Source organism: Cygnus atratus, chromosome Z (assembly GCF_013377495.2).
Source record: "Cygnus atratus isolate AKBS03 ecotype Queensland, Australia chromosome Z, CAtr_DNAZoo_HiC_assembly, whole genome shotgun sequence".
Taxonomy (NCBI): Eukaryota; Metazoa; Chordata; class Aves; order Anseriformes; family Anatidae; genus Cygnus; species Cygnus atratus.
The window spans coordinates 17,853,231-17,925,319 of record NC_066396.1 but is presented as its reverse complement, the minus strand read 5'-3'; the positions used below and the strand labels follow the sequence as shown (position 1 = coordinate 17,925,319).

General features: G+C 37.7%; 1 protein-coding gene across 1 annotated transcript; it reads right to left on the bottom strand.

The window, feature by feature from the left end:
- Nucleotides 1-13,231: 13,231 nt before the first annotated feature.
- On the bottom strand, nt 13,232-61,112 carry NDUFS4 (NADH:ubiquinone oxidoreductase subunit S4). The gene is made up of 5 exons (XM_035553674.1): nt 60,840-61,112; nt 37,675-37,753; nt 20,459-20,631; nt 16,707-16,780; nt 13,232-13,442 (listed from the first exon to the last, which is right to left on the bottom strand). The coding sequence occupies exons 1-5, from the start codon at nt 60,905-60,907 to the stop codon at nt 13,339-13,341; spliced, it is 498 nt and encodes a 165-aa protein (XP_035409567.1). The 5' UTR covers nt 60,908-61,112; the 3' UTR covers nt 13,232-13,338.
- Nucleotides 61,113-72,089: the final 10,977 nt, after the last annotated feature.

Below are 72,089 nucleotides of genomic sequence, written 5' to 3'. Positions count from 1 at the left end.
TTCATGACATCTTTATTTTCTTCCTACTTCATTCTTGCATATTATCCTCCCTGACAATTTTTTTTGTCTTTATGCTGAAAGTTTTGGGTTAGATACAGAGTGGCAGAAACTTTTATATAGGATTTTGAAGTTTCATGGGGAAGTGCCATACTTACATATTTAGGACAGTCAGAGCAGATAGTTTTGTAGACAATTGTGGAATTTGTGGTTAGCTCAGATTGTTCCTTAGCCCTTCAATCTCACCAAATAATTGTCAAATCTAAGATTTTTAATTTGCTTTGGGAGAGACTGAAAAAAGAACTGTGTCTGAAATCCAAAGGCAGGACTGAATCCCCAAGCAGGCACTTCAGTTCAAGAAAGAATTAATTTGACTGGAACATTAGTCATGAAAAGTCCTGCTCTGATGGACTAGAGCTATTCCTGTGGGAAGCAGACTGAAGTTCAAGGTGCTCTGTGACAGTAACTATCTAGAATAGGTTTGCTGTCCTAAAGAACATTAAGTATAGGCAATTGCTCCACATGTCCTTTTATTGAACATACTGAGAACATACAGTTTACAACAGACACTTTATTTTTTACTTTTTTTAATTTTATTTTTTTAATGCAGTCATTCATATGCCCTTCTCTGTTTCACTCGTTCATCAGCTGGAAGAGTAAGTTCTAGCTTCTGATGGTGCGGGAATATAATAATCACTTATCTTAGTTTCCATTCTGACTTCATTGTGTGCACAGGTTGGCAGCATAGCAGGATTTTGTCTTTGGACAGTGATGCTGAAGATGTGATGTTAAGGGTCACAACCTTCTATGCCAAATGGCATTAAAAGCATTACTGCAACTTACCTATCACTATTTTTGGTACTGTTCCAAAAACAGCCCAGAAGATTGGACAGCCTGCAGTAGGGTCCTTGCTCAGCTTTGTAAGACGTCACTCAACACCTGCTATCCTCAGGCTTGACACTTGGAGACTATAGGCCACTTCATTTATTTCTTCCAGATGTATAAACCAACCACTAGTTCTACAAGAAGATTTATGTTCAATGAGCTATTTTTGGAGGAGGAACTCCTACTGAACCACCTCGGTCTTACATCTGCACCTTGATGGTGCAGCAAGGTGCACCTTGAGTGCTATGCACACAGCAATAGAAAACCCTATTCTTCCTAGAAGGGAAGAAGTACTGGATAGGGCTAAAATAAAAGTGCTTATCCCATTTATTATGAATTCCCTGACAATTATACTGGCTGGCCAGAACGGATTTGTTATTCAGGAAAGGATCAGTCTTGTAAAACCACAATGATCCAACCTGCTGGAGCTAATAGGATATCTATTCCCTGAGCAGAATTGTGATGATCCCTTAAAAGAAAAAGCACCTATATATCCTTAGTTGTTATTGAGTGAGTAAGTTATATTTGGAATTACAGCTCAGATGTGGATAAGACAGTATAGGATGTAGAGAGAATACCCAGCAATGGTTAACAGTATGCAGACATCAAACCAGTTGGATACCCTCAGGGAAACATTTGAACATAAGCTTATTTGATTAAGCAGCATTTCAATCTTTATTTAGCTAGATGGTAAGCATCTCTTTCCTATCACTGGATTAGCATTTGCAAGGGACCAACAGTGAAAAACACAAATACTCACTCAAAGGAGACCAAATTGTTTCTTCTCCTACAGTTGCTGTTTTATTAAATCTATTTGTGCAACAAATCTTTATCTGTTGTGCATAAGAATACTTAATCCAGAGCTGTTACATGTTCCTCATTTGAGTCTTAGGTATCCCCACATCACATTCAGGGATGTGTAAAGGGACAGATCAAAGCCAAAGGCCTTTTATTTCCTTCCCTTATAAATCTGTTAAAAGCTTTTTAATAGCAGGGCATGGAATATGTGTGTGTGTGTACACACACACTCACAATACAAAAAACAGTTAATTTGTGGAAGTAATTCAAAGGAAGGAGAAAAAAGTATCATGTATTTTACTCTTGGACATGACTTCAGTGGCAGGAGGTAATTGCTGAGAGTCTGACTGAAGATTAAAGTACCACTCTATCAAAATAAGCATACATCCTAGACTTGTCCCGCAGGGAGCAGTGTTTCATAAATGCATAAACAGGTGGTATAGTGCATACTCCAAAGATGGGAGTATTTCCAAAAGAAGCTGCAGAAGCTTTTATGGAGTAAATCTTTATCTGTCTGGGGAGAAGATTCTCATTTAGCTATCTGTTAACATAGTGTATTTGAGTTAGCAATCCATATGGATTAGGTTTGGGGAGAAAATGTGCAGCACTGCTTGCAAAAATGGTTTCCTTTTCTACTTTTTCAACAAAACCAGTCACCTCAATTGGGTTGTGAATGTTTTGGTAAGATGTAGGTCATCAAAAAGTCTTCTAACATATACAGCATATGAAGCCTTTTTATAGTATTTAAGTGATTGACATGGAAGGCTTACAAATATTTGAAGGAGAAATTTTTGCTTGAGTATTAAAGTAAAATGGAATTTTATTGATTCTCAAGAAGCAGAATTAAAATACTCATAAAAGGTCCTATATTCACATAAAGGCAATTTAATAAACAAAATTAATGAGTCAAAAAACAGCCCCCATTCATTTCACCTCTGACGCTAGAAAGGAAGTGCTCAGTAACTGCAGAGTAACCACACAGCAATTCTTTCGAGCATCTAAGAAGCTGGATGGATTGCTGTCAAGTACAAAGAAAAGCTGATACTTGATCAGACTCCCTGAGTCTCAGGGAAATAGGAGGAGCACTTATTTGGATGAACATAAGATTGCAAATTTTTATCACCAGCATCACTACAGGTGAAGGTTGTGAGAACAGCCTTAAACACTGTAACAGGATCCTTCCACCAGACATGACAGAATGTTTTATTCTCTGAATCAGGATGTCAGGCCAGAAATTCTTGCATATAACAAAGACAAAATTTGGCTTCAAGAGAAAAGGATGTACCCAGTGGCACGTGACTAAGTATTCTTAGATCCAGGGTTATTGCTGCCTACGGATTTCTATAAAATTGAAGCTAGTTTTACTGATTCCTGTTGATGCTCTGAAATCCAGAGTTTGCAAATTCTATTCTGCAGGATGGCATTAGAAATGATATTATTTTTCATTCTAAGCCAAAATTTGGCAGAGATTTGAGAGACAGCATATTCTGCCTGTGATCTGGCAAAGAAGATACCCTAAATTAACTAGAAGTGGGTGGGGAAATATTATCCCTGAGGATCTTGCCTGGAAATAAAACATGGAGCTTTTGAAGTTCCTTGCAAAGAAAAAAAAAAAAGTGCAACAGAGAAATAAACTAGAGCAACTAATAGTCACACCAGCTTCCTAGGATACATAAAATCTATACTGAAGTTCTGGCTCCAAATCAGACCTAGGTCATTCTCATAGGAGACAAGTACCCTAACCATATTTAGAGTCATTGCAAGCTTCTGTCCCTTGATTGGAGCAGTCCTATTCTATACAGATAACTAGGTATTCGTTGGGCCAGGAAAACGGAGAGGAATTCCTTAAAATTCCTTAGAGCTTGGGAATTCACCTGGGATGTAGCAGCAGCAGGTGCAAGCCCTTCGAGTGTGCCTTCCCAGATAGTATACTTTCCAGCTATTGGCTCATCTTATGCAAGTTCAGTGATTTGATCTGAAGTGCCTGGGCTGCAAAATATTTCAAAACTCATGTTTACTTAAGCCAGAATTTCCTCATAAATCACAATGATTTCAACGAATCCACATTTCCCAACATTATTTCATTTTTTTCAGAGAATATTTTGCAAGCTGCCAAGACTGAGAGCTGTTTATGTTGCTGACAACTTAAATAGCAGGCCTCTGATAGGTTAAAAATAATTCAAAATGAAGCCTAAAAATAAAACCTTCTTGAGTTACCCTAGTACTAGATTAATGATATGCCACAGATAAAGAGAGTTAAGTGCCTAGACACTACTAGCAATTCTAATCGCAGATGAGACGGTTGGCTACACTGCCATTTTATGCCCTCTGGAGATGGAGAAGGTCATTCAAGTGCACAGATGTGGGATGCTGAGCCTACTGGCCAAAAAAGAAATTCCAAACTCCAAAAAACGTTGCGCCAGGATGGAATACATATAACCACATCACTCAAAGAATGACTGTGAGTCTTTAAGGCAATGCCTATGGAAAAGAATAAAAGGCCCAACAGGCGCCGGTAAGAACTGGATTTTTGTGTGACACCATTTGTTTTCTATTATGGATATTTGCGTCTTAGGTTAACATTCCTCTGAGATAAGACTTCATACCTGATAACATTCATCCTCAGGCCAGGCCACAGATATATGTCCCTGGCACCATACAACTATTTCTATCTGGAATCCAAAATACTCCCAAGAACCACATCACTTTGTCTTTCAGTTTTTGTTGTTGTTGTTGTTTCTTTCTCTCTCTCTCTTTTTTTTTTTTTTTTTTGGTGCAGAGACCTTGTCAGAAAAAATTGCCCAGGAATAGAAAAATGAATCGTGATCCTGGAAAGAGACCCTGAGCACATATGAAAGACCATATGGTAATGATCAAAGTTGAGGAAAAACAAAAAGCTGCCTTCCACCTGCAAAACAGAATTGTCTGAAGATAGCGAAATGGGAATGCTTTGAAGATAAGCCATCATGCAGTGTGGGAAAAGGAGGCAAGAAGTGAAACCTGGTTTTGAGACAATTTCCTAAGGTGCACTCTGTGATTGGTGAGTGGGGGAGCCAGGTGCTGATTATTTTCTACTCTGTTCTAACATGTAAAAGTCAGCAGCAGAAGTGCTAATTGCATTTGTTACCTGCTTTTCCTCATAACCTGCCTTCCAGCAGATAGAAAGCAGGCAAGGGAGAAACTGAAAATGATCTCAGCTCTTTCTCTGAAAAATATTTCAGGTCGTCTGTCATCTCCCCTTCCTGAAATGGGATTCCTGTATTGCCTCCCATGTTCTTCTCCTGGAGCTCTTTGGGAAGATAAAGGTTTAAGTTCAAACATGGGCTCTGCATTTTCTCTCTCATGTTTCTTAGTCCGAAATCTGAAGGTAGGCACTGATGGGAAGTGAGGATGCTCTTTTGGAGGTCACATCCAGAGAAGTGAGTATACCTAACTGCACTCCTGTTGTGTTCACTTGTAGAATCTATGCCTCCGTCAGAAAATATGTAGAATCTTCAGACATTGGCAGGACTTCATTACTGAACCAAACTACTAGTGTGAGAAAAAAGAAAGGTAAAGAAGTCATTTCCTAGCCCATCTTTGTAGCAGGGACAGCTGCCTCAGCCATCTTTTTTAATGGCGGCAGGAAAATACCTGGAACTTGAGATATGACAAAATAAAAATACATCTGTAATTCAGGCTTAAGCTGCACAAGGCAAGGATAGTCAGATCTAGTGATGTCATTTTGACAGTTTAAACATCCCTCAGTTAGTTACATAATATTTTACGGATCAAAAATTAATCATCGCTCAGACACGAAGAGTGGTACTGATGACTGATCTTGACATGCTTACAGTGGAGATAGCAGCAGCTTAACTAGTCTCTGTTTATAGTCATATAAGTGATTATAAGAACATAAAGGTGGTTACCGTGGCTCCATCTAGCCCACGTCCTGTTTCTGATGGGGAATGAATGTAGGCAGCCGTCTAGGTCTGCAGGGATGCCTGCTGAGTCGTATACCTTCGAGTATTCTCACAGCCTCCAGTCATTTATGCATATGGGATTTCTAAGCTGGAGGTGGCTTCTATGTGTTTAATAACCTCTAATGATCTCTCCCCCCCCGCCCCCCAATAGCTTGTTTAGTCTCTCTTTTGAGACATATAAACACTTAGCATTCACATCACGCCTATGGGAGTAGACAAAAACGTACCTCTGAAGCTCAGTGCATCTCAGCTCTTCCGATTTCTACACTAGGTAAATGGATCAAAACCTACCAGCTATTAAAGGAATCCAGTTTAAGTGTGGATATCCGCATTGTGGACAGGTGGGTAGTTCTCACATCACCTCACGTAGAAGCAGATACTGTACAAGTTACAGTGATGGGCTGCAGCAAAGTTGTTTCCAATTTACCTTTCTTTTTAAAATTTGGATTATATTGACAGTGGCAGGTTTTGCTTTTTTATAGCTTAGTTACTTAAAAATAATTTTGTTTAAATCATTTGATTTACATAGTTATAACACTTGCACAAGTACAAAATGTGGAATCTAGTTACTGCATGTTTTCACTGATGTTATTTAGCACTACTCCCTGTTGAGCCAAATGAACCATTCTCTCCTCTGAGTTGCTCTATGTATAGCTGCAAAGAGCGATTGCAAACCAGGGATCATGAAAGTGTTAAAGAAAACATATTTAATTGTAGTGGTAACATATTTAATAGTTTCTTTTATAGTGTTTCAGTTCTTTTTTTTTTTTTTTTTTTTTTTTTTTTTTTTTTAATCTGATCTTATGCCAGTTGTAATTTTGGGGTATTTTACATGTTTAAAGTCTACACTTCAGGATGTTGACTGGTGAAGGAACTTTGCTATCAGTACCCCTATAATAAACTCGAAATCTGTCTTGCCAAAAAGAGAGAAAAAATGCACCATATAAAGCTAAAAATCTCATGACCTATGCAATATATTAAGTGAGACAGTCTACAATGCAAAGGCCATGCAACTGCAACATTTCCCCAGCCATGTCTAACACTCAAAAAGATTTTCTCAAGCACTGTGCAGACACCCCAGATGAGGCAATAAAAGTGGTCAGGTGGGGGTGAGGGGGAAGAAAGCAAAAATACATTTCATTTCTGAGCAGCTCTCTATGTAATTTTGACAAAACACCTACTTGGCAACAACTTATCAGATTGTCTGTAAACCAAAATGGTGCAACATCCAAGCACTGACCAGAGAATATATCAGGGACTGCTTGTAGTAAGTGTTCTGTTCAGATTTTACATTTACAGTATTTCTCAGTTTGATGTTTTACTTCCCTTAGCTGGTTAAAGCAGAAGGCAGCAATGACAAGCCTGCATTTGATTAGAAAAATCATCTCAATAGACTGACTAGAACTTTGCATACGTATTCCTGTAACAGACATCCAAGGCAGGCTAAAAGACAACTGCTTTACTTGATAGACACGCTAAGAATTTTCTCATCTTCTCTACATAATGCAGGAAAATTTAAATATCTTTCAGTATTTACATCTGCAATAGCTGGGTAAACAGTATCGTCAAGTCTTCCTTGCTACTTCTAATTATAGTGATACCTGTTAAGAATAATTGTACTTACTGTATCGAGTACTGTAAAGCCACAGTTTTACTGGGATATTTTAGGAAGGTAAGCTGTACGTATACGAAAATACTTAATATTCATTTAAATATTTCTGCAATATTAAAAAAAAAATTTGAATCTGTGAAGTTTAGCCACATGTAAGTACCTGAGTATGATAACTGGCTTTTAAAAAGCTGATGATCACTACTGTGAAAAAAGAAACACCCTACTTATTCTCTTTTTGCCCCTAAATATCCAGCAGTTCCAGCTCTCCAAAAAATGCACAAACTAGAAGTTTCTTGCAAAGTGACATGTATATACATGGTTGATCCTGTAGTTCACATACACTAGCAAAATCCTAGGTGTAAATTACATCCCCAAATCCAAGCAAGAACTTGACAGTTTGTATCCAGAATAAACACACATACATGTGTTTGTATTCTCCACTTAGTAGTTAAGATAGACAAACTTTCTGTTGGTCTGTTGTTACCTTTTCTTGCCTATTGTTTTTAGGTGCTACACTAATTCAATTCCACACATAATGTGATATTAAAGTACCCAGTGATGAGTCAGGAGTGTCTAGAGCTCCCACAGACATATTAACTTTACCACTCCGAGGTGTCACCTCAGAACTTCATGCACAGTTTGGCAGGTGCAACACCCCAAGCAATGTATACCACTGAATACATGCTAGCTAAGTTAGTCTGGGAAGCCCAAAAGTTCTTTGCCACTGAATTCCAAAATTTGCTATGTGAAAACCCTCTGTAAATCCAGATGGATTACTGGAGTCACTTTGTTCACCGACTCCCCTGAAGGACATGAGAAAGTGGGCTATGAAGATGGTGAAGGACCTACAGGGAAAGACACGTGAGGAGTGGCTGAGGTTGCTAGGCCTGTTCAGCCTGGAAAAGAGGAGGCCAAGCGGAGACCTCATCGTGGCCTACAGCTTCCTCACGAGGGGCAGTGGAGGGGCAGGCGTCGATCTATTTCCTTTAGTGACCAGTGATAGGACCCGCAGGAATGGTGTCAAGCTGCAACAGGGGAGGTTCAGGCTGGACATCAGGAAGAGGTTCTTCACTGAGAGGGTTGTCATGCACTGGAACAGGCTCTGCAGGGACGTAATCATGGCACCAAGCCTGTCAGAATTTAAGAAGCATTTGGACTGTGCACTTAGTCATGTCGTCTGAATTTTTGGGTAGACCTGTGTGGTGCCAGGAGTTGGACTCGATGATCCTTGTGGGTCCCTTCCAACTCTGGATATTCTACATGTGTAAAGTGAGTTACTTTCTTAAACAGTCAAATTGACCCATCCTTTTTATATTGTATCTGTGCATGGCAGTATATACAGAGACCACTGGAGGGGAATAAAACAAACAAACAAAACAAACCTGACATCAGATTTGTCACATTCTGTTATTCAGGTCAAGAAATAGTTTTAAGCAACATGTTTAAGCTACAGATAATAGTTCCACAATTTCAAGTTTCTTTAGGCCAGACAGCCTTCCTATTTATTCTAATCACTTCTCCAAAAAGTTTTCATTTATATTTTCTGTGCAGGAAAGCTTCCAGGCAGGCACATTTCTATGATCAGTCATGATAAATGTGGATGAGAAGAATCCTTATTTTAAATCCAACTGAAATTCAATTTTCAATACAATGTCAAAATAATTTACCTTTTTGTTGTTATTATTGTTGAGTTACTGTAGACACATTTACTTCAGAAATCTTCTGCTGTTGCTGATACTCTCTAGCATTAGGCAAGTACTTAAAAAAATATCCTCCTCAGAATGCAAGGAGAAGACGACAAGGACTTACCAAAGAAAGCTACATTGCCAGACATACTGTAACTTATCATATGACTGTCTAAAATTATTTTGTAGGTTACCTCAGGTTTATTTGTAGTTTTGTTCTTTTTGGAATAATAAAATATGCTGGCATGCCCAGTAACCAAATGTAAGGTCAGATATCTGTATGTCTGGCAACAACAAACTACACAAGTTCCTGGTGTGAAATTACAAGTAAAAGCTAAAATTAGTCCAAATTAACTTTTCCTTCTCTACCATGACAAAACTTTGCAGATAAGAGTAATTAAATTTTCCATTTCATAATATCACTTAATAGTCTGATTTGTTTTAAATTATCCATCAAACTGCACAGTTAAGGAATATACTAGATAGAAATCTGAAACTGTGCTCTTAGGTCCCTGACAGTCTTTAGGTTCCATTACAACATCGTAATTTTAAGAGTTTTAAATATTTTTAATAAAAATGTATTCATAGGAAATATGAATGCTACCCTATCTTCAAAATAATTGGTGTTCCATAAAAACCTTTAAAATACCTTTTTTTTTTTTCTTCCACAACACAAGGAAAATATATCAAAGCATACATAGGTACACACCCACATTTAGTAGGGAATCTAATACTGCAAAGAGTATATTAAGTATTTGTATGTGAATTCAGCAATAGGATGGGGAGCATTTACCTGCAGCATTTTAATTTTGTTTAGGTAAGAGAAAAGACAGCATAGTATACAGATTAGGGCACTTCCGAGCATTCCCAAGACAGATAATGTTGGTTGGTATGGTTTCTTTTTGTTTGTTTGTTTTTTTCCTATGACAAAAGATGACAGGAAGAGGGAAATGCAAATGCAGGGTAAAAGAAAAAAAAAAAAGAGCTAAAATTCTAAAATTTAGCCAAAGTATTCCTGGTTTTAAGCAGAAATTATAGTACTGCAGTGGCCAATCTTCCAAAAACCCATGCATTAAAGCTTCCACATGGTCAAGAGGCATAAAATAAAAAGAAATGTACCACATACCTTGTAGACCTGATAGGAGTAAAAGTAGTAAAGTTGTGAATGTGTGAAGCCACACGCTATTCTAACAAGCTATAGTTACACAGAAGTGCATGCACATAAAGTAATGACTTCAAAACTTTCTTAAAAGCAAGCACATTCACCCATATGTAACACAAATACTCCAGATCTCATTGTGACATGCAACTTCCCAAGAAACCAATGAAAGATAAGCCTTTTTTTTTTTTTCCAGAAAATTGGTGATACTGTAGAATGATTTGATAAAACTGAGACAGGACTTAGGTAGCAGATTTCTGCCTCCAGAACTCCTTCACGTAACAAATATGCAGAAGTCTGCGTGTAGACTTCTAAACCTTAAAGGTGTAAACCTTAAAGGTGTAAACCTTCCGGTTAGGCCTTGCTATTTTTTGTGTAAGCCTTCCCATAATAATGGATGCTACTGAACTGCAAGAAAAAGTTCCCAAATCTACACAGTTCAATGCAAAAGTAACACCTATGTAAGGCATCTCTACAATGTTGGCATGCAATCGTCTTGTGATTCTTTAATATTTTCTTCGTTGTTTCTCTTTAAGATTGTAAGATATCTTAGATGCATGCAAATTCCACTGGGTAAATAATGTGCTTTATTTGTTGGGAACTTTAAAGTCTTCTTTCTTCCATGAAGAATTTTGATGCTTCCAGAATTCTCAAACATCACTACCAGGAAAAGATCTGATTAGTTGTATGCAGCACAGCTACATCCACCACCACCAAGATGAATCTCTAACCTCATTCAGCATTTACACTGGACTCCTGAAAATCACTTTAGATTTCCAATGTCAGATCAATGGTTGAGGATACTCAGAAGACTAATTATGGTACCTGTTGTCTTTTGTTTTGATATATTCTGTATATGTGAACAATTTTACCTGTCATAACACAGGTAAAATCCACATGTGGATAAAAGCTGGTATTCAACAATGAAGCATTCACTTCTGAAGGAATGTAACTAAAGCTGGTCAGATCACCTTGTACAATTTAAGTTTAAGTCTAGTTCTGTAGTACTCTGAGTACTCTGTCACTCTGTATGTTAGTGAAAGGGGAATGAAGTTTAGTATCTAGTGTTATTTTTTTTTAATATATCTAAAATATAATCCCATTGGCACTAATCTTTTGTCTCTTGCAAACTGTAGCACTCAATTTTACTCCTATGTTTCAAAAACTATAGCAACAATAATCAACTCTACCAGTGTCAGCATGCTCATTCTCAAGAACCCCTACATCCTAGATCAAAAAAATGCCCAAGTCCTAGGAAAGTGGTTGGAGGAAAAGAAGGGCTTGGCTCAAACCTCACTAAATAACTTCAAGGTGGGGTGCATGTTAGAGAACCATAACGAAGATGTGTGTGAGTATATGTATATGTATAGATAGATAAAACAAATGAACAGCAGCAACTTTCTCTGGCCTCTTTGAAATTTAACAAATGCTCTTTTGAATATTGTCATTATCTTAGCTGAAGAACCAAAAAAACTCTGCTCTATGTGAAACTGTTTCTAGTTACGAGCGGTATGGATTAACATAAAGCAGCTCCATAGATTAGGCTTCCAATAATCACGACAGATATTTAATGTTTGTCAGTCATTACTTTGGACTACGTAATTTCAAAAATCAAGTTGTGCATCTGCTGCATTAGATACTCAAGCACTTTTCTATTTTAATGTTGACAACTATCTCACAAAGCTTGAAGACAATTAAAGTAAGATCTTCCTGATCTTCACTTGCAAAACACAAAAGGAAGAAAAAAAAGTCACCGAATAGCCTTTCTTATTACTGTCCCATTAGTAAGGACAGCATACTTAGCTTAGCTGAAATACAAAGAGATGCAGTAGATTCTGGACTGTTAAGATTCTAGTTTGGTGCACTTTGGTGTTCCTGGGGGAATGTAGGCTCCACTGCACAATGCAGCGTTCAAAATTTAATAGGAAGATGAATTGAAGTAATAGTTCTTGTCTGTGGTAGGAAAACAGCGACATCAGCCAACTGGTTGATTACACTGAAACTGGGTCAAAAACAATGGTTTAAACAAATGTTAGCCAGCATATAGGGCAGCTGGTTAAAACTGAAACAAGTATATAAGCAAATCCAGACAACATAAGGTAGTTTTATGCCTTCTTTTTGCTAACATGCAGTGGATAGCGCTTCCACCATTCTTGAGCTCTGTGTGAAGAGAGCTCAACTGTTTCTTTTGTGAGAGCTGGTTAGGATAAAATTCTAAGCTGCACGTGAACAAGGTGTACCCTTTCCCCGCTTTGTAATAAATTTCTCTGATCTTGTGTTGATACCTCAATTTATTAAGTACAATTTAAAGGAAAAAATAAATAAATCAAAAGCCGCAGACACGTAAGACCAAGGATTCCAAACATAATGTTGTACATTATTATAATTAATGATTTAATGTCTTGTAACACAGACTGAGTTTAGACTATATATTCAATGTTAAGTCTGAGATGCTATCACGACATCTTTTGTTAGGCAACAGGAAACTTCAATGCAGATAAATATGCAACCAGCAATAAAAAAAAGTATAATTATATAATTAGTGTATGCTGATGCTGTGTGAGGCACCTGACACTCTTTGGACTTAATTTGTGAATATTTAACTGGTTTAGTTTCATGCTCGAAGAGCACCACAGAGAAATAATTATAATCTCAGCCTTTTGGACTAAGCCTCCTGTATATTCAACACAAAACCACTGGTTTATATTGAAGTTATTCTATCTTCTTATTGTGGAATAATGTCAGTATTGATTTGAGCAGAAAGGACCTTATATAACATATTTATGAAGAATTGTGTCAATTATGGTCAAATGTTAATTTTTGTATATCACACTGCTATTCATCCAACAGATTTATCTTGTATATAATGAGAAAAATACACTTCTATTGAGAGATTGTACATGCAGAGTTGATAAGTTTAAGCAAGATATTGAATATAAAATTACCCTGAAAGATAAACCACAATCTTTCTTTAAAGTTGCAGCTGATTTCGAGCATTCCTTCTGATAGATTCCTAATGCAGCAAATTTTTAGAAGTATGAACACCCCAAATCTTCTCTACATATAAGGAAGTTTGTAACAGGTTCAATTGGAGACATCAAAAACATTTTAAATAGACATCACAAGATGCATCTGTAGTTTAAAGGTCAAATTTATTAGGAGATTAAGAGATGTATTATACGTGGACTATAAATACAGCACAGCTGACTTTATTCACATTCAGAGACAGCCAATGCCAACTTATTTTGTAGACACCCTTGTTCTTTTGTTCCAAGAAAAGTTTGCACCGTAAGACTTGGATTTAGGTTTTGGAACCTTCTTCTCTTCAACGTCATAGTTCCAGCCTGGGGGTTGTGGGGGAAATGGTCAGGGGCAGGGGGGAGAAAAAAAAAAAAAAAGGAATTTTAAATATTCACAGCATATAATATAGAGCAAATGCAACTTAAACCTTTTAACTTTAGTATCTTTTTCTCCAGATAGGCATCCACTAGGTTCTTCCTTTGCAGCTGGCAGCAGAGAATACAGAAATGCCATGCACGTGATACATGCTTGTTCTCACAATTGAGATACTTCACCATACTGCATACCTCAACTTTCACTACTCCTCCAGAAACCTTGACAGTCATCAGTGAAAAGCTCAACAGGGAAAAACAACCATTTCTGTATGCAGCCCTGCAAGTTCACGGCTTCACAAGCTCTATAGCATCTATGTTACTCTATAGCATCACAAAGGCACTCTGTGTATGCTGGGACAGGAAATGAAATAGCTAGGACAGAAATAAAGGTGAAGTGACATAAAAAATAGCATACAGGAGACCAATACAGTAACTTTGGGAGTTAATGGAGACACTGGAGACAACGGATATTGGAGAAAAAAAGAAAGGTGGGAGGACCAAAGTAAGGAACAGCAAAGAAAAAAAGTCAACATTAAAAGGGAGTATAATACTTAACCTTTTTACAAGAACATAAAAAATTAGGAGTAAAAGAGAAGGGAATGAAGTGATAGAAGACAAGTAAATTATGTGATAGTTAAGCCAGAGAAATGCTAAAAAAATGTCAGAAAAGAGGAGGTGAAGATATTAGTGTTTATGTAAATCAAAATGCAAATTGGTTGCACCCTCCAGGTGCCTGGAAAGTTGCCAGGGCAGCACTCAGTATTCCAAAGTTTGGTCTCTTTAACTGCAACATTTCACTCAAAGTTGAAATTCTTGAGTTGAAGCTAGAAGTGGATAAGAATGCAGTTTTAACTGCTACTAATAAGATGATACACTTCTTTAGTTTTAAAACAAAAATTCGATAAATCTGAAAAGGCTTAACATATATCTGAAATTCTACATTTGTTAAGATATTCACAGAAAACACTCAAAATGCGTCTACACATCAAGACATGTTTTTTAAGATACACAAGTTGCCCTGTCACTGTGCCTCAATTTTGTGTATTCACAAATGCCAAGATTTTCTTTGTTTATTAGGTTGAACCAATGTTAATTTCCAAGTTAACTATTCTCCAGAAGAAATACTGGAATACGGGTGAGGTTTTAAAAACATATTCTTTCCATGTGTGAGAACACTGACTTTTGCCTACTATTCTGATTAACAATTTAAGCTTGAGTGAACAGCCAGAACTACATCCAGAGACAGACTGTGGTATTGCAACATTCGGCATAACAACACCTAACTTTGAGGCACTTGGTTGCTGCAAAGGAATCTACAGCCCCAAGTTATTGCTTCATCTTTTTATACACTAGATAGAGAGGCACTGAATACCTCCAAAAGAGATTTGCAACTGCCAGCACAATGACTTGCCCTGCCATAGCTATCCAAAATCCACAAAGTTAGTTACATTTACCTTTGGATTGCAATAGACAGCCATATGTGATAAGGTTTCACACTCTGGTACACGCTCCTTGAGTTAGGAACCGTCAGTTTTTCACAACAAAGAGCAGAGGTCAGTTTTATAAAAATATTACAATGCTGTAAGAGATTATTTTTGCCCATAACTCTGCCATACAAGCTAAGTGGATAGAAAGCAGATTTCACTGCCTGTGGAAGAACATCCTCTGAAAGAACATCATGTGACGAAAGGTCACTTTGGAGTAGAAAAACTCTGTCTTTGTTATGAAAACTGTATGTTTTTCAACAGTGATGTCAGACAGGACAAATTTAAGTCTACAGGTTAAACTTTTAATTTCACCCAGTAATGAACGCTTCCTCCTTGATTCAACTTCAGACCATCCTGAGCAGTCACATTTTGGACAGAGATCTCTCCTGTTACTGTATTCTGTGCTCTTATTCCTACTAAAGAAGATGCTTCAGAACGGACAGGCACAAAGACAGCTTGCCCGAGGTTCCTCAAGTCATTCAGTGAGAACTGTATCAAAATCATATCCCAATCTTATAAAAATACCTGCAATATCCAGGATTTGCAGAAGCTAAACATGAGGTTTTCAAGGAATTTTGTTAAGCAAAACTTGGGTAATTCTTACTGAAAGGACAGAGAAGTTACCTGTGTTCCCAGACTTCGACGTATTTCAATAATACCAGTTCAGATATCAGTTCAGTTTCAATAATATCAGTTCAGTGCCATTCTAAATGAGTGCCTACATTCCTCATTTCTTTCTAAAAGAACATTTGTAAAATTTCTATTGCCAGCTGCATCTGATACTGAAGCTACTACTACAGAAAATATGATGCACATGTCATACATATAATCCTATGCCACCTTAATTTAGGTAACACAGTATCAGCAGAAAATTTTCATATACCTTATGGTAAAATTATGGGTGCAAATTAAGTAAATATTGAACTAATAAATACAAGTCACAGCCTTAGTTTAGTTGGTAAAATTTCTTTGTAGCTTTCTGCACAACGGAGATTCATTACTAATTCAGTGAATGCATAGATTTCCTACACTGAATATATGGAATATTTAACTTGAATACGCATACCAAAAGGGTAAAATATATTATGTCCAAAGAGATAACATAACTAGCTCATTAACATAATGGCCAGGATTCAGTTTTTTTCTTACAGACTGAATTTCCTAAGAAGCAGCATTAACAATACACAAGTGTAAGTAAAGCAACACTAGATTTTCCATAATTTCTTATTATTTGCAAAACATTACAGAATATTATGAAAAATTTCACAAGAGTTTATATATCCAATGCAAATAGGATGATCCTATTCATGTCTTAATGAATACAATTTATTTTTCAATACAGTTAAGACCATTAAGTTTAAAAATGATCCCCTCTAAGAGCAACAGGGAAATTTAATATACCAGACTTTAAGTAGTGCAAATAAACTGCACTGGTCTGAATGGTTTAGCTTTTTAACTGTAAAAGTTAATGGATTCCTCTTTTTATGGGTGCATAGTAGAGATCAACCAACAACTTCATACAATTTAGTCTGATCAAGAAATTTTACTTATTAATTACCCTAGACTAAATATAGATGCAAGCTGCACACCACTGGAAAAGCTGCTGAAGAAGCTTTATGCCCCATGTGCGTTATTCCTGGCTTTAAGTCAGTGCTACTAATTCGTCACATCCACGAGGACTAAGCATCAAGCCGAATCTATCATACTTCATAAATGTAATACGCACCGTTTTTTTCAGCAAAGGCAATGGCATCTTCTTTAGTAGCGAAAGTAAGAACCATGTTAGATAAAGGATCAGCTCTGTAAGAAATCAGATGACAAATTCTAAGAACATTTGAAATAAAAAATAATTGTATCTGTATCTGTGCTAGCCAAAAGCTATATTACACAAGTCATTGTAGTACAGCACCTCAAAAGCAGCCTGAATTTCAACCATTCAAAATCCCTAACATTTTTAATTAGTTCCAGGATTAACATTTACATTGTGGAGAATATTGTTTCCACTTTTCAGTTTAAAATTCCCTCCCAACTTTCTGCTGAAATTAATGTTTTAAGGTTTTTTACTCAATAAATATGTCTAACTACCTGCTGAATTTATAATAAATGCACTGCAACAATCTTTTTGATTCTGAAAGCTGTGTGGACACTCTCTTTTTGGGTGACTGGGAGGCTTACGGCAATCTCGAACAATTCATGGAGGCCAGAAGTCTGAGTAGCTAATGAGAGAATAATCTTATGCAGAAGAGAGCAGAATTTCAAACTGAACAGAGCAGGAATTAATCAAAGACTGAAAAGATGTGAACAAATTCATAGTTCCGATTTGGCTGAAGTCACATGACCACCAAAAATTATTCCAGTACATCACTCAGATCTCAGGCCACCAGTGAAAACAAAGTTCAGAAACTCAAAGTGCTAGCTAAGTAATTACACAGTGGTTATTTTTAGATTATCAGCTATTCTCAACCACATTTCTGAAAGGAAGCAAATAAGCAAAATGTTTTTTGAAACAAATTAAAATCTCAGTAAAAAACAAACTTCCTTATTTGTTGCTATAAAAGACTAACTTAATAGCAATGACAAAGGTTTAAAAAAGAAGGACTTTAAAAACTAATCCACAGGACTTTTGCAGACATAAGATAGGGGCTGTAGGAGTGCAATGATTGCATAATGCTTCCGAGAGCCAGCCACCACACATGAGCCTGGGAGACAACTGCAAGACAAGACCAAATTGCAACGAACTATTGAAGGAGCTGCCTCTGACTGCTCTCTCTTTGAAGCTATATGGGTAAATGAAGAGAAAAAGCAACCAAAGAAACACTGAACTCTACAATAAAGGACAAAGCCTGTGACTGGCAGAGGGGGAAGGGAAGAGGGGGAATCTAGCTTCCAGCAAAGACAACAATGTAATTTTATCTGATGTACACATGGAAAAATGGAGTTCACTATACATCCAATATATTCCCCAAGAAAAAAAAGAATAACAGGATAAAGGCAGAAATTACACTTTGACATGCCACTGTGATGGGCTTTCTTAAAAACATGTAAAGATTTATCTTACAAAGGCAGTACAGAGAATTAGGGACTATGAATTAGTCCATTGTGTGATCATGCAACCAAGTATATTGCAATATTGTGATAGCTTTTGCTTATTGGTCGTTTCTTCTGTGATTGAGGTTGGAAAAATGTAGTCAACTCACTACTAAATGGGAAACAAAGAATTTAAGTTTGATGTGTAGCGAGGAACTTGTACCTGTTCAGTACTGAAAGTTTACTGAAAAACTTCCAGGATACAGGCAGTTTGGAAATGAGGACTGTGCAGAATTGGTGTGTTCTGCTCTCTGGTAAGATCATCCATCATACAATTTAAATACAGCTTTCTGATTTCTTTTCCTCAATGTGCAATCCATGTATTTAAATTTGAGATAATCTGTGAACAAATGCTAGAGTTCAGAACAGCCAGCAGGATGTCCTGGTGGTAGTAACACTCCCACAGCATTTCCTATGCTCTAGGCTATCTATCAGCAATTATGAATTGGGATTCTAAATTTTGTTCTTCTTCTGAGATCCTGTACAATGGAAACAATACGATTCCTGTGTCTCTTTGTTTACAGCTTCATATTAGGAGGTACTCAAAAACTACCCATAAGTATTCTTGTAACCAAAGTTCCCAACTAAAAAAAAAAAAAAAAGCCATGAATCTATTTTATTCAGATCTACAACTGGATAATTTGCATTGAAAAAACTACAACCAAGAAGAGATGACAATGACAAAAAAAAAATGAAATGAGATTGTAAAATCACAGAAATACAGCAAAGACCTACAGTAAGTAAGCGTATGGAGTTCAGAGGAAAGGGGCTCACCAATAATTACATCGCATTATTCAAAAAGAAAGGGTAAACACAGAATCCTACCCAGAAAAATAATTTGTCTGAAGAAGTTAAAGTCAGCTGCAAACCAAAGGGGAATTGAAGAAAAGTTCAATTCAACCTGAAATATAAAGCTGGTTACAGTACTCTAATCTGTGCAGGGGTATAAATGGACTGGACACTGGTGGCTACACACTTTGGGGGCTCACAAGACAGGTGGAAAGGTGTATTGCTTGTCAACAGTCTGTAAGTTAATTTAGGCCACTGTGAAACAACCCAGTCATTACTTGCTAAACATAGCGACTACTGGCAGTAGTGGAATCATCCAAGCTGTAACTGTATTAAAGCACTGAAATCTTATTTTGAAACAGTAATTTTAATATGCTTAAGATGAGATGGTGAAAAAACCCCACAAATTGCTTAAGATGAGGTCATTGTTGTATAGAAGCTTAAAGTTTTAAAACAGGTATTTTAACAGGGTATTTCAATACAATTGATATATTAATTTGTAATTACTATTTCTTCCTCATCTAGTCAACAGTTTAGCTTCGCTTCCATAATTCCTTTGCAGTTATAGTGCCACCAAGACATTACAGGTTTTAAGTCTCAATATTTTATGGAAAGCCAAAATAATAGAACGACTTGATTCCGGAGTTATTTTCAACTAATATTTCATAATTTATTTTATGTTTTTTTAATCTCAAGTTGGTCATAGACTGACTACATCTTCAGGAAAAAAATGCATTCCCAAAATATTTCATAGTTAAGCATTTAGCTTTTTTATCAGAATTTTGTGTTGATTGTAAATGCCAGTATGATAGCAGCCAGACATTTTCAGTACACACTGCATCCTTTCTGAAGTTTGAAAGTTAATTTCCAGTGTTTAATTTTTGTTTACAGATAATAATTAACTTTCGTGATAATGCCTCTACAAAACAGCTTCGTAACAAAATTACAGTATCATGAGAAAAATTGCTGTCCAGTTTACAGGAATTCTAACCACATTGTAAAATGTAGGTAGTACATTTAGAAAAAAAAATTAACTACATCTAAGTTATACTTACATCTCTAAATTGTAGCATTACTCCTTTTCTGGATTTCGGTGCATTTAAGATTTTTTACTACTCCTAATAGCAACATTGAAACAAACTCATTTTTTAAATTGTTTGTTAAAAATTAACTGTAGCTCCTCATTTCAGATCTTCAGGGTATTTATATAACTTTGTAAAAAAAAATTAGAGAAGCTAGGTATCATTAGTTTATGTTTAAACAAATTTTAAATTTCGCATGCAACTGACAGTTGAGATGGGATTCGCTGTTTCAGGTACCTAATAGCCTTCTCTTCTTGATGCTGGCATACAGTAACATCACCACAAATGTAATAGTTGAAATTTCTGTTTAACACTTACCAAACTCTTCCAGATGATTTCGTGAGCTAAAATCTGTTTTTACCCAATCATTAATCATATGACCAACAAACTCAACCACTGTAAGTAGTGTTAAAACACTAGTAGATTTACAGGTAGGAAGACGATTTCAGACTTAAAATTTACATGACTAGTAAGAGCCAAATATAGAAGAAAATTATCTCAAAATTCAGTAACTACTCACGTAGATGCCCAACCCATTAGAGGGTTCTCCCAGCGCTCCCTGTTATCAAATTCCATCTTCCATTTCTTTGTGTTGTTAACTCCCGCCTGCATCGCATTACGTGCCGGAACAAAAATGTGAACTTTCCTGGTTTTGATGTGCTCATCTGGAACACCAGTTAAAGAAGTGATATCCTGTGAAAAATACAATTGGACTTGTTAAAAAAGAATTCACGTAAAAGACAGACTTCTAAAATAATACTCCTTATGCTTTTTACACAATTTCTTCTTTTTTTTTTTTATTACAATAAGAGAAGTTTTGCAGAAATGTATGAGTCTAGCTTTATAAAGTTGAAGCAGATTCACACTGGGACAGCTCTCATCCTACTTCCTTTGGCTGAATTAGATTTAACATGGATCAGCTACCTGAACCTGCTCATCTCTCAGCTACACAATTGATAGTGCCCGACGATAGGCAGGAGATATTCCCTCCAACTCTTGGACTGCAGCTGTGAAGGCAGGACTGCTCCAACTTGTACCGGTAAAGCACCCATGGAAATATATCGTGAATTCTTCTTTCCCCTTTAAACAAAGAATTAGAGCATAGACTGAAGCATCAACAAATCTGGAAATTTTACATTAACATTAGGAGCCTACACCTAATACAAACAGATCTATTCACCAAGATCCTGGTCAGCCATCTATCTGATGTAGTATAAATGCTTTCACTTGGGCTTAAGTTTGCATACATATATATATATATTTATATAATCAAGAGGCACCAACATCCACAATGAATGAAAAAGGTATGCTTAGTATGAAGGAAGAAACAGAAGTTATCTTTTCCACAATAATCTATTCACTGTAGAGCAGGTTACCAGAACTCAGCTCTCTTATTTCTCTAACCATTCATTATTACACAAAGTTGACTTCTCCTCTTTAAAAAATAAGGCCAAGTGCGTTTCAAGCTCTGAATATCTGCTTTGAGAGTCACATCTTCTCGAGACTACTAGTTGATATCCAAGATCAAAAGAGGAACAAAATTTCACATACATCAGGGCTCTTCAGCTGACTTACTTACCCCCTCTCAGAGTGCAGACCTATTTTTTTTTCACTCTAATTCAACATATGCAGATTATAAGGCTACCTAATTTAGCACTACTCATTCTAGACCAACAGTAGGGACTCAATCTTTTAGGCTGAGTAATAACAACGCTCAACAACCAGTGGTGTCAGTTTGAGTACGTCTTTTAAACAGGTATTATACAGTAATTTGACTTTTTTTTAAAGGGATGTTCTTCACTTATTTGCACCATTTGACACTGGTAACGCTCATAGGTATTTTTGTGAAGGAGAAAAGTATTCAGGAGATTCCATCCTTCACAAAAATGGCTTATAATGTGTTATATTGTCAGAAGTAGGTTGCCCTCCTCAACTAAGGTTTGGCTTGTACGCGTTCTACAAATAAACCTAACAAAGATAAAAACTGAAGGATCACAAAAAACAGCCTAAAAATATTTTTTTTTATGTTGAAGCTGACTTCAACACAGAATAAGAAGGAAAAACCTCACTAGAATTGCTACACAAAATTACTCTCAGTAGCACCTGATAAAGTGAACTTTCTCTTTAAAAACTAAACAGTAATTACATAAAATTAACCTGTCAGTTCACCCTAGTACAGTAAAGAGAGTAAAATCAAACATCAAATCCTGAACTACTCCTGTTCCTTACATACTTAAAAGGCCAGTGGGAGCTCCTTGGTCTCCCTCCCTCCCCTCCTCTCTCCAGGAACAAGCTGTAAAGTGGTTAAAGTCCAAAAAAGAGTAGCAGAAGTCTGGGCATATTGAATTCATCACACCAGCAGTGGCATGAATTGAATGAAAAGGCAAACAAGTTTAAACAAAATACTGTGGCTTTACATGTCTGTAGCTACTAACTTTATGGGATTTTGTTTTGTGGCAAACTTAAAAGCTCTTGGTGCTGTCACCAGATAATCCTTTGAAATATGGCAAGTCTCATTTTTTGTTTTACTTCAGAAAATAGACTTTGGGAGATCAATCCCTCAAAACTGCAGCAGGGAGCATGTTTAAAGCATTTGACTTGTATTCGCAATTAGAACAGAAGGCGACACAAACAAACATGCAAACTGATTTTCCAAATTTTAAATTTTCTACCCAGACTACCAAAAGGCAACTGTCAAAATATCTTAACAATTCCATTATGAATGCTTTCATTAGGATCAAATAATGTTTATTTTTAAAATAAGTCTAGCAATGATATGAAAAAGAAAGACTACCAATTACTGAACTGTTGCAACACACACAAGAAACACCTCCTGACAGACTGGCATTTCTGACTGCTGAAGCTTGAACCACAGTTTCAGAAGGAAATAGCTTCAAGTCTTCTTATTTGAGCTGGCAAACTGCTTTGTTTAACCCAATTTTTTTTTTTAAATGCAGTAAAAGTTTGGTGGGACTTCAATGCCTTTTATATAATGCCTCCAAGCTTGCCTTTTAGAGACCTGGACAAGTGTATTATCCTTTACATCTGTATTTTAACAAACATGTTTCTATTGAGAAAATGTAAGAGTATTCCCTAATATTTCATTTTCCCTTCTGAAATAATCTGGATCCTGCTACACTGATAGATTCTGGTTTAGTTAGCAATCAAATACCTCTAAATTTGCAAGCCTGAAAATAGCACAAAATCTTTTTTTTTTTTAATTATTATTATTTAACTCAGCAATTTGTATGTCCATTATGAATTTTATGCTTCGGATTTACAGGTTTGTGAATTGCTTCTGAATTCTCTGTGATTAAATACTATACTAACTAGCATTATAGACATATTACATTTTCTCTTTTGAAGCCTGCAAACCAGAAAACCATAAAAACACTACATATTAGTGTGTACAGAACACTATTTAAAAAACATTATTAAAAACCAGCAAATGCTATATATATGAGGTAACTGTGGTAAAGAAATGCCTAGACTTGTTCATCTGGACGAAAACAAAACCAATAACCCAGACAAATCCCAAACTCCTTCAAGCCATGTTTTTTTGGGAACTTGTTTGGCTCTAAATCAAAGTTATTTTACTAATAATGTAGGATTCATCCCATAAAAAAATCTTTCCAAGGTGAAAACTAAAACCTGCCTACTTTCAAAAACTAAAATATCTACATGATGTTGCTAGCTCTTCACACTTTGATTCATTATAGCTAAAGTTTCCATGCCTTCTGGGAATCTAGCAATTGTTTATTGATATCTTCCCCATTTTAAAGCTGGCAATTGAACAGACAGTTGTTAGGACAATGAGTTTCTGGTTTCTGAAGCCCAAGTTGTCCTGACATAAAAATCACTGTTTTTGCTTGCTGTAGACATGTAAGGTACTGTAGCATAGCTGAGCTGTTGCCAAAGATATGGAATAAAAAGGCTTGGCATCTATCACATACTTGACACCTAAAGAGCACAGAAGCTCTAAAATTCCTATTCCCTGTAGGCGCACTCTTAGTCTAGACAAACTGATTTCTCACACTTTTAAAATGCATTACAACACTCTATTGTGATCATTTCATCCACACAGCTCCAGCTAGTGACAGAAGAACCTGTCCTTTAAGCGACATTTCAATGGGCTAAAGCTCCCGCTCCAAGATTCCATTAAAACAATATAATACTTGAAAAGAACTGTGCTGCACTGGGTTGAACTCTCTACTGTGTCTTCAGAGCTTTGTTCTGAGTTCAAGTTTTCATTGAAACTACCTGTGAACCAACTTTCCAAAACAATGATGTTTTTGACAGCTAGTTTCACACTATCTTTTCCTTTTTAAGTGTTCTTTACTGAATTTTGCTCTATTAGCATATAAAAATATTAGTGAGGTGTTCAGCATTACAAATTCTAAATAATAATGTGATGACATAAAAGACTTGGGATTTGAACTGTATAACTTTGCAGTACTAAAAATTAACAATTCTGCTTCATGTTTTTAATGCATGCTACCATCTAAAAGATGAATTCTGACCGTTTCGTTTTTGGATTATTTATCTATACTCTGTTTTTTTTAATAGTAACTTCAATTTTTTTTCAATAACCATTTGTGGAAATTTTGTTCTTGAAATAAGCTCAGAGAGACAAAACATTTATTCAAGCAGCAGAAATAACATCAAATTGCTTACAAACCAAGAGGAGTTTGTGTCTTTATTACAACTTACACTACTTAAGAGCACTTGTCATGGTGGAAAGGCTGGTAAAACTGTCCTGGAAGGACTAATAAAAATGATGAAAGTGCTATACGGGGGGAGAAAAACTCATACACAGGCAGAGAGTCAACAAAAGCAGGATTCGGCATAAAAATAACTTTTAAAGGAAAGGAAAATTTCTTTAAGTGCTCCACTAGTAACACAAACTCCGAAGACGACAAGGAACTGAACTCTGTAATTCAAGGCAAATAGAGAAACGATAGAAAATCTCTCTGAAAATAAGTATTTTTGAATGGATGAGTCAGGTGTTCGCAAAGGTATCATATTTCAGCTCTGACATTTCTCCCCATGCATAGGCAAAAACTGTACATAACTGCTATCAACTATACTGTTTAGCATCACCTTTTTTTTTTTTTTTTAAATAAAGGAAACAGGGAACAAGCAATGGGAAGTTGATGTCAAAACACAGAAAAACCTCCCAGCAAGCTTCCCGCAACCACCCAGGATTTAGAGTCTTGCTAGCTGCTCTCTTTTCAATACGAGAATTTCACACATTTCAATGACCATTATGACTTCAAAGAATCAAATTTTCATCATTGTCCGTCATCTGCCAGTTGATTTGTATAAAGGAGTTCTTCTGCATGCACTCCGGACAAAGGGCTCCTTACTTTCGTGGCTATATATCAAGTTTAAAAGTTCTGTTTGTGACAGTTGTGTCTGTGGTAAATTAGGGTAACACTGAAGGAGTGCAGCTGCTCGGCAGGAACCTCCTTTTTGGCATCATTTCACTTAAATAAAAACTGAATAATTAGCTTCTGCCTTTATTAAACCGCAAAAATGCCACTGGCCTTAGTAATTACTTCCGGTTGCCCCACCTACTTAACCTCAAGAGTTTACACTTGTTAGAAAGGAGGGAAAGGAGAAGTTTTCTGTACTTTACAGGAGTTCACAGCAGCTTGCTTACTTCCCCACCCCCAACCTGTTTTACCAGCCTAAGTTCATGAAGTTTTGCTTTAAATTCAGGTTTCACATCGCAATACACTTTCTGTATGAGCTGCTGTATCAAAGCATGGACCAGCTCGCACAATACCCATCAAATAGCAGCTGTGAAAGAGGCTTTTTATTTGGTGGGCTCAGCTGCTTAGGCTGGACGTCAGGATGAGGATATTTACATTTCTACATTTCACTACAGTGTTTTTGAAATACGTGCAAGAGAACAAAGTCTGCTATGCAAATTGTGAATGGAAAAATGGAGCAGAATGAACTCAACATGGTCAGACAACATTTATCTAACAGCTACAGACATAACAAGGGAAAAAAAGCGTATTTGCCCTTAGGAAAGTCTGTATCACACAGAATACAGCTTTCTTTCAGGCTTCACAATCTTTTTGTATTATCACAGTAATCTGTGAACAACGTGTGTTACCCATACTATGTCCTCCCATCTAACCGTGCTGCAGAACAATTAATAAAAAAGTTGAAAAGCAGTGAAAGAACCACATTAAAACAAACAGAAAACCAAACACTGTAAACATGAGACAGGATTCAATAATAATAATGACGGCAAGAAAGCTTTTATTTAAAGAAAATCTCTTTACATAGACAGTTTTGCAGAAAACACTGAAGAGAAACTGGGTATAGAGAGAAGGATATGCCAAGAAGTGGGTCTAATAGAAGCAGAAATTGTCACACTACTGGAATCACCGTAAGTTCATTTAATACTTTTAAATCTACACACTGCCACTATGGAAAGGAGAAGTCAGTTTCCAAAACAGTTCCATAGGCGATGGGACTTCTGCAAATCCCATGTGCTTTGTACAAATTTGAAATGGACTTCATAGCAATAAGTAGAAAACTTCCTCCTCACCAACCCATCTTTCAATTCTTGAAGCACTTTATTTATAAGCTGTTACATTCCCAAACTGTGTATTCACATTTGTGTCCTGCCAGAGTAATAGAAAAATTGTATTTATAGACGTGATTAATGCTAAAATTTACGTAAAAAGCTGCAGAGTTGTGCTTTTGTGAGTTTAAACCATAATGCTCAAAATAAAGACAGAAATATGAGATTTGGCATCTACTGGTACACTGAAAAACCTCAAAGCAGAGAGGAATTTTTCTTGACAAATCATAATGCATGACAAAAATGCAGAAAATACTTACCATTCAGCCTGTAGTTTTTTGATGGACAGGTAAACAACATTTTAGAAACTTAAAAATAAAGTATTCAAAACAAAGTCCCATTTTCAGCATAGACAGATATTTCATGCTTAGTATAGGTTTTTCAGCCAAGAAAGAATCAAAGGGCAAGACAAAAGCTATTATTTAATTATTAAGAATGCATTTTTTCCTGTAACAGTACCTCCTAGTTTTACAAATGTTGTCTGAGTAAATGTCATGAAATTAAAGAAAAGAGGAATCAAGTATCTGATTTTACATTTCACAGTTAGTCTGTAACATATACAACTGTAATTAAGAAAATCATTATTACATAGAGGGAGTACAGGTGATCAGGGAAGGAAAAATGGAAAAAGAATGTATTTGTATGAAATATATTGATATTGCTAGTGCTAGCCCTCTAAGAGACTTCAGTGTGTCATGACATTCTTTAGATTGAGGAAATTATAAACCGTGCGCTTACCTTTAATGAGGTAGAAAAAAGCCTCTGAGTTATTTATAGCATATCTTGTAAACTACTTTTTCTTACAACAAAGTAAGATTTAGATAGCGCATATTACCTAGAACTCATTCAAAGCATATGTAAAAGCAAACCTTACACTTCCACACACACAGGTGGCTGGCTCTTTTACTGTCATTACCTGTAAGGCATTTAAAAATACATGTGTTTCTACAGTCACTCCTCAGATTAATATAAGAGCAAAAAATAAGAGAACAGTGGAGTTTTTAGACCATAAACCTTCAAATAAAAGGAGAGGCACTTTTAGTTTACCTGCATTTAAAAAAGCTTCCAGTGTATAAGTAGTAGTTTTGATAATGGACAGCCAAATCACCAGTCAGCAGCTCAGTGACATTAGGAATAATTTCTGTACTTTTTGTGTGTTTCTGATGCTATTTTAGTGAAGTCCTTATTTTTAACATTCATTAAAAGTTACCTGTACTTATGTGTATGTATTTACAAAATAAATCATACGCATATGACCTAAGTATATTTCATAAAGTTACCATTTTCTAGAAATTCTGTCACAAATGAGAAAATGAACAGTTCTGACCAGCTCTGGGCCCATCTGAAAACCTTACAAAACCTCACATTAAGAAATTTTCCAAATAAGGCCCTGGTAGAGCCCCCTGATACTGACACCACTTGTTTTATCATCTCCAGCCTTTGGAGGGGACAGGGTCTATCTAATATGTGTAAGATGTGTGGTCAGTGTGCCTTCTCCAGATTTGTGGAAAAGCTACACAGTTCAAGCTGCAAAAGACTCGAGGGAACACAGCATTCAGAGGCTGACAGTGAACTGGGACACTACTTATGTATAAGCTGTGCAATTGCTGCAGCGAAGCAGAACACCTGTGCTTTTATTGAGACAATTCATAATCTAGACAGCAGAGACCTGAGCTGTTGAGTTCAAATTTGGATGCATGACCAGATTTTAAGACCTGATAACTCTAATAAGATTTCTTATGATGAAGTTGTAAGTAACATCATCACTACAGTATATAAAACAGCTACTGTGGATTCAGTTTAATTAGCCATTAATCTCCCTAAACCGGTAGCTAGAGCACAGAATGCTACAATATTTTTAAAGAACTCCACTATTGTGCATTCCAGTGTTCTTTCCCTTTCACCTCCCAACTACCTATTTATTCTGTCCTTAGTGGTAATTGTAGAACGCTGTTTAACTTGAAGGGTTAAAATTTTACAAGCTATTTAGGCTTTTTATTAAAAAAAATCTTCATCAAAGGGGGGGATGGGGGAGCAAAAAGTAGCATTTTCAAATTTAATTTGACAATACTGTCACAGTAGTGCATGGTCTGCTACTAAGAACAATATCCTGAAATCCTGAGTTCATGTAAACCGATGCCTGCCTCCATTGTGATGCATGTTCTCTATTCTTTACATCTCCTTTATAATTAAAGTGATTTCTGTAACAGATCTTTGTCACAAAGTATCAAGTGGGATGAGGCACACGGGAGAAAAACAGAAAGCACAAAACCCCAAGAAATGCAAATTTAGAGCAAGATATTGCCGGTGCATGCTTTTTAGAAGAGAAGTTGCATTTAAGAAGTTACAAGGAAGCAAGACTATTAAAAGCTGTCCCTTACCCTAATGCAAGATGCAATTCTTCTATGTAATATGCATGGACTTAAAAGCGGGTGCTAAATAGCGTACACGATTTCCATACACAGCAGGTAGTGAAGCAAGAAAAGAAGAGACACAGTTACCCTCGTTAAAGAGATGCACAATAGAGAACTGTTATGCAGTGTTAGCATACTGAAGGTCTATGCAGCAGGGATGCTGCGGCTATTAGCAGCTTAAATGTTCACTGTATTTTGTTAATTAGTGCACACAGCTTTTAAGCCTTCGATGTGTTTTAGGAGGATCTTTTCTAACAGTAACACATTCATTATTCCCTAGTAGGTTCATGAGGCCTCAACTGGTTAATCATAATCCATAAATACATGGCTGAATTCCACTGGACAAAAGCTATTTCTTTAAATTTACCTATATGGCTAAAATGGAAGCTTTCTACAATCTCTCTGTAAAAAGCAGAATCACAAATAGAATGTATTAGTGTTATTTTACAAGCTATTTTTAGCTTGCTCTATCTAGACGTTTGTCGCTGTAATTTGTGCTTTGGCTTTTACATACTTGGCCTTAAAGGTTACTTACAGGACAGAAATCATGGTCTTGTACATTCTAATACAATAGAGAAACCTGTCATGAAAATAAAAAACTAGGTATTCAAATTCAGTAATTCAACTTGATTGACTACAGCCTTCCTTTTCAGTTTTCTATTACTGTGGGAAAAAAAAAAACAAAGGAGACTACAATGCACTACTATGTTTACTAAACAATGATAAAATAGTAAGAAATTGTTTTGGAAACAGACATTACAGAAGATGATATTCAACTTCTGACTTAGACAGCTGGAATTATTTGACCCAAGAATGCTTTCAAATGGAGTAGGCATGGTGGCAAAAATGTGGTCACTTACGAAAGAATAAAAAACAGAAGAATAAAGAATAAAACTATATTTAAAAAAGTTGTGCCTGGTTAACATGCTACTCGATGAAACCTTTCAAATACACGATTGATGACGACGATGATGTTGGCCTATATAGAAAATAATGTTATCTATTTTTTCACATAAATATTTCATAACATATATAAAATGAGTCTGTAAAGGAAAAATTATCCAATTTTCATACGCTGCTAACAGGAATTGCTCTTCATATCCCCCCCCCCCCTTTTTTTTTTGTCATTTGTGACATAATTATAACATCTCAAAAAAAATACTGCATTCGTTCAGTATGCCTTTGTCAGTGTTTTTTCAGTCAGCACTTGGTACAAATTCATAATAGCTCATGCTCTTCCCATTTCTTAACCTAGTGTTCAAGCTCATAGTTAACAGGATGAAAGTTATTTCCCCATCAAGCAAAGATTTTCCTTTACACAAAAAAATAAATGGCTAGGCTTTATGGAATGAATAGCACTTGAGTATGTCAAGACCAAACAAGAGATTGAGAACTTCCCTACAGTGCATGCAAGACTTCACAAGACAAGAACTAAAAAACTCTGTGGTCTGAATATCAGTTGCTCTCTCCATGGTCCATGTCCTCACTTAACACAGTTTAACATTCCTGATTTGAGAAAGCAACCCCTAAAGTAATTCAAAGGCACACAACAAGCTGTGAAGAACTGGAAGAACATCAGTTTCCATTTCATCATTGATCGTCTGAATAGAAATGGGTAGTAGTTAAAAAGCACCAAGCTCTTCTGCAGCATGCCCAATCTTATGGGATTACTGGGCTGCAACTTTCCCTTCCAGACAAGGAAAGCTTTTTCTTTCTGACTAATAAAACAATTCAGCTAGAACTTCAAGACTAGAAACCGCTTTCAAGTCTGTACACAGAATTTTCTCAGAGAGTAAGCAGAATGTGTGTCTTACCTATCTAAATTTGGATTTACTACACAAATGAGGAAAGAGACATTTTAGTGGACAGAAAAACAAGGTCTCTACAAGGACTTGTTTATTCACTATTCCTCACAAGACAAAAAGAATTCACGTCATCTACAGAAATATTCAATAACAGGGGATACTAACTTAAGCATTCTAGACAAGGCCAGGGTAATGGCATTGTTTATGAGAACATGAAAATATGACCTAGTCTTTAAAAAGCAAAACTACTAAACAAAACAGCTCCAAAACTGAAGTTACTTCTTACTCCTCTTGATTACTAGACTGTATCAACAGCTTACTTTTATTCTTTCTAGCAGATTAGAAACAGTGCTTGCATATTTAGACTTACAAAACCAAACAAGTATTTGCATGTTGAATAACCCCTTGGAAACCAGACAAACTAAACATAATATACTCCTTTTATTTTTCTGAACAGCCATCGTAGCAAGCACTTCAGAACAAGTATTCCTTGATAGAAAATAAAATACTGTGTAATGAAACAAAAAAATCTCCTGCATACTCTTCAAGCAGACATATTCTTTGACCCAGTGCTCCCAGACTAAAGCCTTGAAATTTTTGCACAAGAATGCTGCATGAAGGAAGTCCAGACAAAACAGACACTCGAGATGTTAGGAGGTTGTGTAAGCTCAATCTCAGTCACTCCTCCTTCCAATACCCAGCAGAGACAGCGCTACCATCCACCAGAAGAAAAGGCTCTCAGAGGAAGAAATCCAAATCATCTACCCTATCCTAAAACTAAACAAACCTATACAGGGATAAGGGTGCAACTGCAGCTCATTGATAAAACTATGCAGCACTTCACACTAGGTTCAAGGCCATGTGCAAAATGTAAAGTTTTCTGTATTTAAAAAAATATATATATACATGCTAAGCTTCAGTTTATTTAAAAGCTCTTAAAAGAGGCTAAATGTGAGGACAATTTATGTAGTTTCTATAACCATTCAGAGGTAACAGGAGGCTTCTTCATCTTGTGGAGTAACTTGTTGCTTGCAGCCATTCTTACAGAAAGCTGTCTATCAGTATTCACCCAACCAGGTTTTCCAAACCACTGCAAGCTTCATCAAACTACAATTGCTTACAAAAACAAGTTGTAGCAAGCAGTACAGGCTGAACTAAGATAGGATATTCCAATTACTTAATTACAAAACATACTGAATTAGCACTGCTGAAAATGTGTAAATGGCTAGATAATCTGTAGCTCCACACACACACCTTACACCTGAGCTTGTACTGTACTAAAGACCAAATGCAACCACCAGTCAAAACTACAAAAGAAACTGACATGTCATTTAAACTGAGTATCACTGTTTAGAAATAAACAGTGCTCTGGTAGACAGACCAGCACAGTGTACGTGAAGTGAGAAAGATTATCACCATTCCCCAAACCATTAAAACCTTTAAATATTAAGCATCATATCAACAGCTTGACAAAGTCATCCAAGACAGTCTTTTTCTCCCCAGGGCAGAATTTGTTAATCTTCACTGAAGAAAAAAAGGAAATAGAAAAATGTTTTTAAAGATTATGTTTTCCAGTAAAAAATGCACACACACAAACGATTAGTGATTCTAAAAAGAGTAAAAGTGTTAAAGTATTTAACTCAGCCTAAGTTCACACTTAAATTAGACACAATTCAAGTAGATGGATATGTATTTTTACTTGCAAACACTTAAAATTTTGAATATTTCATTTGTATTGAAAAAATTCATTTAATTTTGAAGTACTTCTAGAACGTGACTTAATATCTTAAACATCTTCTGCACTGGCAACTAATACCATTCAAGTGTCAGACATCACAGCTACAGATGACTAAATGTAATCTAAGCACAAAGCACTGAATATGAAGTGAAACAAGACAAAACACACTGCACTAAACATTTTCTATACCAGCACCAAACCACTTTTCATCTACCCTGAATCCTGAGTACAATACAGAATTCAAATAACCTGGCCACCTGCTTACGTGACACAACTGTGATGGTATAAAGTACCTCTTCAAGCCACGGGACATACACAAGGCCATTTTGGCCAAAGTATAAGGCACACAAAATTTTTTGAAGTTACATTCCTCATCTAAAGAGGAACGCTATCCTAAACTGAATTCTTTATGGTAACCAGTTGAATAAATATTGCAGTTAGAGTGGATTAAATGAAGAAAAGATTATTCTAAATTCTTTCATCCTGTTAAAATGCTTTATGAACAGCTTGAACTAACCCTCAAGGAATCACCCACAAGGGGTTAACAGAATTTTGGAAAACCAAAACATAGAACATCCATGATATCCTTATTATCTAACACAGTGGTAATGCTTGGAGAATTCTTGGCTGAATAGTAGTTTCAAGAAAAGGAAATCTAGTAAGCCTGTCTTTAATAAATGGATGCTTTGCCAAGTATTTCTTTTCACTGAGTTGCAAAAACAGCTCCTATAAGCAGTCTTCAAATGCAATGTCTCACTGTCTTGCACGTAACCTTATGATACATTACTGCCTTGTTTTTCAGAGTGCAGTATATTATATACTCTCGGTTCTTGGGAAAGGCTGATAGGAACAATCACACTTCAAAAAGCATGTTAAAGCTTGATTTACTGTGTCCTTTGTTTCACAGCACTGTAGACTATCAGGTTGATATCCAAATAAGTTTCATCATTCCAGGCTATTTTTCACTTGTTTGTATATTTTATTTTGAGCTGCAGTATTATCCCTGTTTATTATAATATACATATAGTCCACACTTCACTCTTCAAACTGAGATCATACAATTTCACTACGTCCCAAGCCTCGCCAAAACTGGGATTTGGATGAAGGTGAACAAACTATGACTCAATCCTGAAAACACCGTGTGATGTTTGCTAATATTGCAGTCTTGTAGAAAAAATGGACTGGAGTATTTCCTCAACTAGTTATTGAAAGTCCATGCATACCTTTTTTCCCCAAAGAGGTTTGTATTCCGAGAACCCTACTAATACTGCTACTCCTGGATTATCCCATAGTAAACACTAACTGTTGTTACCTATGGACAGCCAAGAGGAAGCTGCTAAGACTCTTGATCCTCATTTCACAATAGTTACTAAACAGTTTTGGCCTAGGCTGCTGCAGGATGCAGCACTGACTGCTAATCGTGAACATGATCTGAAAAATATGAACTGCTCATCTCCTAAAAAGGGTCAGACTTTTCTGTGCCAAATTCAACATACACTGCAGCATGCAAGGTATTGTCGATGACAGCTACATGCAAGTTTGTCTACAATCAGAAGAAAACTGTCCCTCTGCTAATTTTCAGAACTGAGACTTCTGAACCACTGCTGAAAAAAGCTTAATTAACAGTATTGACAAAATTTAACAGTTTCAGGACAGCAGCTGAAGTGTCAATAGCATTATTGCAGTTAGCCTGCCATGCCTGTGATATAGCCTACATGTTCCCGAATGCTGCAAAAATCACTTTAGTACCATGTCAATTGCACTTGATAGTACTGCTCTCAAATGCTTAACTCTGTGTAGCAACCCATCCTACTTCATCTTGGCCTAATGCAGAATAAAAACATCTGTGAGACGGCTGCAACTAATAGCTGATCCTTAACCACTGTTCCACAATGTTTCTAGCATCTCCCCAGTGACCAAACTCTACAACTGTGCTTACGTTCATTTTTGCTTTGAGTCACTGCATATATGTTACCGGTGGAATATCCTAATTTTGAGATGCATAAGATACCTTCTGCCCTAATTTTGAAATACTAATTTGTATATTTAGATATAGTCTAATTTTGAAATACTAATGCAATACTGGTATCACTTAACCATTACAGAAAAGTTCTTTTAGTGGCAAATATTTGGGAGGAATTTGCTATGGCACCTTCCCTATGTAGACAGCTACTTCCATGAGTGTGTCTAGCCTCTAGAAACTCCACACTAGACAACCACAATGCAGTGTCACCTGTGCTGACTAGGAGCCTGCTTAAAGCACACATGCTGGACTTCTTCTAGCTAAAACCAATAGTATTGATGCACCGTAATTATAATGACTGAAACAAATCATGGTAATTTTGAACAGTTTAAATCCCAATTTTAGGCAAAACCACCAAAGCCTGATGTCATGATCATGGACATTAAGTTACTCCATACACACAAACAGTTAAGCTGTTTGTAACATTACCTGAGGGAGATTTGCTGCCAGCAGCCTTTGTCCTCTATAGCCCAAATTTCCTAACACAAGCAGGGTCTTGAGAGACTACTTTTCACCCAGCTATTTGTCCATACTCTTGGAACATGACCTAATCGGTGGCCAGAGATTCAAAATATGATGCAAGAACTGTATTTTTGTTTAGCTTTGTTCAATTTGTATTACTTTCTTTGGATTTAACTCTCCATAAAATATATTTTACTCAACATTCACAGAAAACGACTAATAATTGTGACAAAAACATCACTTCTTGGATTAGTTATATATAAGCGGAGCATTTAACTCCTTTTACATTTAAAAGTCCCATTTTCTTCTGATATCCACAATATAGCTTTTAGACCACGTTCATTTTCCACTATTTCATTAGAGCTCATTTTTCTGTTGTATTCAACACATGCTGGGCTGCAGCAAGAAGGCAACTGACTACTGCTTAATAATTCAGTGTTATGATACTCTTCCTCCTCCAATTTCATTTGCGTTTACCAAGACAAGGAATGTTTCAATACTTTCAGATTCAAACAGGACTCAAGGTAATTCAAAGGAATCCACATTGATCAAGTTCTAGCAAGTGTATGCACATGTAGGAATACAAGGCCCACAGAAGTACAGGGAACTCAATTACAACAGGCAATTAGACTCTTTTAATAACCACAGTGTTACTCTGTTACCTTGCAAGCATCTACTCATGGAGGAGTTCAGTTTCAAAATCAGAGTTACAAAAGGAATACAGCAAATGGATAACCCCAACCCATTTTCCACCTGTTCTTGCTGCTCCTTTCTGATGTGCACAGAAAAGCCACCTGTAAGTTGATGTCAGACTATATCTAAATATACAAAATTAAACCTTATAAATGTTATTCTAATTTGACATCATTTTGTTTCAGGCCCCACAAGAGTCTGGAGGAAAGGATTTGTGCATCTAGAATGCGTGCCTACATGCACAATACTGTAGGAAAATAATATTCAGTCTGACATTTAACTTAATGCTGGAAAGAACTGAGGATAAAAAGATCATTTAGTTTATATGTACCAAAAGCTGACAAACAAACAGTAGTATTGAGCAAAATGATTCAACGGCTGCTAGTATCAGATCTGAAAAAAAAAACAAACCAACAACTATGTTAAGAGTGCCTTCAACTTGATGAGAACACATAATGACATTAGAAATAGCCACCTCATTTATGATTCATTTACACTAGCACTGAGAGAACAGAACAGTTGTATTTCGAATTAGTATCACTAACTCAACTGAAAGGATAAACTTTCATAGTTAGACGGACAGGGAAATGAAAAACCCTGACTTAGAATAATGTACATTTAAATACAAAACGGAAGATAGGAGAGTATTTATTTTGCGGGTCTGTCTTTGCACTGCAGCCTCTTTCAGACCCATGTATCTATCTATCACCTGAGGTTATGTTAGGGAAATGTGACGGTAAATTAAGGCATTAAAAAAATGTTATTTAGATTTTTTTCAGTTTTAAAGAACAGTGCTACAATACACAAACACAACTCATAATATGTTTAGGGAAATGTAGGTCTATTGACTTGGTGCATCTTGTTTACATAGTGACTCATGAACATCTAATGAAATTTCCTGAATTCCAAATTATGAAATTATGTAAGCAAATAACCACCCTCACTGAAATACAGTATTATTTTTCTTCCCTTATTTGTGAACCTGACATGATGTTACTAATTTTTAAATTAAAAAAAAAAAGTATATAAAAAAGCCGAATGCACAGGCAGGTAAAAAAAAAAAATCTCTCTATATCTGTACTAGAAAACATTAGAAATAAAAGCCCTAAAGAGTTGCTATAATAGGCGCATTTTTTCCTAATAATCTGTTAAAGTTGAGCTGTCTCCACTCGTAGTTATCATTACAAATATTCAATTTATAAATACAAATCCCAAATATTTCCTCTTGTTCGTAAGTAGTTAACATAGCTTCAGGGATACAAGAGAGCAGATAAATATGAACTGTCTGGTACATATGATGGGATTTTTTTTTTCTTGAAGATTCAAAAGCAGTATGAAAACCAATGAAAAGCATGCTTTTGCTGTGACGCATTCCCTCCAGAAGTCTTACAAAAATTATACTATTGAATAATGTAAACATAAGTGTCAGGTTGCATCTAGAGTAACAGACCACACATTATGGAAGAACTTACAAGAAAAGATTGCCAAATTTCTGATCTGCTACTGATTAGCAGAAGAATGTCATGCATTTGTTCCTAGTTGTAATCTAACCTTCATGCATATTCAAAAGCTAGAGTATATGTACATAGTAACAATAACCTTGCATGCTTCTTTACACACTCTCTTTAGTAATATGGGTCCTAATGAAGATAATTTTAGGAAGCTGGCAAATCCTGTATGATTTCACTACACAGAAGAATATCCAGATTTCAAAAACAGCAAATTTGTTATAAATTACAGCTCATACTAGTCCTTGACCACAATACAATAATAAACAAGGTACTCATCATTTTATATTGCTTAATACTTGGAATGCCTTATTTCCTTCACATACTTGTTTTACTAATGCTGCCTTTTTAAAAATGTATGAAGGATTTTTGCTTTGTAGTTCACATTTGTATGGCTTTCCTAGAAGAGCGGAGAATACCATACTGAATGCCTATTGTGCAGAAATAACCCTGAAGGCTGTATCATAGCAGTATGCAGTAGAAAACCCTTACCACTTTTTCATCAACTGTGATGAGTTGCGTGTCTCGAGTTTGGTTCTGTGCCAGCCGCCATGTGGAAGTGCTCAGTGACCTGCGGTGCAAGACTTGAAGTTAAAAAATGATTCATGCAATGAGAAAATAGAGGCAGACAAATCTTACATAAACAAGTTACTTTAACAATATCCGTCTTGTAAAAAAAAATGGAAGAGAGAGAGATGAGGGCACAAAAATCCTTTTTCTCCCCAATTAGTTCTGTCTGCTGAGTTTTTGGCAGACTCCCACTTAGCAGTTCACAACAGGCTGCACTTTATGTCAGCCTACAGGCTCTCTGTCACAGAGAGACTGCCAGTGGCAAGGACTGTACTGCTCTATATGAATGTACAGTAGCTGGTTTGTCACGAACAGACAGAAAAATACAAGGCTGCTGCAAGCATTCTGGAACTCTGATCCTTAAAATGATGGCATCAGAGGAAAAAAATCTTAAACGTATTTGTAATGGGAAAGCTCCAGTTCTAGGCTTCAACAACAGAAATTAACCTTTTTTTTTTTAAAGGAAAAAACAATAAACAGCACGAAAACATTAAGCTGATAATTCAAACACCATTTTTTAATCTCTAAGTGGGCAAAGCTCACAACTATTTTGCTGCACTCCTGAATCGGTATGGGCCAGCTTATTAGCTTCCAAGAAATATGATTAATCCTTCTGCATAATTGCTAAACCTGCAAAGTGAAGATGGAAATATGGAACCCAATCCCCCATCACTGAATTGAGAAACAAAATTTGTCATCAATTTGCATTATGTCACTGATGTCAGGATAAGGCCTTTTGAGTGCAAATCATCTTTTGGCAAAATACTTCAACAGCAAGTGAAACAAGCCAGAAAGCACAGTTCTCTGAGCTAGTAGTGTGCTTCACATTTAATTAAGGTCACTTTAAACAAATAAGGCACAATAGTGCAAGAATACAAATAACTGAACAGTAAGAGGGGCTAAGCCACTTCAGTTTCAACTATTCTTCAGATTACCAGACTTGGGAAACAAGACATACCTGCAAATGCAAATGAACTTTTGAGATTTTGTCTATGGGATGCTTACAACTGTACTTCTAGTAAGTTAACACTACTGATAACATTTACCTCTCTTTTGAGGAAACCATCCACAACTGCCTCCACAAAAAAACTCCACAGCTTTTAAAGCAGAGTTCCAAGACACTAAAAAATCTGCACCACTATCAAAGTTCAACGCCCCCCACTTTGCCCAGTTCACATTCAGTAATTTGAAGGGCATATTGGGATGAGGTAACTTGCATGAAGTCATTCAAAACCCGAAGAATTACAACAGTGTACTTTACATAGCATTTTATTAACCCAATCAGAACACAGAAGGTGTAGCCAGGGGAAAAGTCCCTATAATGCATGCATCCACCCACATCTTCTAGTCTTAAATCCCTCTCCAATTTTTGTGGATTCTGGTGAAAATGCACTTCATAGACTCATACAACCACAGAATGAGCTAGGTTGGAAAAGACCTTCAAGATTACCAAGTCTAACCATCAACCAGAACTACTAAGTCCTATCACTAAACCATGTCCCTCAGCGTCCCCACATCTGTGTCCCATCCCTAAACCATGTCCCTCCGTGCCACATTTGAAGATATTAAGTTGATCTCTTGGAAAAAGCCACTCATAATTCCACATAACAAAAGAATAGCTGTACTGGATTTAACACATTAACTAAATGAGCATTCAATTTTCAGACAATGCTGGCATGGTAAAGTTTTGAAGAGGTAAAACCTACACTAGAAGGAAATTTAAAATCAGTGACTATCAAGTAAGCCACAAAAATCTTACAGATCTACGCAAATGGAACAAAGTTCAGTCCAGTAATATTTCAAATGCAGATTCCCACCAATCTATACCTCTAACACAGAATACATGCTACTAAATTATCTTTGATTTGAAAATAGCAACAACAGAAAGCCTCCATGTCAAGAAAAACGAACTCAAAGCACAAAGTTTGTAGAACACCCTACTTTCTGGTATGGACAGACGCACATTTGAAATGACAAAATTTGCCTGCAAGGGTACTTTGAAGTAGTAGTTTTGGGAGAAGCCAGGGAATACAAGAATTTCACATCTAAATGATAACTACTCTGTTAGCTCAAAAGCTCTGTTTCAGAGAACAACACAGCTGTCATTTTTTAATTTGCACATATCGAACAAGTATGTCATGTGAACAGGATACAACGATAACTGCAATATACTATGAAGACGCTTTTAGATGATCCTTCTTCAAAATCGTGCCCAATTTGAAGCTATCCTAAAAGTTTCTCGAACAGGAGTATTACACAAGTTCCAGTGGAAAGCAGCTGAAAGCACACATTAAACAAGGCAAAACACTGTGATAGGAAAATAAGTTTCTTCCTCCCAGGCATTTTAGTATCAAAATAGTATTCCACGGTTATTCTAGAGCACTGTGTGATATGGTATTCACTACGTTATTAAATATACGGCCAAAGAATATTAGCCCATACAATCAAATTGGTCCTTTCTGAACAGAAAATCTGATATAAATCAAGAAGTTCTCAGAACCTTGCTCTGTGAAAAGGTCTGATGAACACGTGAAGGGTTTATGTAAGCCAAGACTAGAGTAACTAGGCTGATCAGAATCACACATTATCCTTGTAATGTAGATGCAATTTGAACAAAATTTAATGTATTTCATGCCATGCCCTTCCAAACTTATTTCCACTCAGCATTATGTCGCCTGATATCCTTATTATTCAGGTGATTGTTCATTTTGAAAATTTCTGTCTTTTTAGAAAAAAATAAACGTTAACAGGAAAGAACTGATACTGGTAAAAATCCCATCAGATTAAAGGTGGGCAAAACTGCATACAGAAGGAACTAATTTATTTGCACAAGGTGTCTGTCAGATGGGATGAATTGGAAGGCTCTCTGAGATGTTTTAGCTCTTCTTCTTCAAAAGCAGACAGACAGTTTACTAGCCTAAGTCAATTTCTGCTACTCTTCATCATTTTTCAAAGGCCACTTCACTTGACTGCACAATTTTTGAAAAAGCCCACCTGCCACTGGAATTTGCAACCTTGTTCCCTTAAATATGCAGACTTCTGCCCAGCCCCAGATTACAGTGAGTTGGAACTTTCTGTAAGTACTCCATGTTTGAAAACTTGTTGTAAATGGGCATTTGGACTAGACTAAGAATCTGGAGCTGGAGTCCATGGAGATCTCTCTGTGTAAGACTACACAAAATACCAGCTTTGCTTTAATGATGACAGACTATTGACACTGCCATTTGTTGCATCTCTCATACGAAAGTACCCTGGAGCTTTCCTATGTACCAACAACTTTGAAATATCATGTGATCTGAAATATTACTATTCCAAAGTTAATAGAAAGCGTTACTTGATTCCCAGAGCACTTGTTTCATTTTCAACAAGTTTCATTCATTGCATGTTTGTCCCTAGTGTCAGACACTTAATCACAAAATCACAGAATACCCTGAGCTTGAAGGAGACCCACAAGGATCATCAAGTCCCACTCCTGGCTCTGCACAGGACCACCCAAAAATCAGACCTTGTGTCTGAGAGCGTTGTCCAAACACTTCCTGAACTCCAGCAACTCAGTGCTGTGACCACTGCCCTGGGGAGCCTGTCCCAGTGCCCGACCACCCTCTGGGTGCAGAACCTTTACCTAACACCCAGCCTGACCCTCCCCTGTCCCAGCTCCATGCCGTTCCCTCAGGTCCTGTCACTGGCCCCAGAGAGCAGAGCTCAGCACCTGCCTCTCTGCTCCCCTCGTGAGGGAGCTCCAGCCCGCCATGAGGCCTCCCCTCAGCCTGTTCCGCTCTGGGCTGAACAAACCAAAGGACCTCGGCTGTTCCTCATGCATCTTGCCATGTAGACCCTTTGCCATGTTTGTAGCCCTCCCTTGGACACTCTCTAATAGTCTAATGCCCTTTTTATATCGTGGTGCCATAAACTGCACACAGTGCTGGAGGTGAGGCAGCAGCAGCACAGAGCAGAGCGGGACAATCCCCTCCCTCGACTGGCTAGCCATGCTGTGCCTGATGCACCCTCGGGTATGACTGGCCCTCCTGGCTGCAAGGGTTGTGTTCAACTTGCTGTCAACCTAGACCCCTTTCCACAGAGCTGCTCTCCAGCCTCTCATCCCTCAGTCTGTACATATAGCAAGGCTTGCCTCTTCCCAGGTACAGAATCTGGCATGTACTCTTGTTAAAATTTCATATTGGTGATTGCCCAGCCCTCTAATTGGTCAAGATCCCTCTGCAAGGCCTCTCTACCCCCACTGGAGTCAACAGCTCCTCCCCATTTAGTGACACAAACTTAGAGCACTTTCAAGTCCTAACTTAACTGAGGAGATAACCATGAAACAAACCTCTTTCACGCAATCTTTTCTTTTCAAACTCCCACGACAAGAAATATCATTTCATCACTCATATCTCCCCTTAATCTTGACAACACTTATTTAACCTTCAAATTAAATGAATATAAAATCTAAATCACTTAGGTGACTACTCTGTTTCAACCTTTTATTCTGTCCCCAACAATAAAGTAACTCACACAAAATTCCCAATTACTACTTGCCTCTGCCCACATACACCACGGAACTTTAGGTGGCTTTTTGTAACAGACCGAATTGCAAAAGTATAAAATATACTTTTTACTGTTCCATTCTCATACGATTCTCCTTTCTTTGACCTCTGAAACAGTAATCTACTTTCCTCCTTTCTCTTTCTAAGCAAAATGGCTTCACGTTACAACATCATGCCTTTCTTGACTGCTTATGCTTTTTTTTTTTTCCCGTGCTGGTATCTTAGAGTCCCATTTTTTACCATTCCATGACAAACCAAGCTCTGTTTTAAAATTACCATAAACAAAATATTTTAAATAAACAGACCAACAATTTAATTCTAAAGTTCAGAAACTCTGCAGGAAGTTTTAGATATAGCAACAATAAACCCTGCTATCTTCCAGGCTAATTCATCTCCTATTCAAAATACAGATCAAACTACCTTCAAACTTAACTATCTAATAAAAAGTGTGATGAGATTCCAAGCTGGCCAGATCCACTGTGAATCTGCCCAAGCATTTTTCTTACAGTGAGATACTGATGAACAAACAAGCTTTTAAATGCAAAAGCCTGGTTTCATAGAATCCCAAAATGGTTTGCTTTGGAAGGGACCTTAAAAACCATCTAATTCCAATCCCCCTTCTGTGGGCAGGGACACCTCCCACTAAACCAGGTTGCTCAAAGCCCCATCCAACCTGGCCTTGAACACTTCTAGGGATGGGGCATCCACAACTTCTCTGGGCAACCTGCTCCACTCTATTAGTAAAAAAAATTTTCTTCCTTCTATCTAATCTAAATCTCCCCTCCTTTCACTTAAAGTCATGATTCTTTGTCCTATCACACCACTCCCAAATAAGAGTCCCTTCCCAGCTTTCCTGTAGGCCCCTTTTAGGTACTGGAAGGCTGCTGTAAGGTCTTCCCAGAGCCTTCTCTTCTTCAGGCTGAAAAAAAAAAACCAACTCCCTCAGCCTGTCTTTGTAGGAGAGGTGCTCCAGCCCTCAGACCATCCTCATGGCCCCCCTCAGGACTTGATCCATGTCCTTCTCGTGTTGGGGCACCAGAGCTGAACGCAGGACTCCAGGTGGGGTATCATGAGAGCAGAGCAGAGGGGGAGAATCACCACCCTCACACTGCTGGCCATGCTTCTTTTGATGCAGCCCAGGATATGGTTGGCTTTCTGGGCTGCAAGCGCACATTGCTGGCTCACATCAAGCTTCTCATCAACCAACACGCCCAGGTCCTTCTCCTTAGGGCTGCTCTCAATCCATTCTCCACCCAACCTGTATTGGTGGTTCAGATCACCCTGACCCAGGACCTTGAACTTGGCCTCATTAAACTCCATGAGGTTTGCACAGGACCACCTCTTAAGCTTGCCCAGGTCCCTCTGGACGGTATCCCTTCCCTCCCGCGTCTCAACTGCACCACAAAGCTTGGTGTCATTGGCAATTTCACTAAGGGTGCACTCGATCCCACTGTTCATGTCACCAACAAAGATGCTAAACAGCACTGGTCCCAATACCAACCCCTGATGAACACCACTCATTACTAATCTCATTATTGAACACTGAGCTGTTGACTGCAACTCTTGAGTGCAACCATCCAGCCAATTCCTTACCCACCATTGTCCATCTGTCAAATCCACGTCTCTCCCATTTAGAGCCAAGGATATCAGGGAGGACAGCGTCAAATACTTTGCACAAATCCTTATAGATTATGTCAGATGCTCTCCCCCCATCCACCAATGCTGTAACACCATCATAGAAAGCTACCAGATTTGTCAGGCACGATCTGCCTTTAGTGAAGCCATGTTGGCTGTCACCAATCACCTCCTTATTTTCCATGTACTTTAGTACAATTTCTGGGAGGATGTGACCCATGACCTTGCCACAAATAGAGGTGTGACTTTTAATAGAATAATTAGTCTTTTAAAACAAAAGAAACAAAAAAAACTCAAAATGACTTAGAATTAAAATTAATATTTTATCAAAAAATCACTCATGTCCTCTATAATCTTCCTGGTACTTTCTCACATGCTCATTATGCAGCTAATCAACTCTGCAGCTTCGTGGATTGTAGCAAACCAAGGTCTCCTAGTCTCTAAGTTTTTATTTCTGCCATTAAAGAGGACTGGCTACAGCTGGTTAAGATGCATCTAGCACCATCTCCCTTCTCCCCAAGGATACTTTCTCTCTTAAATCTCCTAGCCATTGTCTTAATGGAAGATACCTTTTTTGTTCTTTACACATTAGTCTGTCACACAAACAATGTATATTTGTCTTTCCACAAACATGACTAACTTGGAATGAACCTATAGCAAGTTCTTTTGCTCAAAAAAAAAAACAAAACAATTCAAAATGTCATTTGGTTTACAATTACAAAAGTGGTATTTTCTCCCTTCCCACCCCCCAGAGTACTGTGTTGGGCATTTAAATTCCTTAAAATTGATCTATATGATCCTGCACAATCAATTCTAAAATTATCATTTAATCCTACCATTTATTATCATTTTATTATATTACTTTCTGCATTTCCCTTAAAAATAACTATAATACTTTTTAAAAAAAAAAAAAAAAAGCATGAGTTTAATCATGGCCCAGCACAGCATGAACTCAGCTTTAAGATCTGGTATAAAACAATACATGTTATGACATTTCTGGGTTTTGGTGTTAGGAGTTTAAAAAAAAAGCTAAGGCCACTTTTTCTTTCATAATGCACTGTTCTTGAGAATGGCGTTACAGGCTGGAACATTACATCCAGACTGGGTTATGGCTGCAACTTATTGTTTTAGAGTCCCACAGTAAATTCAAAGTTATTTTATACTCAATAGAAAGAGTAGAAACATAGACAATTGGCATAAAGTACACTAAATGGTTTTCTTGTTAAATACTTGTAAAAAGACTCACACACTAGCTCAGTAACAGTGAATGAATTAATGATGAATACTAGTGAAAATGTGAATTTGCAGAATTCAAAAAATTATGTAAGTTTCACTTATTTTGGAAAAACAAATTCTGTGATCAACTAACCACATGCATATCTTCTATGAGAAAAGGTTATTTTCCATCCACAGTCAGTGAAGTCACAAATAGGTTCTGCATCTCACCTTCACAAATAGGTTCTGCATCTCACCTTCACAAATGGAGAGGTCAATTACGAAGCCATTTGAAATTCTTTAGTCTTCACCACAATGTATGTCAGGTTTTAGTCTCTCAACTATCTTATCGTGCCATAGAATAAGGAGGTAGCAGAGTTCCTTGCTTTCAGGGATGTCTTCTCCTCCCTTCTGACAATTAAGAGGTCACTGCTCTGTTGATGGCATTAATTAACCAGTTCTGTTGAACTGGAGAAACCAAACAGTCAAAAACAGAAGTCTTCCGTGATATTTGGATGAAGGAAACTAAGGCATCTGGCTTATTAAACATTTATCTCGGTAACTTTGGATATCTACAGTCAACTTGTAAAAATTACCAAATTTGAAGTTCTCAGTTATCTGCCAACAACCGATGTTTAACACTTATATGCTTTTGTTTATTTAACCACATACGCAGCAAAATACATTGAAGTCTTGCAGAAGAGAACACCAGGAAGTGTCACAAGGAAGTCCCACAAGCCTAGCAAAAGGTGACAAGCAGCCATATTCTCAACGCATGAATCTGCCTTCCACAAAGCAACACTGCTACTAGCATGTTATATATGACACCCAGATGCAAAAACCTTGTATTTACCTGTACTAATCTAGGACTTAAGATTGAATTCGTTGCAGGAAAAAAAGGCTCCTTAACCTCTTCATGCAACACATCTGACTGTTTGATCTATTAGCACCCCCTTTTGGTCAACTGCTGGAGATATATTAAAGAAAACTAGGTATCATGGCACATGTAACCAGATCACAACAGAGATGAAACAATGTCCTAGAGAAAACTTCGTGCACCTCATAAAAAATGAAAGCACTCATTAAGAATTAAGTCTAAATGGAGTTTTAAGTATTCTCATAATGAATGACCAGAGCACCAGAGGATGCACATATGCAGAAGCGGAACTGAATCCTTTGATGCACAAATGAGATAACCATTCTTAGAAAAGCAACTTTTTTTTTTTATGGTAAGGCATTTATGAGGAATAATAGAAGCTTCACAGCATATAGCCACCCTAAAAACTTTGAAATTCTCAACAAGAACATGGAAAAACTGTCAACTCAGAACTTTCCACAGCATCCAACCTAGTCACACGCTACAATTAAGTAGACTAAAAACAAATTAGTATAATGTTCGTTCATGTAAAATGCAGACAATGACTGCCTGTTACATGATGTCAGATACAGTACAGATCATGGTATTCAGGCCCAATATAATGCATTTTTATACAGACAGCCTATAAACTTGTGAGAGACGAACTTAAATACAGTGGGATAGTGCTTCCTTGGTAGCAAATTTACTACTGTAATACTGTAATTAAAGTGACAATGCCTTATCAGAGTCACTGATATTTTATTTTTTACCAGGATTCTTTTATTATTTTTACAACATCCCAACATAAATACAATATGGGATAGTTTATAATGCCAAACAGTCCATGTGGAGACCATGAAGGTCTATTTTGCAGTATGAACTGAAGGTCTATTTTGCAGTATGAACCCACACGAATAACTTTTGGGTTTGGAAGAGAAGCAAGTTCCCCATTTATAGCTACATTTTCAGACAATATTGGCACATCATAATTTTTACTTTGCCTGCAAAATGATGTTGAATTATAAACACTGTAAGTTCTGTTTCTGAATGAATGAATACTGACTTACTTAATCTAAAGTACTGAAATTTCTATATTATGTACCAAAAAAAAAGACCAAAATTTAAATAGGAATATATAAATACTGCATAAGAACATAAACATAGAAGGTCATATGAAAAAACATATATTTCTGGTGTGGGTTTGGAAATCAGGGCACGAACTGATTGCACTTTATTGTTAGAAAAATCTATTTATGAGAAGAAGCACTGGGCATCTAACTGTACTGAATAAACAAGAAAATAACTTCTAGCATTCGAGTTGTGGTTTGTAACTTAGTGTGTATTACCAAAGCAAAATATTAAGTTGGTTTACTTTTGGAAATTGAATTAATCTAATACTTCTAAATATTTTATTAAGAAGAAAACAGTCAGATTTTAGTTCTTCGGGATTTTACTTTAATTACCCCATGGATAAAAAAATTCTAGTGACAGCCATGGCACCAGTTGAACCGCAGCACTATGCAAGCACAGCTCCAGTTCCCAATACTGACCCACCATTATAGCCACTTGTGGCACCCCAGTGAAGTCCCCAGGACAAATGCCAGTTCTGTTAGCCGCCACCAGCTGGAACACAGCGAAGAGCAGTGCAGCCCTTCCTGTGGCTCAGCAAAAGCCTGACAGAAAGCACAGGCAGGCTCAAACTATTCCTGCAGTTACACAAGTGTCTCTACCATGTTCCAGAGCACTGCCAAACAGCAGAATTAACTAGGTGGCACGTGCATGGCACAAGCATTTACACATTGAAAACTGCTTGACCTGAGGAATATCTGGGGCAAAAATCCACACTTGCTCCAGTTCATGTCAGCACCCAGGAAAACAAGGGCTCTAAGTCCTGAAACAGCTCTGAGCCAGCCCCAGGCTGATACCAGACTGTTTTCTCAAACCTCTAGGATGTAAACTCAGTCTTTGTTTGCAAATAAACTTCATAACAAAGTCATGCAAGTGCTTTTAGATCCCTATATGCACGTAATTCAAAGTATCCTAGCCAACAGCGGTGAAAAGACTGGAAACACTTTTGACAGAGGAGATTTACACGCTAAGAATGACCCAAAAATATTTACGTATTTTTTGTAGTTGAAATCACAAAACTCACTAGGAAAGAAAGGAGATTTTGTCTACTACTTTTTCAGCAATAGAATATATAATTTATAAGATGTCCATCTGCTGTCAGGTGGCAGAGGAGCTCTAAGCTGTTACCACCTGTACAGCTGCTGATCAGCAATTCCATTACATGTTAGTCTAAAGAATAAGACCTAATCTTAGAAATTTCATTGCAGATCACAATTTGAAAATCGCAGCTTGCTGAGGACCACGAAACCTTCCGTAGGCAAGTTATCTGAAAGACAAATAATACTAGAAATGCTGCACAGCTTATTATCAAGTATCAATTGAATTTTAAGTTATCTAGTTAGAAAACCTAATAAAGTTAAGAAGGAAGAGGGAAAAAATTCTGTTGGGAGTAAACACAAAATACGCAGGTGACATATTTGCTTTGTTTGTGCTTACTAAATGTCAAATTTCTCCCCACACATACACATTCAGGCATTCACATAACTAGACTAACTAAAAACTGTGCTCTCTTTATAGCAAGAACAACAAAAGTCAAAGGGTTTAATTCCAAAACTGTGAGGAATGAAACTAATGTTCCACAGCCCACCTCTGTGTTAGGGAAGACTACGCATTTCGAACAAGAGTCTTTTAATTATGTAAAACTAAACAAAAAATGCAAACATGCAAGAATCTTTACTCAAAATGTTTTACGGCATAGTGTGGTCTTGTATTTTGTCCCTGTCCTCTTAATTTTGCCTTCCTATTTGACTGAGCACACAGGTTTATGTAATAGATATTCTAACAATCCTATGATAATCTCAATCTACAAAATATAGCATACAAATTAAGGCAAGTTTTCTTATTTTACTGTCACCAAACATTTCAACTGTAAACTATTGAACTGTAGTAAAAAAGAGAATCAATCCCTTGAAGTGCTAATGCAAAACTACAGTTTATAACATTTCACAAAAGTCAATGAATCTATGTGGCTAGTATGCCTCAGCTGTTGGGCAGCTATAAAAAAATGTATTCAAGAGCTGTTTATTCATTTTTGTTTGTAGTACTTCATAAACATCACAGCCAAATGGCTCACAAATGGAACATGACATACAGAAGGTCACTTTCGGAACTATATGCTCTCAGCAGTTGTTCTAGATGACAATGGGATAATCTAGTTAACATTGTGGATAATTTTATTTCACCCTTGCTTTGTCCAATTTACCTCATCTCAGCCACCTTACTCTTCAATTTCCTTTCTGAGGTCAAACTATTGTCCTCAATTCCTCCTCGAACTGTCACCATTCCACAATTATCATCTGCCTTTGCTACTTTCCACAATACCACACGGCTTAATTAACCACAGCCCATTGTTTCTTCTTCTGCCTGTACATATTCCTTCATTGAAATAATTCCAACTCATCTATTCCACACACCTCTGAGTGGAAAAAATATGTTATTTGTTATTGTCAGCTCTCATGAGACCTACCCCCATGGCTGGGGGGTGTGGGGTGGGGTGGGAACTGGGTGATCTTAATGTCCCTTCCAACCCAAACTATTCTGATTCTATGATAATACTTCAATAACTCTTTGCCTACTGAGTTATACGCGGAGAAGAAAACCAATGGTGCCATCTTATATGCCAGAATAATTATGATTTGAGTTTTCAAGTCAGCTTGCTCTCTAACATTAAAAGCATGAAGACCAAGGCTGCCAGACCATGTGTCAGGGCCCTGAGGGCACTAACAGGCCGTAGTAACTCTGGTCAGTTTCACCCACAGCCTCCGTGAACACCAGAAGCTCCATTCAAGCTCAGCTCTGGGTCTTCGTTCCCTGCCTGAGTGACAGGATTAACTGTACCAGTCTCCAGTCCTGATTTAGGCTCCTGTCTCAATCCCTCAATCCCCAAACCTGCAGTATGGCTCCAACCATGTTTCTAGCCTGTTGCCTGGATGGACTTGAGACACACATTGTAGCTTGTCTTCAAACCGGTCTCTGGCTCCTTTTGCTGCTGACTGGTCTCCCTGGATGGACCCTGGACCTGGCTTTTATCACTTAGCTGTGTCTGGGACTGTTGACAGACTTATCAATTGCACCTAGCTCTGCTCATGCTGAGATGCTGAAGGACTGTGTCCTGGTCAGTGAGGGCCCTGTTCTTGCTGAGATCACCTTTGCTTTCCAACTTGCCTTCCCTTCAGGCAAGAAGGGAAGACTTTGCTGCTTCCTACTAGCCATTAATTTCTATCAAATTCAGATTCATCAACTGCATGTAATATATTTGCATGTGTTTTTCAGCCTCATTACTTTGCAGTCAAACCAAAGGACAATTTTTATCTAGTTTCTCTATAATGACCAATCTTATATCTTACCACTTTCTCAAAAGATACTAACCACACATTTTTTTCTTTGTGTGGGAACCAGCGTGATTAATTAGCTTCTACAAAACCCACCCATCCTTAGGTTAAAACAAATGGTTGGCTGCAACCTATGTGGCCTCTGTAAGTGTCTCCAAATTAAGTTTTACAGAAGTTATCACATCAGAACTTCAAATGCTATTCTACACTTAAGTGCAAGTAGTGATTACATAGCTCTAGTTCATAAACAGAAGTACTTCCTTCTACAGCATACCATACAAACATTTGCAGTCCTCAGACAATTACTGATGAGGGATAAACTATGCTGTGGTACAAGGGTAATGTGAAACTGTCAAGTTCCTTAAACGAAGTCTGCTTTAAAAGAATGGCTGACTGCACTGTTGTTCCAAAATTATCTTACTGCATTTTCTTTCCATTTAAAGCTATTAATGTAAACACATCTTACAATCAATTTTTGAGAATTCACCTTTGAGATAAAAATAATTTTATTGGCTACCATATTTATATGTTTCCTTGTACTCTTATTTATACATCGACTCTATTCTCTTCCACTGGTACTGTTCTTTGCTTTTGCTAGTCTCTTTTCACAGTCCTACTAGCTGAGTAGCTATTAGCACCCTGAAAGTAGACTACTAGCCTTGCTATTACTCACTCTATTCTTAAGTGGAATAAACCCTTAAGGCAAAACTGGTGCTTCAAATGCAAACCTTATTCTTGAATTGCAGTTCAGACAACAACATTCAGATTATTTGTCTCTTTCTCTGGTAGGCACAATCAACATTGACGTATGACAAAACATCGCTGCTGCAGAATTCCCCTTGATAACTTATGCAGCACATACAAATATGCCTTGAATACATGACAGAACAGTCAAAACTACTGCATGAAGAGCTGTTTCTTTCCTTAATTTAAAATATAGTAGTTCTAACTGAAGGTAGTAAGACACTTGTTTATTGTTGGGTCTTTAAATAGCTACAAAATACAACTCTAGTTTTGTAAAGAAAAAATGGTACTTATGAAGATTACTGAATTCAGATACAATATTCATAAAAATCTCTAACTAAAACTATTTAAATACACAGAAAAGATGAAGAATTAAACAGTTATTCTGTGGCTCAAGAATTTGTTTTGGACTTTATGGCTTCACTAACATTAGTAGGACGTTACCTCATTAGATTTATAGCAAATGACAATATCAGAATAATTATATTTGCACTGTACACATTCAAATAAGATCAGACTTCAAATATTTTATATAAAATACATTAAATGGGAGTTTTAAAAATAAGAAGAAGCTGTTCATGAGATGTTTCATGTTAACACTGCAAGAATAAACAGCTGCAAGAAATGTTTGCCCACACACATTCTAGAGCTGCCTACAGTCTGTCCAGTCAAGTCAGAAGTTAATTTACTTCCTCAACATCAGTCACGGGTCAAGGGAAGATTTAGTCTTACACAGATTACTGCTGCTTGAAAGTGGCTTGTTAATAAAATAGTACCTAAACATACTTTTATACTGGGCAGTAGGGAGCAACTGCACTTAAAAACTCAGACAAAAGTATGCCATTAATTTCTTAGGACATGCGTATTATAAAGAAGGCAATGGTAAATTTTCAGCTTGCCTCCTGCTAGCTTAACAGTATTTTCATTAGAAACAATAATGCATGTAATCTTAAAACTGCTTGGATGTGTAGTTTGTGACATACTCAGAATCCAATTCTCACAAAAATTTTAAAAAGCATATCAAAATCCACTGTATTGTTGTGAGAATGAAAACATGTACATGGATGAAACTATAAAAATAAGCTCTGGTGGATTATAAAATATTCTGAAGCTGTTAGTATAAAAGAAGATTTTTTTAAACTTGTTCTCATTTTTTTTAAATACTATTTATAATAGGCTTTATCTTCCCTGCTTAGCATTTCAATACAAATAACTTTTCTCTTAAAACAGCCAATTTTGTATACAACAGCCAATTTGCTCAATAGCATAAAAATCAATAGCTGCTGCAGGAGGTAGAATATCTTTCATTTCCAAATTTTCTCTGAATACTACAAGTTTAATTTCTTACGGTAACAAAAAAAATGCAGAGTTCGCTTTTAAATAATCAAAAATACACAAGCTTAAAAACAAATACTTTCCTGCATCACTAAGATCAGTATAAAGCAAAATAACTACGAACAAGACTACCTGTTACACCCAGACAGAACTGGGTAGTGATTTTGCTTTTGTATTCCCAGAAATTTATCTTACACCTAACATTGTTTTCAAGCATGTTTAATGTCCACAGATTCCTTAAAAAAAATAAAATTGACAGACACTGCCACAGATTGCAGATGATTAGAAATTATTACTATTCTAACTAGATGATTTGTCACTAAGATGTCAGCAAGAGGAATACTGAAAATCGAGAACACGACCGAAAGTTTAAAATATCAATCACATTAACTGTAATTAGTGTTTCTATCCTCACCATTTGTCAACATGAGCTTAAGAACAGGTGAAATTACCAACAATGCCACAGAGGAGACTTAGTACATTGGTCTAACATACTGAGACCTACACATTGGTCTAACAATTCTTACTGCATTTACTTCCGTGCAAAACAGAAATGCTAGATATATAGCATGAATGCTAGACATATTATAAATAATTTGGCTGTAGCAAGTTGCAAGTGAAAGGCCAGAGCAGCATGCTATTGAGATAGATGGCAATTAAATTCTTGAGTTACTTCATTTTTGGAACTTAAGTTCTTTTGAATCTCACTTGTACATTTTGCTAGTACCTGCTTTTGTGAAGAACAGCTTTAAAGGTGACAGCTCCTACCAGTCAGAAATACAAGCCCAAAACAATCATCTCCTGGGCAACCATATATAGATACTGCATTGAGTTTAAGATTTACAGTGGAAAAAGATAGTTAACTGAATCATAAATATCAAACCTACATTAAGGGAATATCAAGGTTATTTTGTAACCCAAAAAGTTTTTTGCCAGTCTATACATACTGAACAGTATATATTAAACCACTGCAACTAAAGCAAATTTTATTATTTTGTTCACATAGATTTGAAATGCTATCTATTGACAACTGGCATTCAAATTCCCCTTCTTCTTGTATCCATATGGCATTTCTTAATCTATAAATTTCATGTTTGAAGTCACTGTAACATGTTGTACAAAAACACTTCTCTTAAACTTAGAGACACCAAATATTTGGTATTAGGAAATACCACCATAAAAACCTCTTCCATGAAAGAATTTGTTTATTTTTGTTTTTGTATTTTAAACCAAAATAGGCATCATTTTCAAACACAGTATCAAAATCTATTTTAAACTGTTTAGTCCCTAAGGAAAATATTATGTCCTTCTGTTTTAGGATATTAGTGCCAACAAACTTCACCTCTGCCCCCTTCTTTTCTTTTTTTTTTTTCCTCTCATTCTCCACTCCTCTTCAAATCCTCACAGTAGAAGGAAGACCACTAGGTGGACAGACCAGTAGACATACGAAAAAGTATACTTTAGAATGAAATAATGTTTTTTTAAAGATATGCAGTGACCAGTGGTTCTGAACTCAAACTGACTAGTTGCACTGAGCTGGTAATAAAAGCTTTCAACTGTTTTAGTGCAGAAGCAAACCCACACCTTATTTACTTGCTATCTTCCCATACAAACATACCTTAAAGGTCTTCCTTCTTTTCTCTATTAAACCTTCTCTTGCTAAAGAGGTTGTCATTCCTTCTATCTTCCTCTTTGGGGTTCTAATTCCAAAAGTGAAGGAAACAATAAAATGAAAATAAGTCATTCCACGTTACATGCTCAACTGTGAGCAGCAGTTTAAGAAGTCTCATCAGGTATGCTTTGCTATCATCACCTCCTGCACTATTTACTTTTCTCCGATTACATTAGAAAAACAGTCATCCCGTAGAACATTACGGACAAGAACTAGAAGAAGGCTAAATAATATGAAACGGTATTTTTCAGTTGTGTGTTTCTCTCATCTCTGACAGAATTCTTCATTTTGACAGCAACATTATAATGTTCCTAATGTTTCATTACATTTCCTGTTCTCCGGGTGGCCTTTCCGAAGCATCCTCTTTCCATCCTAAAGGAACCAGGGAACAGTCCTTCACCCTGCTCCCCATACTGCCGAAGGCAGGAGATTGAAAACACTACTCTGGTTCACCAGAGCTGCTCTGGCCTTGTACAGATATGCATGGTACTAGGTTCATGCATATCCATGAACAATACACCAGTCATGAACAACACAGTACGCTGTTGGCCTGTCAAATATTGCAGGACAGAAGCAAGTAAGGATTATCGATTTTGACATCCTACATAATGTACTGCAAAAAGACTTGAGTTATCCTACTTGTCAGAAACCTGTCAAAGCATGAAAAATTGATGCAGGAAGAGGTTCTTCCTTCATAAGAAAGAGAGACCAGATGATGATACAAGAGGCATGTGACAATAAAAAATAACCACTGACGATGCTTTCAGACACAGTGAATACTCAAGATGTGACTGCTAGACTCTTTTATCCACACAATCATTGTTTGAACAGTGTGGACAGAGTCAAAAAGAATGGATTTTACGTTAACTATACACTTGGATATATGTAATACCTACTTCTTCCAAACTGGTGCCTGAGGCTGTCTGCAAGATCAGATGAAGATTCACTGCTGCCTGGAGTCTTGTTTTTAAACTTATCTTCATTATCTGTACAAGCTACAGTGTTTTTCATCTTTTTCTCCCCTCGCTGTGTCCATTTGTCTCTTCACATCTTTCACCTTGAGTGTGCTCCAAACCTCCACGTCACTGTAATCTTATGACTAAGAAACTCCCTGGAGCTTTGTTCTGCATTTCAGTCTGCAGTTGTACTACTGTGGTAGTGTAGTTTGACTCACCATTATTTCTCTGATATGCATTAAAAACAAAATAAAATTTAAATTAATTAAATAAAATTGTAAAATCCAAGTTAACTATATACTTCAAAGGTCTTTTTCTCCCATAAACAACCAAAAGAAACTTACACTGCAAGGTTAAGATATCTATGAACTTTATCCCCTGATCGTATTTTGAAATTTTAACCCATACAGTATATGCAGATGTGGTTAGTCACTGGTATCAATTTTGGTTAAGTTAAATGCCGCAAAACTACTGTTTGTTAAAGAAAAATCAGAGTTTCTGATTTGTCTGAACCTGACAACACCACATGTACATTTTCTTGTAAAGCATATGACAGTACGTGACTGGCATGCACAACAGGTGAGTGAAATAATAATAATAAAAAAGAACTGCTGCCAAATGTTACTTATGCGAAGTCTGAAAAAAAGTCACACTGGCTAGCACTAACATTAGCTAAACAGTGCTTCTATTAGCCAGGAACAGCAAGAGCTTTGTGAATTATTGTGCAGCTCTCTGGTCAACGCAGATCTGTCTCTGGGAAGTCTGAAGTCTGCCTACTAAGACATACTTTAAGAACATGCAACAAAAGCTAATGCTATTTTGAAGAAAATAAATAATAATGATAAAAAAGGCAGTAATATGAAAAAGTCAGTTAATCTGAGGAAATAAAATTTTTAAAAAATCTATTACTGATGAAAGAGCAAGATAGTAATTGAACAATTTGATAGGCTTCTTCTGCATTTAGAAGTTATTTTCCCACAAAAATGGCTTCCTGTCTCATTCTGTTCTGAGCAAACCTTCTTGCTAAGATAAATGCCAACTCAAAAATATGATTTAAATGGTGTCCCAAGTTGCTGGATTCTCTTCAGCATACAGCATGAACTGAGTAACTGACTTCCTACTACACAAATGTCCTTATTTCTTCAATCTCATAACCTCAGGTGTCCATTACAATGAACTAGCAAAACATTTCTGATCATCCTCAGAGTCTTTACAACACAATTACAAGAGGCAGGGAATACATTCTGAAGAACCATCATTTATCACTGATAAGTGACAAGAAAAATCCATTATTAAGAAACGTATGGACAGTATAACCAGGTATTACATGTCCATACACAAAATATTCCACTTCTGCAACAGAAATGAGAATCTTTGTATCTTGACTGCAATACATTGTGAAACAATGAGACTCTCAAATGCTAAGTGGTTTTGGAATGAATAGCTCCAAAGTTCAGTAGAAATTGGTTTGTTGTCAAACACAGAACCACAGAATTGTTTGGGTTGGAAGGGACCTTAAAGACCAACGAATTCCACCCCCCTGCCATAGGCAGGGACACCTCCCACCAGACCAGGTTGCCCAAAGCACCATCCAGCCTGGCCTTGAGCACCTCCACGGATGGGGCATCCACAGCTTCTCTGGGCAGCCTGTGTCAGCGCCTCACCACCCTCTAAGTGAAGAATTCCCTCTCAATATCTAATGTAAATCTCCCCTCTTTCAGTTTAAAGCCATTCCCCCTTGTCCTATCTGCTCATGTAAAAAGTTTTATAAGTCCCAATAAGGTCTCCCCAGAGCCTTCTCTTCTCCAGGCTGACCAATCCCAACTTCATCCGCTTGTCTCTGTAGGAGAGGTGCTCCATCCCTTTGATCATCTTTGTGGCCTTCCCTTGGACTCAGTCTAATAGGCCTGAGTCCTCGTGCTGAGGGCCCCAGAGCTGAACACAGGACTCCAGGTGGGGGTATCATGAGAGCAGAGCAGAGGGGGAGAATCCTGTCCCTCAACCTGCTGGCCATGCTTCTCTTGATGTAGCCCCGGACAAGCTTGGCTTTCTGGGCTGCAAGCACACATTACCAGCTCACGCTGAGCTTCTCATCAACCAACACGCCCACGTCCTTCTCTGCAGTCTCAATGGGTTCTTCTCCCAGTCTGTGCTCATGTCTGGGATTGCCCCGACCCAGGTGCAGCACCTTGCACTTGGACTTGTTGAACCTCATTAGGTTCACATGGGCCCACTTCTCCAGCTTGTCCAGGTCCCTCCAGGTGGCATCCCTGGCATCCCTTCCTTCTGGTTTATCGACTGCACCACTCAGCTTGGTGACGTGCAAACTTGCTGAAGGTGCACTCGATCCCACTGCCTCTGTCACTGATGAAGATATTAAACAGCACCGGTCCCACGACAGACCCCTGAGGGACACCACTCATCACCGGCCTCCACCTGGACACAGAGCCACTGACCACCACTCTCTGGCTGCAGCCATCCATACAATTAGCTAATCACTGAAAAGCCCACCTTCAAATCCATCTCTCTCCAGTTCAGAGATAAGAACATTGTGTGCGGACCGTGTCAAAGGCCTTACAGAAGTCCAGGTAGATGACATCGGTCTGTCTTCCCTTGTCAACTGAAGCAGTCACTCCATCACAGAAGTTCAAGTGCTCTCTTCCCAGTTCAGCCTATCCGCATTCTCTAATGCATGACAAAACTGCAATCTTTCCCAAGACATTTAAGACAGTCCCTCCTTTGTTTTCCTTCTACTGTTTTTCTTTCTATTTCTATTCACATGAAACTTGAAAAAATGTGCTATTTAAATTATACCCTTAAATCAAATTTTGGCTGAGCATAACTTAAGAGGTCAAATTTGAAGTAATTCAGTGAGACAGACAAGCTAGGTACGCCCTTCTTCCCAGAGAGGTCAAACTCGGAACATATTCAACATAATTTTAAAATCATTAAACTTGATAGATCTCACAGTATAAAAGTTTCAAAACTGTGATCTAAGCAAAAAAGGCACTTCTACTTTCTGTATCAGCTCAAGCCACTTGTTAATGGTCACCACTAGAGAGAAGAGTGATGGACTCAGTAACTGCTGCTTCAGTGATTTAAACTAGACATACACTATTTCCTAAAGGTATCAGGAATACTGTTGTGTGTGCTCCTAATTTATGACTAAATACTTATTTCCCTGTTGTGTTAGCAGTCAACACTTCAGAAACACCAAGCAACTTCGGCATGTGTATTCTGAAGTGCTTAAACATGCACTGATAAATTCAGTTTTGCATTACAGGAAGACATAGTACTTGTAAGGATCAAATATAACTCATGGAAATCAGAACATAATCTTTTCTGACTACAGGAAAATGATCTTGGGAACTGTTTTCAAAATCAGAAGGAAACTACTATTCTGTTCCAAAAACTGGAGAACTTGTTGGAGAAACTTGTTTTGCATGAAAAACAAACAAACAAAAACAAACAAACAAAAAAAAAAAAACAAGAAAGAAAACAAAACAAACCCTCAAATAGAACTGCAAAACAAACCCACTGCAAATAGAACTGCTGCTTTAAGGTTTTAACTTTAATCCTACAGTGGTCAAACAATAAACTCTATTACTCCCATTATTTCAGCAAACAACATGAATCTGTAATTCAATGGTTTCACAGAAACCCAGAAGGGCTGAGGCTGGCAGGGACCTCTGGGTCCGTCTGGCCCAACCCCTGCCCGAGCAGGGACACCCAGAGCAGGCTGCCCAGGGCCACGTCCTGGCATTTTTGGAGATCTCCAAGGAGGAGACCCCACAGCCTGTCTGGGCAGCCTGTGCCAGGGCTCCCTCACCCGCACAGCACAGAAGGGCTCCTGGTGCTCGGATGGAGCCTCCTCTGTGCCAGGTTGTGCCCACTGCTTCTCATCCCATCACTGAACACTCCTGGGTAGAAACTGACCCATCTTCTTCTCATCCTCCCTTCAGACAGTTATATTATGATAAGATCCCACCAAGCGAGACTCTCTTCTCCTAGTGAGCAGTCCTGTTCCACACAGGACAGAGGTTGCAGTTCCTTTCTCATCTTCGTGACCTTTCACTGAACTCTCTCTGGTAGCTCCATGTCTCTCCTATACTGGACAGCCCAGAATTTGACACAGTACTCCAGGTTTCCTGGTTCCAAGGAAAATTTAATTCTCACTTTTCTAACATGCAATGATTGCAAAAACGTGTCAAATTCTACATAAGAGAGACTCACGGTGCTTCTCCCTGCCTCTTCTCCCAAGCCACCTGAAGATTTATGATCAGGTGACTTTCCCAAAGAACGTGAAACACAAGTTTAACTTCCTCTGAGATGAGCATCTCCAATTTCTCTTTTACTGAAAAAAATAAGGACACTAACACTCCAATCTCCTTCTGCGGCAGAGAAGGAACCTGGGGCATGATTCCAAAGACCCTGTTCCTGGAAGAAGCACCAACCTGACAGTCCCTACCTCACAGCTCCATGCTGCTCCTTTCCCACCCCTGCTACATCCTACTAGTTGTTTTGGAATAAATGCTTATGAGGTAGGGTGGTAAAACTTCCAAACAAACAAACAAAGCTATTTTTAGCCTGGATCAGTTGACTGACACAGTTTACAAGGTACAGGAGACAGTTGTATCAGCACCACAGAGGACTAAACAGAGGGCAGAAACAAGTGAACATGAACAGTAAGTTTCTACATTATCACAGAGGAATTCCTAAATTTGTATTTGGGTTCCAAAGTGTTTTTATGAGACTGAAGATTAATTTTCAGCACTGTAAAACAGGTGTCATTTTAAGGAATAAGCACAAGTGACTAAAGGGACAGTCAACATAAAATGTGTAAAAGAATAGTATGATTGTAGTCCTTTTTTTTCTCTGTATGTATGTACAGTTTTCTGGGTGTACCCTTACATATGTATATATAAACATACACATTTAAACGAGTCACTGTAACTTTCTACAACCCACTTTTATACTTAAAAATTGATGTAGCACTGAAAGCCCTCGAAATTGCAGTAGACTGCCTTGAACTACATCTTTCTGGCTGATCAAAGGAGCTCTCAGAAAAGCTTGTCTCGTGGCTTGCACAGAACACGCGCACAGACCTTCAGCTACAGCTTGGGCCATGCACTGGACCTTCGATACAGGCCTCTATAATGAAAAAAATAATAATAAAAAATAAAAAAAATAATAAAAAACAACACAGCAGCACCAAAAATTACAAGGTGATTTCCAGTGTTATTTCGAGGCGAGTGGGGAGACAGCCGAAGGGCAGACACGCGCCCTCTAAAAAAAATAACATAAACTTAAGAGACGTCGGGGAGGGGAAGGAGGCAAAGCCACGGCGCCCGTACGGGGGCAGGGGTCCCCGGGAAGGCGGCGCCGCGAGGAGCTGCGGCGGCTGCCCACAGGCCGGGCAGGGCCAGCGCCGACCCCCCCGTGCCCCTCCTGGAGGTCCGGCGGCGGTCGGGAGGCCGAGCTCGGACGCACGGACACCCGGACGGACACCCGGCCCGGCTGTGCCCTCACGGCGCCCGCGGCGGCCCCGGCCAGGCCGCAGGCACCGGGCAGTGCGGCCTCCCCCGCGGGCCGCCGCCTCCGCCGCCCCTCGGTGCCGCCGGTGCCGGGCGTTGCGTGGCGGCGGCCGGCGAGCGCCCGCGGTGCCGTTACCTGGCGGGCGGCAGGCGGGCCGCCGCGCGGAGCTTCGCAGCCGCTGACATTGAGAGGGACGCCGCCATGACGCTCGGCGCAGCCGCTGGGGGACGGACGGCGGCGGCACTGGGACAAACCTCCTCCGCCCGGACACAAAAACGCGAAGGCGGGCGGGGAGGGATGGAGGGGGCGGGAGGGGCCGGGGGAGGGCAGGCACCGGCAAGGGGGGGAGAGCACCCTCCTCACACCGCCCTCCCGCCCTCCTCCTGCCTTCCTCCTGCTGTCCTCAGCGAAGGACGTGGGGCCTGCAGCGCTTCGGAAGGGCCCTGCCAGGCCTCACGGCACCCTTGGGTGCGGGACACCCCGGCGTGGTAGGGGCTGAGCCCCGCTGCCCCTCATTAGGTGTCCCCTAGAAAACCCCTAGAAAGACCCCTAGGTGTCCTCGCTCCGTGCAGAGAAAGCAGAGCTCTGGTGTGTCTTCTTGCACGTCTTGACCTATTTCTTATTTTTTCTGCTTAAAATACACTCAGGTGCTTGCTGCACTAAGATAAACAAGTATCTAACATGCTGTGCTTGTAGGAGCCCTGTTTTGACTTTACACCAGTTCTAGACTTAACTTCCTATAGTCACACAAGGAAGATAAACCACTTCTAGACTTATTCCCGTAGTCAGACAAGCAAGATAAACCAATTCTAGACGTATTTCCTATAGTCAGACAAGGAAGATAGACAAGGCCCCAGTTCTCTTAAAGTTGAGTCATATTTTTAACGCATTAACTGTAAAAAGGCAAGTAAATAACAGTGCACACATCCTGGAATATGACGCTTCATTCACGGTTAAGGAAGATAGATTGCTGTAAAGGAAGAGTCAAACGCTGTGGTACTCAGTGCCAAAACCTCAAATGACCTACACTTTCCAGAAACACATGGTGCGAAAGTGCAGGGTTAGAGAGGGATCTGAAATGCTGTGAAGGACTGAAAAGTTTCTGGTTCTGGGGAAGAAAAGTCTGCATTCTAAACATCATTTTAATTATTTTGAAATCTGTTGCCATTTTTAAAAAAAGAAAAAGAAAAACCCTTATCTCAAGTTTCAATTTTACTGAAAAACTGGAAAAATTATAAGAAGCATTAAACAAAAAGTTGTGAAACTCCTACAGGAGATGTTAGTTTTGTCTAACGGTTTGTGAGTTGTTCCAGGAGAACCCTGCCTTTTTCTCTATTGCGCAGTTTGACAAGATCAGATACAAAAATTCTACACAAGCAAGTTAATTCAGTGCTTTCTTGTCCCAAATAAAAGACAGAAGAATAATAGTTCTAGTGAAAAGTTAAAGAAACTTTGAACAAATGTTTTCTGCAGTTATCAAATCAACAGAACATTAATTTCCAATGAGAACAAACAAACAACACCCTTGTATTATATAACCCTAATTAAACGTCAGACCTGGAGCCACTATTTCATAGTCTTTGTATTAGGCAAAGGTTGCAAAACAGTTTCTGTTGTAAATCATCCTGTTAGAATGTTCCACTCAAATACGTAATTTTCTACACTTTCTTCCCGTCAAACATTTCCGACTTACAGGGAAATGAAAGTATACTATTTTTCTCTTTCAAAATAACAGCAGCTATGCAGAAAAAGAGGAAAAATGAAAAATCATTCTGGGCAGCATAGTACAAAGACAGTAAGGACAGTGCTTTACAAATTGGGTGCTTTTACGGATAGGAGTATTTAAAAGGAATTTTTCCATCATTAGTAAATACGGTCAAAGTCACATGTAGTAAGACAGACAGCAGGAGTAATCCTGTAGCAATGATTAATTGAACATGGCCTATATGGAAAGGTGACAGCTTGCGTTAAATGTCAGTGGGAGACTACACCGAACCTTTGCGGTTACTAGTTTTATTTCATGTGTTTTGAGAGGTCTTGAAAAACTTCCCTGAGGTTCTGTGATTTTTTCAACTGTATCAGTTACCAACCTAATAATACACGTTCTCTCTCACACTGAACCTTCATGCACGTTCAGATAGACAGAGTAGGAATATCTGCCTCTCGGAAAACTCAAGAACTTTTATCCCTCTGTTCCAAAATCTTTTTCCAGTGGCCTCAATGATGGTAGGTTATAGGAGGCCTTCACACCAACTCACGTTTATTTCAGTTAATCTAAACTTGTAACTTTTGTGGTGCCTCAGCTAGGAAAAATCTGTCTTTCCCTGGAAGCAGGGGAAGATTAATGCTGTTCAAAGGCATCAGCTGGTGAAGAGTGGTTTGCTGAGGCCAGTTGCCCTTGAAGGTCCGAATGTAAACTGAGGCAAGCTGTGTGAGTCTGTCTATTCTCCGTCAGTTGTCAGATAATCAGAGCTCATCTGAAGACCTCTGGGGTAGACCCTGCTTTCAGGGTTTTTGCATCTGCTGTCTTCTTTCACTGTCAGAGATGGAAACGGCAGTTTGGGCAGCATGTGAGTGCATCACACGGCTCTCTTCTTTGAACTCAAGCTCTTCCTGCTACCTCTCCTGTGGGTGATGGGGAAAGGACAGGGTAGTAGCATGGGGCAGCTGGAGCTTGGAGCTGCCGCTTTATTAACTGAATCCATAAAAGGAAGGTGCCAAAATCAGGAGCTGCCTTTGGCAGCTGCGGGGAAAGGACTGTCTTGTGCTAGATCACAGAGACTGATGGGTTTGAGCATGTGTGCAAGTGAACGTGCTGCTAATTGCTAGCACAGTCCCTGGAAAGGTTTTGGCCCAGGCCAATTAGCACCGTCCCAAACAATGTCTGAGCACAGTCTGGGAACCAGCATGAGCCTGGGACTGTTCCTAATAAGCAGTGTGGATGAGGCCATTCTGGGTTTTGGATTGTGTTTTTGGAGCTGGGGAGAAGAGGAGAAAGAGTTTAGTTCTACGGATGTGAGCTGTGCCACGTAAGCTGAGCTGTATCAGGGGTACAAAAGGGTCTTTGGACTGTTTATTTACTAATATAAATGTAACCATAGCATTTGTTGCTGAAGTATTATTGTATAGCAGTCACAAACACGAGAGACTATTTCTAGACAAATAACCATAGCTCTCCAGAGACAGCATGTGTGGCAATTCCAAGCACACAGTTTACCGTGAAATTAATATGCACCAACAGTCCCTTGCAGTCTGGTGCCTCGGAAAGGGCGAGAGATACGAGTTTTTCTCTTTCCCACTTTTAACAGGAAATAGACCTTAGAAATAGACCTCTAAGATATTCCTGTAAAGTTTTAAATTAGGTATGTACGGTTTTATCTGATTGGCTTCACTTTGTGTAAATGTATTCTTATATATGATATAAGACCTTCTTAATCGTTGCGTCTTAGGTCGAACTAATCAATTTGTGTGCGTATACACAGTCTTAGAAAATAAAGCTTTACATGCAGTATTCCCCCAAATAATACAGTAAGTTGGTTTTTGAGGTGACCGCAAAAGAATCATTCGAAGTCCATACTTCCATGAAGGCTTAAACTTTTCATTCATAATTCTGGCTGCAAGCTGGTCTTCTGTCACTGATATACTGTGAAACACTGTCCCTCAAGACTGAAACAGTTTATGTGCCAGCACTTATTGTGCTGTACAGTATGCTCACAGTTTCTATTGTCTCACTCTATGAGAAAGCTTATTAGCTTAACTATGCAGGGTTAGAGTCATATTTTCTCTTCATATATGTGACCACCACACATTGTGAGAATCTGAGAGGAAAATCTAACCTTTTACTTTTTTTCTGTGAGAGAAAGGTTGTACAATTTTACTCTATGCCCAAGGAAATCGATTCAGATACAAATAATTTCATAGTCTCAAATAAACTGCAGTTAGAAGTGAGAAATCTAGAGATACTCCTTAGTGAATTGTTGTTTTGAATTGTTGCATTTTATCCTGGGTGGCTTGTAGGAACTATTCAGGAAACAAAGTCAACATTCTCAGAGATCTTGACAGCTCTATGTGGCAAAGCAGTGGTAGAAAAGGGGTACAAGACACAAGCAAACTGATTATACTGGTTACTGCTACATGTATTCTTACTCAGTTCCATGTTGTGTGTTGGCTGTATTGATTTTACGTACAGAAACGATCATTTCAGTGTTGGACAACTCTCGGATTCTGACCGTTCATATATCTAAGCATGGCGGTAGCTTAACATGTACTTAGTTATTCACATTAACTTTTACAGGACTGGAATTTAGTCTTTCAAATACCAATTTTTAGCTTGAACAGCATGTTTTGGCTTTGTAAGAGCTCACTGTGTAAGTAGTGACTCTGTTGGCTCCGTTTTACCCACAGTAATTTCTTTTGCTGGTGAAGTATCAGCTGCAGTTACCCTTAGAGGTTTTTTGTTTGTTTGTTTTTCCAAGCATTTGTAGTGGGACAAAGACTATTTCTCTTATATAGTTATTTACAAACCTTACCATGCTTTCAGTGCCAGGATAAATTTGATGGAAGATTTTGTCCCAAATGTCAATTTCTGCGTTAAAAGATGAGTGATCATAAGAACATGATGTTTGGGGATTTCAGTATTTATTTACATTCTCTACATGGTAGCCAGGTTGGTAAGGAAGATGACAGTATTCTCAAAGTCTGTTTGATTGCAAATGAAATTTAAAATGCAGTCGGAGCTGTCTGGATTTAATTTCTCTCTCTCCCGCCACACCCCCCCCCCCCATATGGGAGAATAAAACATCTCAGCTCATACAGGAGAAAAAAATTAAAACCAGGCAACGCCAGCTCCATTGTAAGCTTCACATGCAATCAAACAGTCTCGCAGGGAAACTCCCCTTCCTGACTGCACTGCTGCCACTTGTGAACTACAATTAAAAAAAAAAATCACTTTTTATACTCCCTGCTTTCAGGCTAGACATTGACATGTGAACCAAAATCTTCTTTTTAACTATTGCCCGGGAGGCCACCAAAGAATCCCAGCTGACCCCCTGCCATCAGAGTGAGTGATGGTAGGCTGCTGGTGTTGCAGCTCGCTTCCCTCGGGCTGCCACCCTGAGAGATCCCACCATCCACCCTCGGTGTGAGTGACATTAGCCCACTGGGCTTTGAAAACACTTTTCAGGTCGGTCATCGCGGAGAGATAGCTTCCTTCACACACAGCATCAGGGTGAGTGACGTCAGGCCGCTGGGGTTTAAAATACAGACCCTCAGGCTTGCTAAGCTGACACTGCTGAGAAAACTGCTTTTATTGTTTTACATCAGCAGGGACCTCTTTGTCTTTTTTTGTATTGTTTACTTAGAAGCCAGCCTCCCCCTTCCCCGTCTCCCACCCCAGACAATTATTAACATCTGTAGGGTAATTTCTAGTGTTTTTTTTTTTTTTTTTTTTAAACTGGAGGTGAAGCAGATTTTAGTCTTTGAATTTTTATAGCCATCTGCTTTCTCATATGATTTTTGAAAGATCCTGGGTGTGCCTGAGTACTTGTTAGTGGGAGTGTCTTAGCATAATAAAAGGAGAGCAGTTCTTAGAGATTCTGTTCCTTTTAGCCATCCTGGATAGATAATGCTAATATTAATTATTCTTCCATCAGAACTTTTCCTGAGGTTCGTGGACTTCAGGAAATGTTCCTCTCTAGTCTTAACTGAGTATAAGTCTGGCTGGCACTTGGTCTTTCAATTCGTGATACTAAAATTAAAAGGTTCCTTTGTAGCCAACCATCATAGGAAACCTGATCAGTTTTCATCATGAAACCTGATGTTTCTGATATTATTTTATCAGCTCTAAATTATGGTGATGACATTTTAGGGGCTTTGTGAAGTAATACATAGGATTTAGGATAAACCCCCCTAAACTGGTTAATGTGAAAGATAAAGTTTTAAAACTGTAATTATATAATTATTATAATAATTAACTGTAATTATATAATTATATAAGTCGCTGAACAGACTAAATCATTGAATCGTAAGTAGTGTGTTGGAACTGCCATTTTTCTGAACTCTATTTCCATTTCATTCAAAATTAGGAACTATTTCTTAACGTATTACTGAAAAGAAGTAATTAAAAAATACATATATTTTAAAGTTTCTAATTCTTTATGAAAACAGCAGCCAGGTGAGCTAAAATAAACATAAAGATTTGAGAATTTAGAAAAATAAAGTCTGAGAAAGATTACTTGGTTAAATGATAATTTAGTTAAAGGTATATAATAAGTTTATATTGAAACTAACATTTTTATCTTTTTCTTTCTCTCTCTCTTTTTTTTTTTTTTTACTGTTTGCCATTTGAAGCTCACTTTATCAGTGACCTGATCCTCACTTGGACTTGGATGCATAAACACATTTCGTAGTCAGATTTCACAAGAGGTACCATCACTCTGTAAGAGAAATTTAAGTTCTTTTAAAACTAGTTTTAAAGTATTCTCTCTCTTCTTACCTAATTTTTTGAATAGCATCTACTATGGATACTAAATGTCACCAGTTTCATTGAAGGAAGAGGCTTTTTAGTGGTTTTGGTAGATTAGCAGAGAATTATTAAAATATGTAGTAACAATTAATTTTTATGAAGCAGCTAGGCTGTCCAATAAGAAACGTGAAGATAATTTGCTTTAGCCCTGTGAGAACTTCTAAGGTGCTTCTAATGATAGGAATGCAGGAGAAGATGTCATCGAGTCCTCCAAGCTGGAGTTATCATCCTCAATAATATCCTTAAATTTAAGTTTTCTTCAACTCAGAAGTGTTCTCTGAAAGACACAGTTTTGATGAGCTTGATGATATTCAGTGGTAGGAAACACCATAAGACAGTTACATGTTGTGTGGCATTTTTTGAAATTATATTCCTAAGTTTTTCATTATCTCCACATCACTTTCATATAAACAGGACTTCAAGGCTGGCTGCTTTTTTATGCCCCATACGAAATGAAGCAGGAGCTGGATCCTGGACTTCTGCAGTTCAGAACCAGAGTCTAACTACTGTGCTGCAAAATTTACAAAAGTTTTTTTTCTTTCTCCTGGTGTGACAGTCCATGTGCTATTCGCCATGGTGCTCCTGTTTTCTTGACCAGACTGAAGAAAACCCTATTTCTTGCTCTTTGCAGGCATTGGTGTGTTGCTCAGAGCTCACTGATGAGCAGGCTTTCATGCTGCCAACATATCCCAACAGCTTCCATGGCTCAGTTCTTCTGGGAAAGGGCAAGTGTTCAGATCTCTGCAGTTTCGTGGTTCCCCTCTCATGGAAATCCCCAGGTCTCCATCTGCTGAAAGGACTGACCGTAGTATACTTTATATGGGGATGGAGTCTATCACAGAACCCTTCTGTTCAGAAATGTGAAGTTGGGCTCAGAGTGTCATGAGTTTTTTTGTTTTGCTTTGTTTTGTTTTGTTTTGTGTTTTAATAATAAAAATATGGGTTACCTCCAGATTTTAGGGCCTTTTTGTTTTACTCAGTTTGCATATTAAAATTATCCTACAGAACCATGAATATTATTTTGGATCTTTGTTGTAAAATGAAATTTAAATTGTCTCTTAAACACACAGTTTGATGGTCTAAGATTCACAAGAGTTGCCAAAAAGTCTGTAATATCTGTGACTGTCCATATAGAAATGAGCGGTGGATGTCCCTGTAGTAACTGGAATCTGAAATCAAGAGACGGCAAAAAAAGGAAGGCATCATCCCAATTGGGTTATGCTTGCTTTGTCTCTGAGTGCTTTGGTTAAGGAATTACGGATTCTGTAATGGTCTTAAGCAGTGGCATGCTGGTCTAGAAAAGGCCATACATGCATTTATACACCTTCTGTATTTGGATGGAAGTGATCAAAATCTTACACTGTAGTACAGCCCACTGTATTGTACTGCAATTGTGACCATCACTGTATTAACTGTACAGGGTATGTGGTTTTGGTGACACAATGAGTTTCTACAAAAAGGATTGTGGTGCCAGGAAAATAATATGATTTCTGTAAAGCAGCTGTTGGAATTCTTAAGGATTAATGATTCTGTCTCCATGGAATTAAATGACGAAAGTATATATTGGCAGAATATTTTCTAAATAGAATATTTAGAAAAATTCCAGGAGAAAAGAAATTCTGGCTCATTTGTAAGAGGAGGTATTGAAGAATGTCCTGGTTTTATTTACTACACTGGTGGAAGACCATTATAGCCTCTTCAAAATAACTACCGGACAGATTACGTGCTGAGGAATACATTTTTAATACAGATTCTTGGCAGTGGCAGCTTTAGCTTGCATGCCACACCTTTCCCAAAATGTGTAGTTATTTTTATAAATTAAGATACCTGATTGCTTATTCTCAATTAATTTTCTATTTTCTTCTCTAAATGGCTTTCTTTAAACACTTTTTTAGTGATTGAATCACAATGACACCTGTGATGCACATCATGTTTCCTACTTGCTAAGATACTATAGCCTGTATAAAGCTAATCACAAAAACATTCAGAAAAAGGATGTCTGCTTACCTATATAGTTTTGTACTAAGGCCTGAGGTGTACTTTGTCATTAGTAGTGTACATATTTGATTATGGGATTATCATTCTGGTAGTCATGCAATTTCTATTGGATACTAAAATTTGTTTTCATGATTGAAAAAAGTGCTATAAATTAGTTATTTCACTCCATTTCTTTTTTTCTTTTCAAGGTAATAATCACATAATCTAACAATTACAGTAGGACTATGAATGCCACAAGGTTTCTACTTACAAGAAATAGGTAAGTTCTTAATTTTGGAGAGTATTGCTTGATGTTTATCAAATCAAACTTCAGAGTCTTAACATGAAATAAGTTGTAGGCCTGTTTCAGCATCAGGGTAAAATGGGATGGTTCAGTCCTATGCCACTAAAAGGCTTAACATATTAATTGGTCCTATCAGCCATTCAGCTGCAGGATACTGTTATATTGAGGAAGAGAATACTTACATCCAACAGGAAGCAGTGGCAAAGCAAAAGTGATATTAATTCCTGACAAATAAATTGGAACTATTATTTTGAGATAAAATAAATCATTTAAATATATTTTAAAATCCCTAATCGTATAATTAATTAATTCTTTTAATTTGGGGTCATTTTTATTTCAATTTCTATGACATTTTCTTGATAAAATTGTTGTCTTGGTTTTGTATCAGATTTAGTTTTCACCAAAGGCAGTTCTATTTAAACACCAAAAATATATATATATATATTTCATCTGAAAAAGAAAGTGTTAGACACAAATAGTTCTTTTCCACCCAGTTCAGTATTACTGGTGAGTTTAATTTTAGCTAATACAGTAAAGTTATTCATATTTGTAATACTACTTCAAATACTACCATGTCAGGATCAAATAGGGGAGGACCTAACTCACCCATGTGTTGTTTCATATGAACGGCTCATATCAATGATCATATAGATCATCACTTTTTCTCTTTCTGCTCTTCAGTGAAACAGTTAAGCATTTGCTAGATTAATTGGCTTGTGAAATTACCTCATCCTGGACCTTTCCTAATTTTATCTGTATATTTATTATTCCTCTCCTTACCTCTTTTCACACATTTGTTCTGACCTCTAAGCCTTACATTAGCAATTACCTTTTGAGTCATTTCATAGAATATATTTTTTTGAGAGATTAGCTCATTCCACGAAGAAAGCAGAAACAGGTTTAAATAGAGACTTTATCAAAGAGACTTGTAATCCCTGTTGTGTCTGTGTATTCTTCTTGTCAATTCAGAAAGCATAAAAAAAAACCACACCCTTTTAAGACTACTTGTCTCATATATTTTCCATTATATACCCTTGAAGTTTACAATTTATTCCCTTTTTATAAACAGCAGGCTAAATATTACTATAGTTCTCATATTCCTTTCTTCACTCTTTATTTGCCATGTGAGACTTCGGAGACCCTTCCTCTTTCTCATTTTCTATTTCCCTCATAAGAAGGTGAAGGGTAGTAATACCACAACAGGGTGATAAATTCCCTGTACACATGTACATGTCAGTGGTCACAGAAATTGTGACTAAAATGACAGATCCAATAAGTATTCTTCAGGGTCTTTTGTTAGTTTGGATTTAGGTCACAAAGTGTATTTCCCAGGCTGTCATTCTACAATGAGCCAGTCTGACGACATAAATGTTGTTTTAGCTTTTTCAGAGCCTCAGCTATGTAACAGCATTGAATTAATAGTTTTCAGAACTTTTTAAGTATTCCTAACAATCCGCATTAAGCCATAAAGATTAATTTTTAAACAGTACTTTTCCTGCTTAAATCCTCAGCCCATGTTTCCATATGGTTTCATTTTAATGCCCATGATTCCATACTTCTATTATAGCTTGCCCCCTTTTACTGGAATTCACTGGAGGAAAGTGCTATTAGGGTTTTCCTTTTGCAGAAGGGAGTAGCTGTTCTGAAAAGAGAGCACAAGATGAAATAAAAGGGTACATTTATGAACAAAATGGACATAATGGTCAAGGTTTTCTATTGAATCTTTGTGGTCTAGAGAGGATCACTGGCATTCTGAATGAGAACAAAGGCTCTCAGAAAAAAAAATAAATTTCTGGAAGTCTAAATTTTATCTTATGCCTCATGCTTCTTTCTAGTTGTGTGAATCTTAGAAATGGTAAATATATCTATTCACAAAGATTATTTTTGTTAAGCTGCACGACAACTGTGTAAGTAGTATCTAACAAGTTCAGAGAGTTTAGAGAGCTTTTACCTTCTTATTTGGATACTAGAGGTACCACTAAGTTATATTACCTCATTAGAAATGCATCTTAAAAAATAGACACATTTTGAGCACATTTTAGCCTAAAAGACTTTATAAAGTCTCCTCAGGTGTGTTTCAAACCCAACGGTATTTCTCACATTCACATAATAAAAGTCCTCTGTATGTTCAGTGGAGATATTCATGGCCCTAAAGAAATTTGGAACATGCTAAAATGCATTGCTGAATTGACCTATCTGATTCCAGTGAACTGAAATGTAAACCAAAACTAAAATCCTCAAATGACAAGGAATGAATACAAAAAAGTACAACTTCCAAAAGATAATGATTAAAAAAAAAAAAAAAAAAAGCTTGTCACAATTTTCTGCTTGGATTAAAAAAAAATGCAAAATTTTGCATTTTTGATTTCAAATACACTCTTTATTTACAAACTTAGAAATTGCACTTCAGAAGGATTATTAGTATCTCCTTCACAGAGGAGTTTTCCCTTTCCTTAGTTTTCTGTCTTTAAAAAAAACGACAAAAGTGTTGAACCTTGTTCTTACATGTTTCTGATTTTCAATTTCTAGTGATAATTCTTGAAAAATGTCCAAGTTACAAAGTCCATACACAGCATTCACA

Coding starts and splice junctions, on each gene's coding strand:
- NDUFS4 (XM_035553674.1), bottom strand. CDS start 60,907: ATGGCGGCGTCCCTCTCAATGTCAGCGGCTGCGAAGCTCCGCGCGGCG. Junction 37,754..60,839: donor GCCCGCCTGCCGCCCGCCAG/GTAACGGCACCG, acceptor CTTGCACCGCAG/GTCACTGAGCACTTCCACAT. Junction 16,781..20,458: donor CTAATGGGTTGGGCATCTAC/GTGAGTAGTTAC, acceptor GATTTCTTACAG/AGCTGATCCTTTATCTAACA.